At 34.6% G+C, this 72,089-nt stretch overlaps 4 protein-coding genes across 8 annotated transcripts in view; all 4 read right to left on the bottom strand.

Annotated features, from left to right (window-relative positions):
* Positions 1 to 2,321: 2,321 nt before the first annotated feature.
* On the bottom strand, positions 2,322 to 35,884 carry sdcbp2 (syndecan binding protein (syntenin) 2). Of its 2 annotated transcripts, none has more exons than NM_212691.2 (9): positions 35,689 to 35,884; positions 20,228 to 20,279; positions 18,554 to 18,650; positions 13,782 to 13,879; positions 8,811 to 8,969; positions 8,057 to 8,232; positions 6,116 to 6,287; positions 5,743 to 5,834; positions 2,322 to 3,787 (listed from the first exon to the last, which is right to left on the bottom strand). In NM_212691.2, exons 2-9 carry the CDS (start codon positions 20,276 to 20,278, stop codon positions 3,733 to 3,735), a joined length of 900 nt encoding a protein of 299 aa, NP_997856.1. In that variant the 5' UTR covers position 20,279; positions 35,689 to 35,884; the 3' UTR covers positions 2,322 to 3,732. The 2 variants fall into 2 exon arrangements, 1 of the variants encoding a protein (NP_997856.1); XR_015522648.1 differs by having other exon boundaries at positions 3,069 to 4,363; positions 4,414 to 5,834; positions 35,689 to 35,834.
* Positions 35,885 to 38,934: 3,050 nt separating this feature from the next.
* On the bottom strand, positions 38,935 to 45,998 carry fkbp1ab (FKBP prolyl isomerase 1Ab). 3 transcript variants are annotated; one of them, XR_015522787.1, is made up of 5 exons: positions 45,917 to 45,998; positions 45,769 to 45,816; positions 42,494 to 42,606; positions 41,743 to 42,349; positions 38,935 to 41,116 (listed from the first exon to the last, which is right to left on the bottom strand). XR_015522787.1 is itself a non-coding variant. In XM_087305589.1 (4 exons), exons 1-4 carry the CDS (start codon positions 45,951 to 45,953, stop codon positions 42,221 to 42,223), a joined length of 342 nt encoding a protein of 113 aa, XP_087161715.1. In that variant the 5' UTR covers positions 45,954 to 45,998; the 3' UTR covers positions 38,935 to 42,220.
* Positions 45,999 to 49,278: 3,280 nt separating this feature from the next.
* LOC570014 (sodium-dependent lysophosphatidylcholine symporter 1) lies at positions 49,279 to 65,509 on the bottom strand. 2 transcript variants are annotated; one of them, XM_087306777.1, is made up of 14 exons: positions 65,368 to 65,509; positions 62,414 to 62,530; positions 61,418 to 61,542; positions 61,089 to 61,221; positions 59,607 to 59,685; positions 57,477 to 57,649; positions 55,098 to 55,188; positions 54,434 to 54,555; positions 54,110 to 54,193; positions 53,364 to 53,447; positions 53,108 to 53,220; positions 50,489 to 50,632; positions 50,129 to 50,305; positions 49,279 to 49,782 (listed from the first exon to the last, which is right to left on the bottom strand). In XM_087306777.1, the coding sequence occupies exons 1-14, from the start codon at positions 65,434 to 65,436 to the stop codon at positions 49,740 to 49,742; spliced, it is 1,554 nt and encodes a 517-aa protein (XP_087162903.1). In that variant the 5' UTR covers positions 65,437 to 65,509; the 3' UTR covers positions 49,279 to 49,739. The 2 variants fall into 2 exon arrangements, with proteins under 2 accessions (XP_087162903.1, XP_087162902.1); XM_087306776.1 differs by lacking the exon at positions 65,368 to 65,509 and adding an exon at positions 62,768 to 63,704.
* mfsd2al1 (major facilitator superfamily domain containing 2a-like 1) overlaps positions 65,368 to 72,089 on the bottom strand; it is a 25,511-nt gene continuing 18,789 nt past the window's right edge. Inside the window, exon 15 of the mRNA XM_087306779.1 lies at positions 65,368 to 65,509. The gene's annotated coding sequence lies outside the window, so the exon portion shown is untranslated. The remainder of the gene's footprint in view (positions 65,510 to 72,089) is intronic.

Below are 72,089 nucleotides of genomic sequence, written 5' to 3' on the forward strand. Positions count from 1 at the left end.
ATTGAGTTTAAGATCATTGCCTTTAGAGGTTCATAATAAGTTGATGGTGAATCAACTGTGACTATTTCAGTTTTGGGTGAACTATCCCTTTAAGAATTCTAATAAGTCAGTGCACAGAGAATCTGTTCATTTTCATTTGTTTATTTTGTTTTAAAATTGTGGCTAATAGTGACAGCTTGGCACAACTGGCACGACCTTTTGTTTAGAATGTGGTTTTGTAACCTTAAAATATCTTCAGCTTTTAGGTCAGACATCCTGTCATTACTCAATCACCCTCATGTTGATTCAGACCAAATAAGACTTTTTGTTCCTCGTCTGAACATGAAGATAATCAAATGTGAATTCTAATCAAATCTTCAGATTTCCGCCCCTCTACTGACAGTTCATGTTCGCACAAAACCTCTAAATGCTTCAAAGCATTTACAAAGAGATCAACGAATAAATCAATGTGGATCAAGTGGTTTAATCCAAGTCCTCAGAAGAGAGACTGATTCAATTTAGAGGTTTAATCCCATGTAAACACTGAACAGAGAACCATACTTGCTTGATTGCATTGCCGCTAGTCACGCAATGAGTCTCATACAGTACATCAAGCAAGCATGATTGAGCCTCTGTGTCTGAATGTGAGTATGTTTGATGAACCATGCTTGGTTACACTTGATATTAAATGGCCTTAACTACTGTGTACTTGCATTATAAAATAAATAAAATGTACTTACTGTCTTCATTATGTATTAGTTGATGTGGGATATGGGTCGAGATAGGGACAGGTTTGGTGGTATAGGTAGGTTTAAGAGTGAGTTAAGGTGTAAGAGAGATGGTTAACAGTGTAATTTAAAATGTAATTACATCCAGGTGTTTAATTAATCAAAAGAACGAATATGTTTTACAAAATAACAAATTGTAACAAATTATTAATTTTCATGCAAGTACACATTAGTTAAGGCCATATAACCCTTGTGTAATGTTCAAATTTACTACCCTTTTGTTATGTTATTTTTGCATAAATCTGTTAATTAACCTCAGTTCTGATCAAAAATACTAAATTGTTTTGAAAATTACTGGATTTTAACCCCTTGATTACTAAATTCATAAATGATGTCACTTATTTGGTGAAAAAACACACAAAATGACACATTTTCAATATAAAAAGTAATTGTGGGTTGGGTTTTTTAAACCTTTTCATTACAGTAACAACATTGGCTTTGATGCATTGTTAGATTTTCATTTTTTCTCTCTAATTTACTGTTGGTTGTTGCTGTTTTTTGGTCGTGACTGTTATTGCCCCATTGACTTCCATTATAACCACATTTAATGGAGTAAATAAAAACAAAGACTGTATTTAGGCACCATGTAGTTCTAAGAGCTGAGATGCATATTTAGATTTTCTCAGACACTTCAAGGTAAGTGTGTAATGGTCAGTCTTACATACACACATTTAATTTGCTGTTATTCCATATAAAATCCAGAAACTAAGCTTTTTCGCACAGGTCTATCTAAAGGGTTAATGGTGCCAACTGATGATCAACAGCAAAAATGACCAATTTTACATCTTCCCAACAGGGAAAACCACCTACAATCAAAAATGCCTGATTATATGGTGTCATGGCTTGCAATAAAAAAATAAAAAAAACAATGTGGTTATATTGGAAGTGAATGGAGCAAAAACAGCCACCAACAGTAAATTAGGGAGAAAAAAAAGAAAACTATTCAAAAACAATGCATCAAAGGCAATGTTGTTTCACATGGCTAAGAAAAAAAGAAAAAGTTCAGTTTCTTTACAATGTAAAGATGTCATTTTAAGTGTTTTTTTCACCAAATCAGTGACATCATTTATGAATTTGGCAATTGAAGAGTTCAAATCTTGTAACTTATAAAAACATTTAGTAGTTTTGATCAGGACTGACCTGGATTAACAGATTTATTCAAACAATCTAGAAAAAAAAAAAAATATATATATATATATATATATATATATATATATATATATATATATATATATATATATATATATATATATATATAAATATATATATATAATCTTTACTGCATCAGATTAAATTTCCCCAAAGTGTATTGAGTTTTTTCATTCAAAGCATTTTCTCAAAATACGTCAAAATAAGATGTCACCAAAAATCATTCTGCTAAATGAAATACAGAAAAAGTAATGGCCAAATGAAGACTCTAAATCACTCCAGAGTGGATGAAAACATCCCCAACAGCATGTAAGAGTTAATATAAAGTCACTTATTGTTTTATGTTATAAAAAAATCATGTGCCTTCAGAAGACTTTGTTTTAAACCACTTATTTATTACCCATGTTATTTTTGGATCCCTTTATTTATGGGTGTTTTGAAGCATCAAAGTTTTGTAAGAAATGACATTTAATAGAGGAACAAGAATAATTTAGATTGTATTAAAAATATATTTGTCTTTCTTCCAAATTTTTGCAATGATATAAGGCAAAGTAAATTACACAAATAAAATAACTTAATAACTCACTCCTGCAATAAACAGATGTTTAAAATGTTAGGTTATTGTTGTACATCATCAACACCTTTTGTTCTGTAAGTTGACTCCTAAAGAATGAATACTGAAATGTTTGGAAAGCTGACTTACACCAGTAGTTCAGTATCTGTTAAGCAGGATTTTATAAGTGTGCCTAGAATATTAGATCTTACAGAGCTACCTTTGAGTTTGTTTGTTTGTTTGCTTGTTTTTCTAATTGGTAATTCCAATGATGTTTACATTCTTCATCTGGCTATTCAATTGTGTCTATTGTCTAAACTAACAGTATAAGATCAATCAGAAAAATGGAAACAATCCTGTAAGCCCAGCAATGTTTCAAAGTGTCTCAATATTTTTTGTGTAGAATAATATTTTAATGGTGATATGAGTATGTATAAACATCACTGCAACACATGGCTGTTATACCTTCATCACTCTGTAAAAGATCTATATTAAACAGCATGGTGAACAAAGCCTTTCTTGCTACTTTGGATGACTTTCAGTCATTTGTTTTAAATCGTTTTTTTTTTTTTTAAAGATTACCGTTGACTACATTCCAATGGTATCACCAGGATGATTTATTTTTGTAATAATTTCAGTCTTCAGGTTACATTCGTATATAAATTTTAGAGACACTAACATTTACAGGATAATGATAGAATATTATGAAAGATTAAACATCTATAAAAACATTATGAATCAATAAGAAATGAGTTGTTGTATTATAAATTCTGGCCCAGGATCCTTTCTGGCAGAGTACAGCTGTCTTGGCATATACAAGTTAAAAATATGAATAAAAAAAACAAAAACAAAGTGTTTGTGCATAGTGGGAGGAATAGAGAAGTTAGAAGTGTTGAAGCCTTTCAGAAAGGAAGCTCAGATTCATTTTTTAGCCCCCTGCCTCCCAGCTAAAGTAAAAATAATCAGATAATAATGCTAATATTTCAAGAGTGGCGATGGATTATTATTGTATAACATGTAATATGACAGTAATTAAACAATGGCACGATGACATGGAAGGACAGAATCAAGAACTAGAAGGCAGAATGATAACGGCCAACAGGTGAAATAGAAAAAGGCAGTTTTTTTTCCATGTTCTAAATGAATGTGATTGAGAAGGTCTTATCCAATCAGTGATAGGCTAGCCCTGTGCTGAAGGCTCCAGTGGGAAGGCTAGAGATTGTAGGCATTGTGGAAAGGGGGTTTTTGCATGGTCTCCTGTGTTCAGACCTCAGGCACAGAGTGATCCATTGAGGACTTCAGCAGGCCGCCTGACATCCTGAAACACAAAGATGAGTCATGATCAGGAAAATCTGATTCCATAGTAACTCATATGGTGGACTTTTTAAGTGGAAAAACTGAACGCGGCGACGCAGTGGCGCAGTAGGTAGTGCTGTCGCCCGACAGCAAGAAGGTTGCTGGTTCGAGTCTCGGCTAGGTCAGTTGGTGTTTCTGTGTGGAGTTTGCATGTTCTCCCTGCGTTCGCTTGGGTTTCCTTTGGGTGCTCCGATTTCCCCCACAATCCAAAGACATGCGGTACAGGTGAATTAGGCAGGCTAAAATGTCCATAGTGTACGAGTGTGAATGAGTTAGTGATGGGAAGTTCAGATCATTTTACTGACTCGGATCTTTGAGTCATCTTTTTTTGAGTCATTTCGTTCATTTGGTTCAATTTGCCAAAATATTATTAAAATGTTACAAATTGCTTCCAAACACATCTACAAATAGGCCAAAATATTGATCACACGAAAAATGAGTCATAAATAGAATACTATGAGAAGGAGAAAATAATAATTCAATGTTTACCTGCTCTTTTGTCTATGAAGGTATTTTTGTCTCTTAGCTCAGCTTACCTCTTCATGTCTTCAAATGTCAGTGGTTCGTTCACATTACACTGACAGTCACATATAATCTTAACCAATGTACACAGTTTGAGCCGATAAGAGCCATGATTAGTTCCCCTTTTGAGTCTTCTGGTTCTTGAGTCATTCGTTCATCACGTGACAGAATGACTCAGACCCGATAGAGGACTCAAGAGATAAACGGTTCAATTCTTTTTCCGGCTCCGAACGCATATGATTGGCTTTTGAGGAACGAATTACTCCGACTTGATAGAGAACTCGAGAGGTGAACGGATCAATTCTTTTTCCAGCTCTAAATGCATATGATTGGCCCATAATGAACGAATGACTCCGACCAGATAGAGGACTCGACAGATGAACGGATCAATCATTTTTCCGGCTCTAAACGCATATGATTGGCTTCTCGAAAGACTTGAAATGAACGATACCACCTGCACAAATGTGCGCATGCGCGGTTGAACGAATCACTCCCTGAGAGGATTCGCAGTTCTCGAGTCAAGATTCGTTCAAAATTAACAAATCGTTCATGAACGACCCATCACTAGAACGAGTGTGTGTGGATGTTTCCCAGAGATGGGTTGCGGCTGGAAGGGCATCCGAAATGAAAACATAAAATGAAAATAGCCCCCACCATAAAGGCATGGAGGCATTGGTTTTGATGTAGAAAATTATAATTTTTGGAACATTACTATCCTTTAATTTTGTTCATATGTAGAGATATTTGTGGATTGCTGTACATCCTGTGTGTATTAAGCACTGTGAAAGCGTTTTGGACCTGCATAGGCACATAACTAACGTGCTCTGTGTGGACTTTAGACCAGCAATCAGTTGGCCAACAGCGTGGTCAATTTCAGTTTTTCAAAATAGCAACACGCCAACAATGCGCCTTAACACACCTCCATTTTAGACCGGCACATCCATGAGTTCACAAAGTGGTTCAAATGGATTTAGTATTAAAACAACATGGCCTTAAACCTGAAAATTAGGGTTGCGCTAGTCTGAAAATAGCAACAAATCTAAGTACTGTGCAGGGTGTATGATTCAGTACAGTCTTATAATGGCTGCTATGGTCATTCTAATGGTTCTACAATTCTGGTAGTATTGTGATAGTGTATTAATACATTTTAAGAAGTCATTTATTCTTATTAAATACAGATGATATGTATGATTTTGTGTAATGGTTTGTTTTGGCTACAATCCCATTTAAAATAGATTGTACAGTATTAAATATCAATGTTAATATTAGGGGAAAACAGCAAATAAAGAAAACTGTCCAAAAAAACATCTTTTTTTAAATAGCTACAAAATATTTATTGTTTCATTTATATCAAATAGTATAAGATCATTTGGGTATATATTTAAAAATACTTACTTCTTGATCATGTGTTCAAAGATGAATTTAGGCATGATGGTGATGGTCATGGCAGTAGGAGATGTGGTCAAGATGTCCTTAATCTGAGTGTCCTATGGACAGAAAACAACACAATATTACACCACTCAATTAATTAACTCAATTAATTAACAGTTTGAGGTAGTAAATATTTAAACATTTTATAAGTAGGCATGATTACATGCATTCATTAATTAATTACAAAAAAAGAAATTGTGCAGATTGTTTGCGTTCATTGTGTCGTGTTGTTCATTATGTTCAAAACACTATGCCCCTTACTGCGTGCAGGCTCGGTCCCTCACATACTGACTGGATTGTAAAGCACTGGACTTTTGTCTAGATGAGCCCCTCTCACCTTGAGTCCAATGACGTTCTGGCCGTTGATCTCACAGATGTAATGTTCGGTGAGCAGGCCGTTACGAGCAGCAGAACCGTCCTTCACTAGAGATGTGATGCGCCCAGATTTGAAGATAAAGCCCACATGGCCAGAGCTATCCTTGTGCATGGTGATTGTGCGCTGGAATGGTCTAGAAAACAAAGAGATATCTTTTAAATGTGCGTTGACTAGCATCATCTCATCATCAATTAATATGCTGCACTCCCTATATGATTTTTTATAAAATTATGACATATACAGTCAGTAAGGCCATAAAGTCATGACTCTGGCCATCATAAATGTTACGACCCTATTCTTTGTAGTAAGTTTACTGCTTTTAGGTGTCAGTGTGAATGATTTTTTATTATATAAATTATTAAAAATTATTTTCTGTGTTAATCTGCCACTACTCCACACATGCTGATTTAACTTAATTTTAGACATGGGGCGATAACCGTTTTCACAGTATACCGTGGTTTGAAAAAGTCAAGGATTTAAATCTTTCAAAATTTTCTGCTGTACCATTCCTAAGGTACGTGTAAGGTTTTTTTTATTTAAGTTTTTTTTTAATTAATTTTTTCGTTTGTTTGTTTTTTAGGACAACAGTATCTCCAGCAAAAAATATATAAAACAAGCCATTTAAATTGCAAAGAAATCAGTGTTTTTGCAACGAATGAGGACAGCAGAAGTCAATCATTTATTTTAATTATTAAGCCAGACATGTTTCTTGCTACAAAATATGTTATTAAAATGTTTCTCAAACTAAAATATATTGTATTCAAAGGAGATTTTGTTTTTGTTTTTTTACCTAGACATTTAAGAAGAACATATTTTAGAGCAGTAAACAATACCGATGTATACATGATACTTTTATCCTAGGTTATCATACCGTCAGAAACTTATACCGGCCCATGCCTACTTGAACATTTTAAGAAATGTCCTTATATGTTGAAGTAAACTAACGTTATAACAAATAACCACTAGAGGTCAACAGAGCTCTACACAAATACACCCGTCATGTTGAACCTGTCCAATACACTCATTGAGGTAAAATTTTGAATATCTTATTACTGCATTTCTTTAATTATAACAATGTAAGGTTCATTAGTATTGTAAATGCTACTCATTCCAGCTTTACAATCAAAATATTCTGTCATGATTTCCTAAAAACATTTTTTAGAATTTATTTTTGAAAAACATTTGTTTTACAAATGCTTCTTAGGCGTAAACAAAAATAATTACTGGAGTAATGAAGCTTAAAATCTGATTTTTTTTTATTCAAATACTTATATACAAATTATATCAAATTACAATATGTATATACAATTTATAATGAAACTGAAAACACTAAATTACAATATTAGCATTTTATTCCAATGTTAATCAAATGATGACTTCAATGAAATGAATGAAAATAAGAGTCCAGAATAAGTGATCATTTTAGCTTTTTAATTACATTTAATTTGAATATGTTGGTATCTGCATCAAATTACAACCACAAATGATTTTATTTATAGAATGCATATGTAAATGTGTCCACTTTTAAGTTTTAAATATGAATGGCAAAACAAAACACCCTGCCGTACATATTAAAATATGCAGTATAATAGACTAAGTTCTTATAATAGCTTTTATTTTATATCAAATTATTTTAAAACGGCTTAAATTCAGTGTTTTAAATGATAGTGGCAAAGTACAAACATTTAAAATGACAATGAATCAGTATTTTGGGGCTACTCTGTGATCATTAAATAGAATATTTTTATTCAGGTGTCTAATCAAAAAATGCCTGACAAACTGCTTGACTCTCTTTTATCATTTAAAGCTATATTACACTTAACCAGATTGAGTCTCGAGAATATGGGACTGACCTCAAAGAAAAAAAGCAGTGTATTTGCACTACAGTCAGAAAGGACTGACCTGTCTCGAACGATGAGCTCGATGCGCTGTTCTGCTGCTGCCTTCAGAGCTTTATGGGCCTTATCTGAATTCCAGCCAGCAACGTTCTGCCCGTTAATCTGCAGAACCTGATCTCCAAAACGCAGACCAGCCAGTGCCGCTGGAGAGTTGGCTTGCACCAGCTGCACAAACACTCCCTACACCAACAGGAAATGACACGCATGAAAGATAACCATATCACCTGCTGCTGATGATGACAACAATGAAGCATACAGTATGCTGACAATGAGAGTGATGGGGGTAATAATGATGCACCAATCTCTGATTTATTTCATACAGTTCCTCGGAAATTGAAAATCTATAACCATTGACTGCCACGGTAGAAAAAAAAAATTCTATGGAAGCGACCAGCAACCAGCATTTTTCAAAATACTTCTGTGTTTAAAAGAAAAAAGAAACTCAAATTGAGTTTGAATAAATGAAGGGTGGGTAAATGATGACAGAATGTTTATTTTGGGTAACCTTTACCTTCAAGATAAAATCAACAGATGTATACGTATATGTATAAGTACATTAAATATAGAAGTTCGCTCTAGCATTAGATAGAAATTTTCACAGATACAATAAACTGATATCCTGTACATTTTTTTTTACACTTTTCTAAAACAAATTTAATTAAGTACAAATAAAAAAGGCTAATCCCAATTTCGGGGGGAGGGGTGGATGCATCTCTGAATAATAATAATAATATTAATAAAGAGCTGAATTTACTTACATTATCGATATCTCTGAGACGTAGGCCGACCTTTCCCTCCTGGTCTTTGCAGAGAATGACCTCTCGTAGGCCCGGGCGAATCTCTGCCCTCCTGATGCCCATGTCTGCTCCAGTCACGGGACGCACCATGCCACCCACTGAGCTTGGCACTGCCACTTGCTGCCCGGAGAGAGATTAATATTTTTATTAATATACGTGTTAGCATTAGTTACATATCAGGAAAAGATACTTCTCTAAAACTACAACCTTGGCCCATGGTCATTTTGTTTATTTACTTTAGATTTTGAATTAACGCTTTAATTAAAAATTACTAGATGGGGTAACCTTACTATGTTAGACTTTACAGTAAGAGTTCATTGTTTAATCTTATTTAGCTCAATTCTGTTATGTTTTGATCGAAATACAGATCGATTGATCAATGAATAAAAATTTACAATGACACAAAACTCATTTCTTATAATAAAAGAGATTTTCAAACTTTTTATAGGTCAAGCAATCTAAAAAAAAAAAAATTGTTTCCTGACAAATATTACGTTTATATTACAACCGTTTCTTTCTAAACGGTCTTGTGACACTTGTGACAAGTGATTATTCACAGGAATAATCTGCAGTACATCTATCAAAAAACTGCATAGATATAATGAACTTTAATAATATTTTATCATGATGAACTTGTGTTAACTATTGATAATAAAAATAACACATTTAATTACAGATCAAATTATATATTAAACAAAAAATATATATCTTGATTTCATCTAATAATCAAAGAAATAAAGTAAGAAATAACATCAAACCAATTACAAAAATATCTATTAGTTGTATAGACTATCATTATTTAAGTTGTAGAAGTACATGTCATTACATTTTGCATAATGCATTTAAAATATACACTAGTTAAAAATTAACAACAGTACTGTCATAAATATCAATACCAATACATACTGCTGTTAATATCATTATGGACGCCTAATCCATTGACTAATGCTAATAAATCAGTTACCAAATAAACAATCATGATAACATCTCTTTTTTCATTAAAAAAATAAATAAATAAAAAAATCAAAACAAGATATTCTCAATAGAAAGTGCTAACTGTTCATAACAACACTCAAAAAATAACAACACTCAAAAAATGTCTTTCTGCTTGTTTAAACTACTTATATAAAATGAGTTGAATCAACATAATTCTTAAGGTTTTTTTAGGGACACCTTAAGGTCCTGTGAAGAGCTTTGAAATATGCATTGTTTTCAGTGTTTGACCTATTCTGAAGCAATCACAATGAGAGTGTGGGACATTGTGTAGCTCCTCCCCTTTTTTAAAAGCGGTCAGTATTGTTTTGTTTTATGACAGCTCTGCCAGTGAGAGGGGTTGAGCTCAAGTACATCAAATGAAAAGCAAATGAGAAGCATTTTTGAATGGGCGGGGCATGTCAAGTACTAGAGAGCATTTGATTGGTTATGATGTGATAAGAAGATGTAATGTGAGGTGACGTGAATAAAACCATTGATCCATTTGGGCGGAAGTGACGAAAAATACAAGCTTTACATGTTTATATGAGTTTGATATATTCTAAATGTGAATTTTGTCTCTGTTTTGGGGCTTAATAGCTTATAGATATCCTAAAAAATAATAATACTGACACTAACATCTAAAAAACTTTATTTTAAATCTTTTCCATCCACATAAGGTTGTAAAATGATGAAGTTAACTTCATTGATTTGTGTTAGGAAAATGTAAAGGGTTTGTGTGGAACCCAGCATTATACATATAGTATATGGTTTTGATTTTTACCCACTGTAATAACAGAAATTATTGACAATTTTAAGACATTAATTATTAATTAAGAGACATGCATGTCTAATGATGACTAAGAGCTACTAATTGAGGCTTATTTGTATTTGTGACTCCTGTAAAGAGTCCTAAAACAAAAAAAAAAAACAAAAAAAAAAAAAACAGAGAGACTCTGCTCTAATGTTTAGCACCTTGAACACTGAGCATCTTTAAGACGTTCTCAGAAAGCAGCCTACATTAGCAACACTCCAACACAGACCTTATGGTGCATGAGTCACTCCTGAGCTCTGCTTCCAGTAATGATGCTGAGAAGAATTATGGGTTATGCTAAGACACCCTGTGGCTAACTTGAACTATTCAGAGAAAAATCACACACAAAAAAATCCCAAATGGACAGATGCTAACACACATACACAACCACCGCCTCCTCTTTTCCAAAGGCTTACACAATTACTCTTGGCTGCTTAAACAAGGAAAATACTGTATAAATGCAGTGACGGTAAAAACAAACTGAACCAAGGAAGACTAACAGCACTGTAAGGACCGCATGAGAGACTATAAATGTCATTGTTTGCATATATTTAACATTTTTTTCAGTGGTAATTCTTTGGAACAAGGAAGAGAAATCTAACCTCACAAACTGAACTCTATAAACAAAGCTGTGCGTTTAATGACAATCAAGCCTTTGTGCTTCATAAACACACATTTATCCAGTGCTAATGCTACAGACGAGCAGTACAGTGGTGCAGTGTGTAGCACTGTCACATCACAGCAAGAAGGTCGCTGATTTGAGCCCCGGACTGAGTCAGTTGGTATTTCAGTGGGGAGTTTGCATGCTCTCCCAGTGTTCGCATGGGTTTCCTCTAGGTGGTCCTGTTTCCCTTACAGTGCAAAGACATGCAGTATAGGTGAATTGGGTAAGCTAAACTCTCTGTAGTGCATATGTGTATATCCTGGACCTCCAGGTTGGGGATTGAGCGTTGAGCTAATAAAAATTAGATACTATGAAACACCAAAATGGTGCGGCTAAATATCAACTTTGATATAAATGGGAGTAAGTACTGTGAGGGCGTACTCACACTATGTACAGTTCCCTTGAACCGGGCCAAAGCACGCTTGTCTCCCCCGACGGCCCGCACTCACATTACATTCAGGCCTGGGCACGCTTGCGACATCGATAATGCGTTGTTCAGTAGGGAATCGCTCTCACTCAGCACAGTGGAGATTTTTTTACTGTTAGTCGCTTAGTCATTTAGTCGTTTGATATGCAGTCAAATATTTCGCTGAACACATCAGCCACTTTTGACGCTCATACAAAATCATAAAGTCCTCTTGCTGCAGGAATTAGGAGGATTGCTGTAGGTGCAGTTGTCATGCAATGAGGGGTTTGCCTCTTTGATAATCTACGGCAGTTTGCGTTCATTAAGCAGTAAGAATGATTAATAAAGCCATATGATACAGTCCCGTAAAAGTCACGTCTTGTCTCGTCTTCAGTTTCGGGCTTAGATGCATTTTGCACTCACACAATACAGGGCTCTAAATGAACCTTTTTGCTTGGTAGCACCAGTGCTACTAACTTAAAAAATGTAGGCGCATCAGCCAAAAGTCAGTCGCACCCACCAATTATAAGCACCGTTACTACAAATTTATACAAACATATTTATTGCATTTGAAATCAACAGTAATCAAACTAACAAGCAAAAAAATATATATGCAAGCGTGAGGAAAATATGTCTCAACAAAATCCCGTTATCACAAGAAAATACAGTTTTATAACATAACTGAGTGACCAAAAGATAGACAAAACGCTTACCGGCACTGCACGTACTGCTTGACATGAATGAGTCTGTTAACGGTATAACTGCTGTTCTCACGGGTGCTGTCTGATATTGCACTGATGTTTTTAACATTTATTGTACCTTATTATATGCATATGTTGTGTTAATAGCAATAAAGGTCTATTCATGAGTTGCGATATTAGTTTACTCAGTGCAAGCCTGTTTGCGATGGTCTTTGTCACAGGTGTCAAACTCAGTTCCAAAAGCTGCACAGTTTACACTAAAATGGTTCCTGCACAGTTTACACCAAAATGGCACCATTCTGCAAAGTTTAGTTCCAACCCTAATTAAACACACCTGATCAAACTAATTGAGTCCTTCAGGCTTGTTTGAAACCTACAGGTAAGCGTGTTGGAGCAGGGTTGGAACTAAATTGTGCAGGGCTTCGGCCCTCCAGGAATTGAGTTTGACACCCCTGGTCTATGTGGCGTTCAATTTGACATATAGCTGCCACTTGCACGGCGGACAGCATCTGCCGATTATATGAAGGATTAAACTGAAGCTTGCGTGCTAGATGTGGCAAACAGTTACCTGAAAATTCCATCCCACAGACTTTTCATAGCGGACTTGAAGCCAACGGAAGTCTTTTATCCACTCTTCGAAAAGTGTAGATCAGGGATTAACATTCAGCACATGATCTTAGTAAGATGTGTCATTATTTGTAACTTTAGATGCCATGGTTTCTAAAACAAAATCTGTCAATGTTACCTTTATTTTCATCTTCAGCGCTTTACAATTTTTCGCGGTAACAGCTCTCTCTGTCATCCCAAGCCAGAAGGCATTGACTGAGTGATTGACAGCTGATATTTCAGTGCTAGAGCAGTGGTGGGCTAATAAGAAGAGCGCGAAGGCGGGGCAAGCATAACGGACTCCTACGGACTTTGTTTACTGCAGCAAGTTGACAACTGTTTAAAACCATTCCTGAACGCTGCGTTTCGCGTTTCAAGAGCAAAGATGCATTCTGTGTGAATGTCTCCCAAATCCGCGCATGTGCAGTAAAAACTGGTCACACTCAACAATTTTATGCACTCGCACAAATGCTCCCAAATATATTTTGAGGTCGCATAGATAAAATTTTGGGCGCATATGCGACCAAAATGGTCACAATTTTGAGCCCTGCTATAAGCGTACTGAGCCAAAACCCAAGTGAGCCGCGCTCTGACACATCTCTTCCAACCAGGCCAGGGCCGGCCTATCAAACATGAATGAATGCCGAACATGAATGAATGCCTGAGCATTCGTACTTCTCAAACAATCTGGGAAAGGGCCTGGGCACAGTTCGGATAACATAGAGTGAGTAGGTCCTTAGTAATGCTACAGAAGCATGCATGAACTTACAGTAGCCACTGGGACCAGTGCAAGGTTTCTCTGGACCTCATCGCTGTTCAGACTGAGTCCCATGTAGTCTCCCAGCTCCTCCAGATTGGGGTATAGAGCTAAAGAAAAAAAAAGGAGAAAGCATGATGGTGTTATATATATATTTATTTATAAAATTATAAATAAATAAATATATATATATATATATATATATATATATATATATATATATATATATATATATATATATATATATATATATAATTTCTTTTTTTAAAAGCGACATATACTTTGTGTAATATTTACAACAGATACTTTTACTCCACTTGCACTACATTTTTAGTCAAGTAATAGTACTTTAACTTAAGTATGATTTTTCTGTACGCTTTCCACCCCTGATGATTAGCTATCAACCTTTTCTAAAGGAGATCAAAAAATGAAAATTTATTCACCCTCTAATTGTTTTTTTTTTTTTTTGCTTCTGTTTTTTTAAGAAAATATTTTGAAGAATGTGGAAATTTGAAGCCATTGACCTCAATAGTAAGAATAAATGTACTTTGGAAGTCAACGGCTACCAAGTTACAACATTCTTTAAAATATCTTCTTTTGTGTTCAACAAAGGAGAGAAATTCAAATGATTTAAATTGCAACCAGTGAAAGGTAAGTAAACAGTGAGAGAATTGGGTAAAGTATTCTTTTTTCATATTTGGACATTTTTGTTTACTTTTTGTTTTAAAATCAGAGGTTTTCTTTTAAATCAGAGTGTTTTGTGACAACATTGAGCAACTGCAAAAGCAGAACAGAAAGGAAAAAAAATAGAAAACGGGAAAGAACAGCAAGTTCAAGTGCCGACACTCAATCGTCCTACAGTCGCTGGTTTTAGATTCTGGCCATGAATGTTTCCATCTAGTAATTATTTCCTGGGTTGAGTCATGGTTACAGTGTTCGCCCCTCTTCCTGCTGCTTTTCATTGCACTAAGATTGAAAAATGTCTGCCTTTGAAACGCGCTCCAACACAAAAACACATTAGCCAGCCATTATGCTCACATAATCTAACATTTATAAAAATAAATTCATATCCATAGAAATCCTATTAAAGGGATAGTTCATTCATATCTGAAAATTCTGTCATGATTTAAGCACCCTTGTTCCAAAACAAAAGATATTTTGAAAAAAGCTAGAAACCTGTAACCTGATTTCTATAGTATTTGTTTTTCCTATCATGAATGGTTACAGGTCTTCAGCTTTCTTCAAAACACCTACTAGAATGTTCTACAGAATAAAGAAACTCATAAAGGTTTTGGAGTAAGTTAAGGGTGTTGAATGCGGACTGAAATAATAGCTGCTGGAAACATTTCAGGTTCCACTTTATTTTAAGGTTTGACTCTGGCTAATAATAAACAATTATCTACAACTTTTGCCACAAAAAAAAAAAAAAAATCCTCATTTGCTGCTTATTAATAGTTATTAAGCTAGTAGCTGGGTTTACATTTATGGTAGGATTAGGGATGTAGAGCACAATCATGCAGGATATGTACTTTATAAGCACTAATAAACAGACAGTGTCTTAATAATAGGCAGGTAATAAGCCACTAGATGAATGGTTTCCAAAGTGGGGGTTGTCGCGGGACAATGTCAAGGGGTCGCTTGGTGATTTACAAAAGTCAAATAAATTTAACTATTGGAATTACCCTATTTTACCTATAACCCACAGAAGATAAAAATAGTAGTTACTAGTTACATGAAGAACAACAATATGCAAATGAAAAGCCATCAGCCTTTTAATTTTTTTTTCATTGGATTGGTGTTTTAACGTTATTAACAACACAGCAATAGTGTCAGATGCAGCAAAATAATTTCATGGCACCAGATAAACTTTGACACCTTTATGCCAATCAAATTCATTAAAAATAAATACAGCCACAACTAAACATTGACAATGATCTCTGATTGGTGGTCTCCAAAATTAAACCAAGAGTAGACTTGTGCTGTAAACATTGTGTCCACCAGTCTCTTTAGCTCATGTTAGTATTAAATTAATCAATAAATGACTATAAAAATGATATAGTTGTTAGACTGTTGTACTTTTTTGTGTTGTCAATATGCTTGTGTTTATATAAGCCTATTGTTGTGTGCGCAACATTTGTATATTTTTAACCACCTACAAGGAATTTGAGGGTTGCAAGTCACTGCCATTATTATTTTGTGGGTCACAGGCTAAAATGTTTGGGAACCCCTGCCCTAGATAATAGTAAGAATTGATACTTATACTAAAGTATAAAACATATAAAAAATATGACCTATAGGATCAAGCTAAACATTCACCATTACTGAGACAACCCGAGAATGTTTAAACAGCCACTTTAAAAAATTCTTGTTTTTTTTCTTAATTTTTAAGCATCGTTATGTAATAATCTGGCAGTGTGCTGAGAGGCCTCACTTAGGAGACACAATGACAGAACAGATAAGACAAGTCCAAAAAAAAAGTAGGGAAGGCTGTTGTTGCCCTTTGATTGAATAGCTCCCAGATTCCCTTAGGCAGTGGTTCTCAAACTGTGGTACATGTACTACAAGTGGTACGCAGGCTTCCTTCTAGTGGTACGTGGAGAAATCACTGAATAATTCAAGTAAAAAAATGAACACACTTTCAACCCTTTTGATGTGTACGATAACATCGATGTGATCAGGAAATTGATTTTAATAGGCTAAACAAATAGGTGTCAAAACGCGGTGTTTAGTGATTATTCATATTAACCCTCATTTGTGTAATAAACATACGAGTTGATGATCAACAGAAACGTGAAAGAGAAACCATTAAAGAGACGGTGTGATGTTCCTGCTGCTGCCTGTTTTTATCATTAATCAAACAAAACGAGAAAACCCCTCACTGCTCTTGACTGAAGGACTTTTGTTACAGTTAAGATGCTTAAAGCAGTTTGTTTCATATTTTATTTTATTGTATTTCTCTTTCCTTTGCAGGGTGGAAAATAACTGTATAGATACAATTTAAGTCAGAATTATTAGCCCTCCTAAATATTAGCAACCCTTTTCCTGCCCAATTTCTGTTTAATGGAAATAATTATTTTTTACTTATTTCTGAACATTATAGTTTTGATAACTCCTTTCTAATTAGTGATTTCTTTTATCTTTGCTATGATGAAAGTAAATAATATTTGACTAGATATTTTTCAAAATACAAGCATTCAGATTAAACTGCAATTCAAAGGCTTAATTAGAGTAATTAGGCAAGTCATTGTATAACAGTAGTTTCTTCTGCAGACAATCAAAAGATATATATATATATATATTAACATATATTAATAATATTGACCTTAAAATGGGTTTCAAAATATTTAAACCTGCTTTTATTCTAGCTAAAATAAAACAAATAATCGTAGAAGAAAAATATTATAGGAAATACTGTTAAAATTCCTTGCTCTGTTAAACATCATTTGGGAATTTTTGTTTTTTTTTATTTCTCAGGAGCGCTAATAGTTTTGACTTCAACTGATAATCGGTTTAAATAATCGTGATTACAATTATGACCTAAATAATTGTGATTATGATTTTTCCCAAAATCAAGCAGCCCTAATGTTTGTTATGTATTCTATCATTTGAGGTTGTTTTCCTCCCCATACTTGTAACAGTTGTTGGGGGCGTATCTCATATGTTTATATCCCAATGTTGACATGTATAGTTTAATCACTTGCTTCTCTGAAACACATAGCCTAATCTAACGAGCAGTAAGCAGATCTAATATCTGATTCATTTATTCATTTTCTTGTCGGCTTAGTCCCTTTATTAATCCGAGGTCGCCACAGCAGAATGAACTGTCAACTTATACAGCACGTTTTTACGCAGCAGATGCCCTTCCAGCCGCAACCCACCCCTGGGAAACATCCACACACTCATTCACACACACACACACACACTCATACACTACAGACAATTTAGCCTACCCAATTCACCTGTACTGCATGTCTTTGGACTGTGGGAAAAACCAGACCACCTGGAGGAAACCCACGTGAATGCAGGGAGAACTTACAAACTCCTAATTTCTAATTTAAATATGTAAATCCAATTCATATATTTAAAATACAAGTTAACATTTAGATTCAAAGATATACAAATAAGTCATAACTACATGCAACATATTTCAAAATTTATCAGACAGAGTTATATATGAATGACAATATGACGTTATAACCTATATTTATGAGGTCCAAGAAACATTAGCAGGTTTTTATGAATAGGCTACTTTATGAAAATACTTTACATTTAAGTACAGCAGTTTTCTTTAAATTTTTTAGGAACAACGCCATTTTTAATTAACTTTTAAAATCACATTGTAATTTAAACATTGACGTTTTATTTATCTTATTTTAGTTGTAAGTGTGTTACTGTTCAAACTATTTATTATTTAAAGTGGCTGACAATAATAAGTATTCATAATAATAAGAATAATCTGCCGTGTTTGTGAACTGTGCAGTGCTGTAGCCGCATAATTAGGCCTACTATGTATTTCAATATCTGTCATTATGGTTGTACTTGGAGAGACTACTTTTTCTGAGGTGGTACTTGGGGAAAAAAGTTTGAGAAACACTGCCCTAAGGCATGTCTTCATTTCCTGTTTGATAATCACACAAAACATTGGCAAGCCTTTGATCTGTATAAAAACAGCTCTCACTCTGCTCTCCAGAAATGAAAGGGAGAATGGCATGATAAGGAGAGGGAAGAAAGACGAGAGTAAGAGGCTTTGAAGGTAGACAGATAGGCAGGGCCGCAGGACTCACTTGAGCTTGGCATCCCCTGTGTGGCAGGCTGTGGCTGGTAAGCACCCTGAGTGATGGCTGGAGTGCTGGAAGTGGCATTAGCAAACTGGGATTGTGCCTAGAAGAGCAAATCACATGTTAACATCCACTATAATCTAATAACGGTTGTTTTAAAGGGCCATAATCAGGCTACATCAGCATAATACCAGGTATCTAAAAATTGATCTTTCTGCACTAAATTAAAAACAGTGGGCAGAAGTTGAAGATTAATCTTCCTTTGAATTATTTTTCAAGCATAAGTGATGTTTAACAGAGCTAGGACAGCATTTCTTATTATATTTATCTTTCTGGAGAAAGTTTTCATTTCTTTTAGTTGGGTTAAAATTAAATATACATATTTTAAAATGTAAAAACTGCTAAGGTCAATATTATCAGTCTCAAAAAAGTTGGCTACAAAACAAAAGTCACTTGTTCAGTGAATTGGCTAATTAATCTAACTTGCCTCATTAAATTAATTAACCTAATTAAGTCTTTATATTGCAAAACTGCTAGTAAAATAGTACACAGACTTTAAGGCAAAGACAAAATTAGTTATTAAAAGTTATATGATTAAAAATGTTGAAAAAAGTGTTCTCTGTTAAACAACTTGAGAAATATTTGAAAATAATTCATTTTACAGGAGGGCTAACATTTTTGTCTTCAACTGTACACGTCTGGAAAATTGAACTGAAAACGTCTCATTTTAAAATTGCTGTATATTTGATAATATTTGTGTTGATATTAGACTTCTTAATTTCAATAAATGTAATATCAAAATTTATTTTAGAAAATTCATACATTAACAACGTAGTTTCACTTGTATTACTAAGTTTTGTTACGATGCGATGATCCGTTAAATTGCTAATACAGTAGTAGTGAGCTACACACTTTAAGATATTCTTCTTTTGGTGTTTTATTTGACGTTTGTCAGGAAAACTGACAAAAAAAAAATAAGTAAAAATCTCTAAGCCTTCCTCCACACACTTTTTAATGAATGTAATACTCAGATAAAACTATCACACTTTATGTTTTAAAAAATGGACAGATTATTCTAATTGTTATTGTAATTCAGTTCAACAGAATACATTTTCTTATAAAATCCAAATAACTATCATTACAGGACAAACAGGAACAATGAGCTCAGAATCTCCTGTCAATACAGCAACAGAAAATACTGTATTTTGTATTTTACTCTTTTAATAAATAAGCACAAAAAGGCAATACACAGAATTGCAAAATGCAAAAGAGCTGATTATGGAATATACGTGGACACTGCATCCTAGAATCATTTGATTTTAGTTTATTCAATGTTATTGAATCAATCTTATCTGTAGGACCAAAAAAGATAGAGAATTTAAAGTTGTTTTGAAATCTGTATTTGCTCAGACCCTTACATGCTTATTCACAATCTTTTATTTTTTGCTTTGCGTACTTAAAATAACAAATCATATAAATGTTAAACATCTGAAGCTATAATAAAGTTGCTACCATTACTAACTGAAAACTATAAAGCCTAAAATTGAAATACAAATGAAAACTAGATAAAAATTTAATTCTGTTTAGAACAAGAAAAACAACAATGTACAGAACATGACTAAAAAAATAAGCTAAAACCATTTTTCTACAATTATATTTTAATAAAACAATGCTGCTTACCCTAATGACCTTGTCCACTTTAAGGTCCTCTAGCGATGGGTACAACGACATCCTAGAAAAAAACACACACAATTGTCACAGCATGAACATGAGGGAAAACAAAGCAGCATCCAGCTATGTGTGCTAAATCATCATTTTATATGGAGCCATGGAGTTTGTTTTTTCTGCTGACTAGAAACAACATGACTCCAGTGGGAACTGAAACCTATACTAATTAGACGGGATGGATGAGAGTATATTAGGAGCAATCTAAGAAAGAATTATGTTTTGATCAGGATCAGAAAAACAGAGTTCATCAGGCTTCTCCATCATGACACACACTTTCAAGAATGTGAATCTCTGGAAATCAAACACACAGACAGACGGTTGTGTCACTGGTCTCCAGGCATTAGCTATAAAGTGGTGTTGCTTTCACATTGAGAAACGATCCGCCTGGGAGTCCATCTGTGTCTTCTGCACAGTCATCCTCGTTGATGTAACAAAAACATGTCGATAATCCTCCAGAAATTATAATGCCTCCTACAATAACCCTGGCTGCTCTTTACTTCAAATACAGACATACTTATGAGTTCAGAACAGAGCAAGAGGCACATATAAAACCTTGTGCCAATGCAGATTTAACAATGAATCATGCTAGGTGCTTGCATTGACAACTCAAGAAAAATACTTCTGATTGTTACATCAAACCTAGTTTGAAAATTTCAACCTGTGAATTAATAATAAAACTACAATAAGTGGAACGTCAAAAAACAAATTATGTAAATATCAGGGTCAATGTTCCAAAATCAGAATCAGAATTATTAGCCAACCTAATAATTCACTCTTTTAAGAGCAACGTGTACAACTGGAAAGGGGGCAGTAAATGATGCAATAATCGTTTATCTTGATTATTGGTTTTTCATAATTATTAGAAAGCAAAATCGAAATCGGATTTTCGATTAATTGCACAGCCCTAGCAGTAATCACAATATCATGATATTTTTATCCAAGATTATCATACCGCTAGAATCTTATATCAGCCCTTGCCTAGTGCATACAGACTCAAACCAATTGTCATTAGGCTTGCCACGATAGACGGTGTTGACGGTGATACCGGTGTTAAGACGCAACACCGGTGACATCACTTTTCCACCGTGACACCGTCCCCACATTTGTTTTTTTTAAGTATTCGTTTATTTTTTTTTTAACATTTATTTGAAATAAATGGAAAATATAATTATAAATAATTGACTTAAAACGAGAGCATGCTCTATAATTAAAATATATACATAGCTACAGTGCGTCATATTTCATTTACCACGGGAGGAGAAAAGAGGAGTGGAATTTACAGAAAGAGGATGGAGGACGATTTATTGTCAAAACGCAATGCAAAAGCGCCTGTTTGGCAATATTTTGGGTTCAAACCAAATGCATAAGAGGACCTGAAGACGTTAATGAGGCAATCTGCAAACTTTGCCTGACAAAGGTGGCAGTATCTGGAAACATAACTTATTTATACACGCACCTTATGTTTAACTATGGGTGGGTCGCGGATAGATCAATGGCCATAAATACGCAACGCATACTCACATTTTTAAAAAATCACTCGACCATCATCTCACAATGTTTAATAATAAATATCTTTCTTTTTTATTATTAAAACGAGTGATTTAGCAATGCCGCGCCATTGACAATCCAACTTCAGAGAAACATCGTGGAAACGTGAGCACTTTTTCCAAAGTTCAGCTGTTCTTTTTTCCACTTGATTATGTGTTTAATGTAAAAAAAATCCATAATGAAAAGGCCGACAAGAGCGCATCTTTTATAACTGAGGACGCTCTCTTCAAAAACCGAAAGTTGCTTCTTCTGTCTGGCAATATTTCAGCTTTTAATATATGAAAAGTTTATTTAGATGAGCCAATATTAAAAATTGCAATAAAGTAACTGAGACGTGTGGCCACACATCGAATCTGAGGACTGATTTTTCTCTCTCTCTCTCTCTCTCTCTCATTCAGACATCGAGCCGCAACACAAGTCAAGTTGCAAACTTAGGCAGGTGCAGCTGACAGGTAGAATAGCTGAAGCCTTTACGAAATCTGTCAAAATACACCACTGAAATTAAAAGGCATAAATGTCTTTGAGCCAAAAAAAAAGTCTATTGCTAGGATATCTGTAAAAACGCAATTGGAGCCAAAGATATGAGTTGTGTAGCCTATAAATTATAGGCCTATTAATTCTAATAAAATTAAAATTAACAATTCATTGCATTTTTCGTTTGATAAAAATATACGTAAACGGAAAAAATCAAAGGTTGGCTAATTTGTATTAATGTGTTTTAATATTAATGAAAATATGCTCAGTCTATTTAATTAATGGCTATATACGCCGTCAATAGACAAGCCATTCAAAACATATTTTACTGTGTACAGGGTTATAATGTATATTTTACAATAAAAACTAAACGTAGCATGTCTCGCTGTCATTTAAAACATGTAATTCATACCACACCAGAGCTGTGGACCTGTAGTGTTTAAACTTACAGGGCGGTTGGTCAATAGTCTTACTGCGCACTGAACTCCAATCCGAGGGACTCGATAGTTACTCGATTATAGACAACATTAACTTGAGAGATTTAAAAAATAAAAGGTATTTTTTAAAAGGAACAACGCGCAAATCTGCAACAAATAAAATAAAAATAAAACGTCTTGCCAGTGCTGTGTGTATTCCGCCACTGACAGTGTGAGACGCCCTTATGCTGCGCCTGTAACAACCGCTTGTAAGAGAGATCAAAGCTGTATCGATATAACCAAAAAGCAAGATCATATAGTTATAAATATTCCATAACAATACTTATAGAAATATTTATACATTTACATGTTGTATATTGAGATTGTGTGATCTGTATAGGTTGTCTGATCTTTCCAGAAGCTGTAAACTGACACATGCGGTGATGTTTAGCTCTGACGAGGCGCTTTTATTTAGCCAGTAGTCTTTAGATTTTTTACATAATGTTCCAATTCTTAACATTTTTTAAATATATAGTTTATATATAAAATGAGTGCTCGCTTGTTTAGCTGTGATCATTATGCAAGGATCATATTTCATATTCGGTTTATTCTTCAATAGCCTATAGATTCGTTAATAATGTATTTGATAAACGGATTGTTCATAAGGACTAAGCTGTTAATATATAACATAGGCGTTTATGATTGTTATTTGTGTGGTTCCAACTTCCACAGTTTTTTCAGCCTGTAGCATTGTTGTGTTTTATTCGTTATGTTTATAAAAGTTATGTTTTGTTTAATAACAGGGATTTTTTTTGTAGTTTCCTTTTCGTCCATTCAAACAATTGACGCCGAATTGGCAATTCCCGCAAAACTGAAAGTGAAAGTATTATACGCACGCATTTATAAGCTATTTAAAAGCAGAAAAAAGTGGAAATGAAGAAACGCCCACTCCCACGGTGATACCGGTATTACCGGTGTTGTCACGTGTCGATTAACCGGTGGGGAAATTTCCTCACCGTCACAACCCTAATTGTCATGCAAGAAATGATGAAATACAATCCATGACATTAAGTGTTGTTGACTAGGCATGGGACGATAACCGTTTTCAAAGTATACCGCGGTTTGGAGAAGTAAAGGCTTTAAAACTGCCAAAATTCTCTGTAATTCCCTTACCAATGAAGACAGCAGAATGACTAATGAAGACAGCAGAAGTCAATGATTCATTTGAATTATTTAGACTGACATGTTTACTGCTCCAAAATATTTAAAATCTTTCAAAAAAAAATATTAATTTAAAAAAAAAAAAATATATATATATATATATATATATATTGTTCCCAGACATTTAAAAAAGAATATATTTTAGAGCAGTGAGCACAATACCAGGATACCATGAAACCGTGATATTTTTATCCAAGGTTATCATACCGTCACAATCGTATACCAGCCCATGCCTATTGATGACTACTACACACCAATGACAACTCACTATCATGCCTATAAATGAAAACTTTTTATTATGAACTGAACACTATATGGACATTTTTCAATATGACTTGTTGTATACAATTTAATTGCCATGATACAATAAAAAGCAATTTAATGAGGTCTAAAGTTTATGATTAACAGAACTCACAGAGGAAACGCCTGAGCACCACCTCCACATTTAACTAAGAACATCCCATCAGAAATCATCACTTTAAAGCCAAAGCACTGACAATGCTTCATATCCAAACAGAATGAAACATTAAACACTGCCTGAATGTGCTGTTCATCTCCAAGAGGAGGAGCAATGAGAACCTTAAGTGCTTTGCTGGTAACACACATCCATTACTGGAATGGGAAAGGAAATGGAGCAAAGTGAGAGAGGGGGAGAGAGCGAGAGAGAGAGAGAGAGAGAGAGAGAGAGAGACAGCAAGAGAGAGAGAGAGAAAAAGACATAAAGAGAAATTGTGTTATCCCTTCAATGATAGGCATAGTTTATTTACTATTTTAGAAAGATTTATTTATTTACATGTCACTATTATTATTATAATTATTATTATTTATTGTTGTTTTTATTATTGAATCCTAAAAAGTTGATTCTTGAAAATCTTCTATCTCTTATTATTACTATTAGATTTTAATCTTTAATACCATCACATTTGTCTTCATTTGCTCTGTTTAATGTAAATCAGAAATTTGAGAGGGAGAGAGATATGCACTTACAAACAACACACAAACATGCACACATAAACTGTTATAATGACTCTTAAAGTGATGATAGTTAAATATACTGTTTATTATTATTTTGTATTATTAGTTTTATCCTGAAATGTCAATTATTAAATATGACATTAGAGGTGCTGTATGTAAGTTTTTGACTCTTTTAAAGCATAAAAATGACATAATATGTTTGCAAATCTTTAGGAAACGTGCTAAGAGAAGATTCATGTTTATCTAAAAATCAATGCTGATGTCAGATATTCTTCTTTGAAAATGTCTGTTATAAGCGTCTGTCTTTGTTTTGGGTTTTTTAACCCGCCCACTGCCACTTTAGCCAATTATTTTTCAGCCCCCTGGGTTGCCTTGGTGGAAAACTGTGTATTTCATTCTATCAGAAAGGCTCTGAGAACATGCTTTCGTGACCGAAAAGTGACAGTAGCAGACTCTAAAATGAGACAAAGATTCAGAGTTCCACATGAGGATTAGAGCTGTGAACCTACACTAGTCTCACGGTTCGGTTACGATTATCATGCCATCGATTCGGTTCAATTCGATATTTTGGTGCATCACATACACAGTTTTATATTTTCTTCACAGCAGCAGTTCTTGTATTAAAATGTATGGATATATTTATATTTATATATTATTTGTAATACAATTTTGTAATTTAATACAAACAGTCAGATATATAAACCGTAACTTTAAACAAAATGAGCATTAAGCAAATAATATAAACAAAAATATAAATATCCAGCTCAATTTCTGATCCTTGTCTAGTTCTCTCACACCTATTTGATTGGTCACACCCTCAACAAAAACGGTTGCGATTGGCTCTTGTGTGCTGCGCTCTTCACAGATGATCAACACTGATAAGCGGCAGGCGGCAGCGGCGATCTCACAGCTGATGTATAATAGACACGGTGGAGAAAACTCTGCAGACACGCGCTCGTTTCTTTATCTAGACGTAACGCTGTAAAACAGCCGAGAGGAGAAGAAAAGCCACGCCAGCAGGTCAAATGGGCCACTGTGTGTGTGTGTGAGAGAGACAGAGCGAGAGAGAGAGAAAGAGAGAAATTAAGTACTTTTATTCTCTCGATCTCAGTGAAATAGGGGGTTTTGTTGTATATGTCAGTGAAAGACTGATCCAGCAAACACACACAGTGAAATTGTGCACAGTTTATGAGTTTTAAGTAGTTAGAGCGTTGTAAATACTCGCGATCGCCTCCCTCGCGACAGAGCACATATGAGGTAAATGACGTCAGTAATAACCGTTTATGATTATTACTGAACCAATACCGAATTGTCCGTGTCTTCATCCCGGTGCACCGAAGAAACGATTAATTTTGACACCCCTAATGAGGATGTTATTAATTAGCAAATAAAATAAATATTACAAGCATAAATAACAGTAGGGCTGTGCAATTAATCGAAAATCCGATATCCGTCATATACGCCTCCTTTCCAGTTGTACACATTTGTTGCTATGCAAAGCTCAGTTCCATGTGCAAATTACTAAAAGCATGTGCTGTAATGTAACTTTGCAGCGCGAAAGACCGTGTGTTTATGTGTGTTTGTGTGTGTCATCTTAAGTCATCTTAACGTGAGCGCTTTAATGGTCACATAGGTGTCAAAACGCGGTGTTTAGTGATTATTCACATTAACCCTTATTTGTATAAAAAACAAACGAGTTGAGAATCAAAATACATGTGAAAGAGAAACCATTAAAGTGACAGCGCACTATTCCTGCTCGTTCTGTTTTCATCATTAATCAAACAACAAGGAGAAAATACCTCACTGCTCCTGACTAAAGGACTTTTGTAGCTTAAGTGCTTTTCTTAAAGTTAAGATACTTAAAGCACAGTTTGTTTCATATTTTTAATCTATTGTATTTATTTCTCCTTCCTTAGCAGGGTGGAAATAACTGTATATGCAGTTGAAGTCAGAATTATTAGCCCTCTTGAACATCAGCAATCCTTTTCCTCCTTAATTTCTGTTTCATAGAAAGAAGATTTTTTTCCAACTTATTTCTGAACATAATTGTTTTAATAACTCATTTCTAATAACTGATTTATTTTATCTTTGCTATGATAACAGCACAATGCACATAATATTAGACTAGATATTTGTTTCAAAATACAAGCATTCAGATTCAAAGTGTGATTCAAAGGCTTAATTAGTGTAAATAGGCAAGTTATTGTATAACAGTAGTTTCTTCTGCAGACAATCAAACAATGTATTGCTTAAAGGGGCTAATAATGTTGACCTTAAAATGGGTTTCAAAATATTTAAACCTGTTTTTATTCTAGCCTAAATAACACAAATAAGGCTTTCTCCAGAAGAAAAAAATACTGTTAAAATTCCTTCCTCTTTTAAACATCATTTGGGGAATATTCATTTTAAAAAAATTCTTAGGAGCGATAATAATTTTGACTACAATTGATAATCGTTTTAAATAATCGTGATTACAATTATGATTAAAATAATCGGGATTATGATTTTTTCCAAAATCGAGCAGCCCTAGTGAGCAGAGCATGAGCTTACATTGTAACCATGTGTCCAAACAACATGCTACGTGTCGGGATATGAGAAGCAATTTGGCTGTTTGACAAAACACAGAAATTTAAACACAGTCATTCAGAAGCACAGAATATGTACTCACAAAATGGTAAGGTTTATAATCTAATGAATACATATTAAACATTATTAAATGTACATGCTGAATCACTGGTGTGAGCCACAGTCCCAAAGTTCAATTTCAAATGTTTTTTAACTATCTATCTGCTGCTGCTTTTAGAAGTATGGCAACAAATGTTATGTAAAATGGCATTCAAACTCATACTGTTGCCATTTAACATTGAATAAAGCAGCTGAGGTGTAACTGAGGTGATCAGTGCCAGTTTATCCTGTTGTTCAGCTGCAAGGAAGAAGCCATTTCTAATATATCAATTTGAGATGTTATATTTAGAACACGATTTAAATCAGCCTTTAGGCTCGATCGTCAGACTCATGCTGGTCCTAAAACAATCTGCACTTGCATTTAATTTGATCCAGGAATGCAATACCTAATTGAACCACTATATTAAACTTGCATAACTCACCTTTAATTAAGGTTTTTGTGTTCTATTTAATGCAAACATCCCATATGCTTTGGCAATCCATACAACTGAAGTTCAAAATTGTTAGCCCTCCAGTGATTTTTTTACTTTTTTAAATATTTCCCAAATAATAGAGCAAGGAATTTTTCACACTATTTCCGATAACATTTTTTCTTCTGGAGAAAAAAAAAAGTCTTATTTGTTTTTAATTTGGCTAGAATAAAAGCAGTATAATGATGGTTTTGTTCTCTAGACAATCAAAAAAAAAGGCGACTAAAGGGGGCTAATATATATATATATATACTGTGTGTGTGTGTGTGTGTGTATAAATCCAGATTTAAATTGTGTTCTAAATAAAACACTATGGATTAGGGATGTAATAATATTGTAAATACCGTCATACCGCAATAGTAATTTTTTTCAATATTACCGTAGGCGCATGACTCAATAAAACTATATTTCTGAGAACAGTTTGCTTAGGCGAATGAAGCGAACGGGAGGTAGCGGGAACTACAATTCCCATTAGCCTAGGCGTGGCCATCATCCTTTGCGGTTTGTTGTCGTTACAGATCCAGTAATGCGGAAATGGATTGTGTTGCTAGTAGCGGGGAAGAAAAAGAGCTGGAAATGATCGAACCTAAAGCTGGTTTTAAATCGGATGTGTGGAAGCATTTCAGTTTCTTTCTAAAAAGATACAAAAAAGAGAAAAGGTGACAGACAAAGAAAAAAACAATATGCAGGCACTGCCAGACTGTGGTGAAATATAAGTCAGGGAATACGACTAAAAACAGTCATAAGGGCCTGCAGAACACAGCACACTTATTAGCACAGCACACTTTAGATTGATGCAGACATTGACTTGTACTGCAAAGAGACCTCTATCCCACTCATGGCTTGTCCTCTCAAGTGGTGGAAAGACAATGTGCAACGTTACCCACTGCTGTCAACCTTGGCTAAATCATATCTCTCTGTCCCAGAAACCTCAGTCCTAAATAAGAAGGGTTTTTTTCTGTTGCAGGGGACATGCCCAGAGATCCCAGCTTTTACCAGATTAGTTATATGATAATTTTCCTTAAAAAAAACATCTCTATCTAAGTGAGTGAATGATTAAATGTTGAATGTGATGAGTTTTCAACAATACTAAATTGAAACTATTTTTTATGTGGTTTAATAGTTTTTGTTATTAAAATTGAAAAATTGAAGTTCCTGTTTCGAAACTTACAGAAAGATGGCTAATTTGTATGTCATCGATATGTTCAGTGCTAAGGTAAATAAACACTTTTGCCACTTTTTTCGAGTCTTTTCATTAGTTTTGTTTTTCCTGTAAATTATTCAATAAATACCGTACCGTGCCATCCATACCAATGTATTATCGTACTGTGAAATTCTGATACCGTTACATCCCTACTATGAATACATGTATAAGTTACCCTAAGCCGCCTTTTTTTTATTGTCTAGAGAACTAACCATCATTATACAATGACTTGCCTTACTACCCTTACTTGCCTAGTTAACCTAACTAACCTAGTTAAGCCTTAAATGTCACTTTAAGCTGAATACTACTGTCTTGAAAAAATATGTAGTAAAATAAAATTTACTGTCATCATGGCAAAGATAATAGAAATCAGTTATTAGAAATTAATTATTAAAGCTATTAGGTTTAGGAATGTGTTGAAACAGAAATTAGGGGGGATATACATGGGGGCTAATAATTCTGACTTCAACTGTATGTAATTTTGGTAAATTTGAATTGAACTGAGTTGAGAGAGAGAAAGAGAGGAAGAGAGAGAGAAAATGGAAAATAAAATAAAAAAATTAAACTGCTTAAACACACAAAAGAAAAAATGAATGAAAATTATGACAGAGATATCTGTAACTTACTAGAGGAAAGGCCAAGAAGAGAGATAATGGCAGCATGTGACTGATGGAGGCTGACATTAGTCACAATCATATGACAATGATCACATGATGTATTGTGTATTCGGGCCAACAATACACTGGCTGTACATCGTCAGCTTACTGTATACGTCACACCCGCAGAAAACAAACCAGGAAATGACAGAAAACCGGCTCAACTCAAACACAGCATGAAACCTTAAACCTTGAATTAGGTGTTACCACAACACCATGAAAATAAAAACCAAGGCTACAATCTACATACTGCCCTATGGTGTTAGGTGTAAAGATAAAAAGTCTAAGCAAATATAATATATATTTATTCTTAAGGAAGAAACTTAAAGTATTCAGAAGAATAAATAATGTAGGATGACATGATTAAAGGACAAACTAAAGAAACATCTTGCATAGTTAATAATGAGATATGAACAAAATTACAAAGGAAATAGGAACTATTTCGTTAGACCGAGAGTGACTGAAGCACTGCCAGTGACTGAAACTGAACAAACATACAGTGTGTACAAATGGAGACGTATTCAAGTCTCAAAAGACCAGTTCACACAAAAATCTAGAGCTACAAAAATAACAATAAATATAGTTTTTTGAAAATGTACAATATAAAGTCCACTGTAATGGCATGGAGTGAATATTAGAATGTTTTTTTCCCGAAATTAACAAAAATAAAAACATTGACAAGTAAACCACATTTTACCCTTAGGCCAAATAAGAGTAATATATTGCTTGCCAATTCAATTTTAATTTTCAGTGTCACTTTCAGCGCTTGATTGGGACTCCTGCTTGGGGTCAACCAAAGACTTTTATCCAACAGACTTTGGTTTGAAAGAGTCCAACTGGGCGTAAGTGTAATCATAACCAAAGATAAAGTTAGTGAAGCCTTTCATTTTCCATGTTTGCAAATCAATCAAACAACAGGATTTAAGACTAACAATTTTGAGTTCAAAACCCTCTTTTAGAAATCAGAGTGTGTCTGAAATTAAGGCTGCACAATACTGGAAAAATATGCAATGTTTTTGAGTATTGCGTTTATGACATTTCTTATAACATAATAAACTTTAAAAAACACTATTTTACAAGCAATTTTTTAAAAATCCTTTATGTAATGATCATATATAAATAAACAGTTAATAGATATTTTTCTGAGTCAAGATGCAAATGTTTAGACTTCAAAATACTGCAAATTACTGAAAACCTTGGCAGAAATTTGGATTCTTATTGACTGTTGACCTTTTCCTCTCTCGTCTCCCAGCATTATTATTTATTTTCAGCTCTATGTTTACCTACCATCACCTAACCTATTTAAAAGGTGTGGATAACCTTAGTAAAGACCCCATCTGATTTGTCAGATTTGGATAAACAACCAATGTATGTAGAACACAAATGCTTTGCACATAAACTGAATTTAATGCACCTTCCTGTGATATGGATATTGCATATACTGTTATCACAATAACAATAATTTTTCGTTATATTGAGCAGCCCTATTTGAAATTACTTTAGACTACAAGCCCCAAGGAAGGGGTAATGTACATTACTCTGCGTTCATAAATATATGAAAGCAGGTGTGAATTATTAATGTGTTTAATGTTTATGTGAAATACTGATAAATACCAGGTTACCTGAGCAGCATCTTTAAAAAAAATTATCAAGACACATTCCCTTTTACACCTGGTGTTTTATTAAATTCCCAACCATTTTGCTGATTCTTTGAGGTGATGTTGTTTGTATTATAATCATTTTTCTGATCTAATATAGTAAAATGAGCTTGCATAAATTACATATGAACATGAAAGGAAACAATGGAAAATTCATCAAGCTTAAAAAATATTGTTCACAAAGCGTTAAACTACAGTGTGCAATTATAATGAACAGAAAATTAATATAAGTATATATTAGTATGCAAGTTTATCGATGGAAATAGTTATTGTTTTTAAGTTATGTTTAGCCACTTTGCCAAATCAAATTGGTAACTTTGCTCAAATAGCAAGCTCGATCAGCAACAGGAAAAAACAGGTAGCCAGAAAACAGACATGTGGCCATTCCTGAGTGCCAAAGTCACTGCACGCATTTTCCAACCATGCTGAGGATTCTGGTGCAAGCGCCATGCCATGTAATTGTGCCATACTAACCCAAGCAAAAGTGGAAATACCAACGTAACCCTTCCTTACTATTCTTTAATCCACTTGGTCCAAAGGTCAAAGAAGGGCTTATAAGGTTCCTGTTCTTAGCACAAACAGGCCCTAAAGGATGAAGCAGGCACATACTGGCTTTCCAACCAGATTAAAGGCACTGGAGCTCCTTATTCCATGATGGCAGATTCAAAGCTCTGCATGCTCCTACACATCGCCATATCACACAAATCTGTGAAACATTCTCAGACAGACATGACCATGAAAAGACAACTTTCGCCCACAGGCTCATGAATAAACTCCCACACTACTGCACACAGAACAGCTCGCGCAAACCAACACATTCGCCCGCCTCATCCCATCATTCTCAGTCTGTGAAAGCAAACGCATGCGCTCAAATATCCGCTCTGACGATTCAACCAAAACCACAATGACGCCAGAAACGGGCACTAAATATATCCAAGTGGCTCCACAAACACTGTCTCTCATCCCCAAAAAATGTCACCAATGGCCCATTATTTCCTGTCAAGAGCACTCCAATAAAGTAGAGATGTCTCCAAATAGTGGACAGATGGAGTAATTTTCTTGCAGACATGTGTGCTTCTATTGTTGGGAGCTTAATCTAGTTCATCTACTCGCAAGGAATGAAGTGAATCCACTGGACATAAAGTGGGCCATAAATCAAGCAGGCATCGACGGGGAATCTCATCATTCAGGCTGGAAGTCATCTGAAGTCAACACCTGTTATCAGTGTTTTTTTTATTGAAGTTGCAGTGAAACGAAACTTAATTCTGAATTAAACTGTGATCTGATTTGAAGAAGCATATTGCATAACTTAGTTCTAGTTTTGGCACTTGCCACATGAACACAAAGGAAGGGCAACAAAATTAATGGTTCTGCACACAAAATTTAATTTATTTTTTTAGTCAACAAAGCTTGTCTTTTAACCCCAAACTTGTTGGGACTTATGACTTTGACTAAAATATGTGTAAAAATATCCATTTCATAACAAATTATGTGTTGTTGTGTATTTATTTTTTGAACCAAACCTTTAAACACAATGTTTGTTTTTTGTTTTTCATAAAGCAATTTTCATTTTTAAAAAGAGATCAAACATTCAGTATTTTTAATTGTACTGCTTAAAATTTCTTTCATGGGCCTATGCTCCAAAAGTGATAAAAATAATTATTTAATGTAATTTAATCTCATAAAACTAACTATACAAAACATGAATTGTTGACTAAAATATGACATAATTTCACCAAAAAAAAAAAGTTTAAAAGAAAAAAATAAAGCCTATTTGGATAAATCATTTACTTTCATGTTGACTTTAAATAAAAACTGAAAGATTTGGTAGCTGTTGAAATAAAATAATATAAGCACAAATATATAATGAAATAATTTTTATTCATGTTTTAGACATCAATAGTTCCAATACAAAACCAAAACAGCAGAGTATAAACAAAACTAATCATGTTCAAAAAGTTTATTTTCAAAAAACTATGTTCCAATCATGGTACAAAGAAAAAACTAATTATTTGATGTAATTTTATATCATAAAACTATCTAAATATGCAAAACATAAATTGTTGACTAAAATATGACATCATTTTACAAAAAAAAAGTCCAAAAAAGAAATAAAGCCTCTTTGCATGAATTATTTACTTTAAAGAAAAACTGAAAGATTTACAAGCTGTTAAAATAATATAAGCAAAAATACTCAAATGAAAAAAATTGTATTCATATTTTAGACACCAATAGGTCAAATACAAAACCAAAACAGCAAAGTAAAACAAATCTAAATAAACAAAAAAGGTCCAGACATCAAGTAAAAAAACTAATAATTTAATGCAATTTAATACCATAAAATTATCTAAGTATACTAAAAAAATATATAAAATGATAAAAAAAAAACTAAAATCTGACAATTTCCGCAACAAAACGTATAAAAGAAATAAAGCCTCTTTGCATGAATTATTGACTTTTTATGTCGACTTATAAAATAAATAAAAACTGAAAAATTATTAACTGTTCAAATAAAATAATAAACAAAAATACTAAATGAAATGATTTTTATTCATCATAATATTAAGCTTTTTAATACCCAATACAAAACCAAAACACCAGAGTATAAAAAAAACTAAATATAGTATAGTATAAGCCTGAATAACTCCAACATTATGGAAAGTTTCACACAAATCTAAGGCATGATCATCCAAAAGCTTAAGTTCAGACATCATTTCCTAAACATGGATTACTTAACTTGCAATTGCAGAACAAATCTACAAAGCAAACTAAAGTTGGGGACAAAACCAGTGGATAACTGTCCGGCTGAGTGGGTGAGGGGCCTTTGGTATGGGGAGAATTGGGCAAAGCTAATTTCCAGGCAGACTGGATGAGTGCTGAGCATAATAAACGTTTCTCCCATGGCAACAGTCTGTAACTCTATTGACCGAGTCCAGCAAAGGATCCGAGCGGAAATATCCAATCCACAGCTTTTGGGAAAATGTAATTTCACAATGATATGTTTGTTAGCAATATAAATCCGTTATTTCACAAAACCTACTCGTGACCAACTATGATGTAACGTTAGATTATTCCAATGGACGGTTGTCATCATGTGGGAAAATCCCTTCATCCATAAAACTAAGTGAAAACTAGGTCGTAATTAAGTCTTTACATGTTGGTCAGCATCACTCATTAACCTTTTTTCATTAAGTTTGCTTTCCTCCATTCGGTCATTAATAATTCAGTTCTTTCCATTACGTGTTTGTAGACTAACTTAAACATAAAGGTGGAACCGAAAATAAATCTTGTTTCTCGAGAAACAAGCAGGACGTGGTTTCACATTTCAATGACGAATCGTAGGGTTAAAAACATCGATCTAATTAACCATATGCGAGATCAACAGAAAAATATGACTGAATTGTATGTGGCATTTATCTACATAAGTTATAACATCTCATGTGATTCAGTGACGAATAATGAACGATGTGACACGAGCATACAAACCTACTAAACGTTCATTTAAAGAGAAAGTTAAACATAAGTGTGATTTAGCTTTCTCTATATAACGTTATCTAACGTCATGTGAATGAAAACCTGAGGTAACTTATACAAGATTATTTATTTGTAAATATATTCTGCATTAAAATTCCCAAAACATAAACAACAGCGAAAATCGACTGCCAACGGGTTTAAAACAAAAAGCAAGGTATTATAAATCTGCTTTTCACCGTAAAGTGAACAGATTTAAAGCATTTTTATCTGTTTGTGTTGTGTTTAGCTCTCGAGCTAGTCACGGTAACTCCGTTAGCAACCGCATAACAATGCTAATTTCACGAATAAAGTTACATTTCCCTTTCCTTAATTAATGACCACGTGATGTGTAACAAAAATAGCATCTAAATAAAATAAACAAAATATAACTGAAGGACGAATCAGGTGAAGTTAGCACAAGCATGTCTTTGTTCTTCGTGTGTGTGCGAGTGTGTGTGTCTGTGTGTGTTAGCAGCAGCCTGGTTAAGTTTAGCTTCGGTTAGCCACATAACGTTACCTGACTGTATAAAATAAAATCGCTCACAACGACAACTAAAATAACAACATCTATACTAAAGATCATCGCGTCTTACCTTTCTGCTTTCAAACAAGCGACTTCTGAAGAAATGGGTTTAATGTGATGAGAAGGAATGTAAACAAGCCGAGCACAGTAAACGGGACCCTTTCCTCTTTAGGTTGGAGCAGAAGTGAACACTGAGAAGGGGAGGTGATCGAGAGTAAAGTGCGTGACTGAGTTTCTGTGGTTTAGTAGCTGTTTACTTCCTGCAATCCTCAGCCTTTTTTGTGACGTTATTGGTCTAACAGAAGGTAGGGCTGAAGCTTCTATTTATATATTTATTACTCAATAACTTTAGCTCAGCCACCCTCACTGCCAACAACTACCATGGTAACAGTTACTCTAGTTATTAATGGTTTACCATGAACAGATACTGTAAAAATGATTCTTGAGGCACTGAGTGGTGGCCTGATCAATGTATCAGTAAAATTGGAAAAACTGATCAATGTATCAGTTTTTCCAATATTATTTAACAGCTGGATCATGAAATACTTTTTTTTGACACAAGTTGACACAACGACTTTTGAGAGTGTATAATGCTCTATGGTTTGTACAGATTGTTGGTTAAACAAAGGTTTACCTGCTGGCATAATTTTGTTCAAGCAAAGTGTAAGTTAAGTAATCATGAGTAAACCCAACTTAAAGTTAACCATTATTTCAACTCATAAAAAGATCCCATGTTAATAACGTTTAATTAAAAATTTTTTGGAAACATGAACTTAAGTTTAAAGTCATCACAATAATTAGATTTTTAGAAATAAATTCCAATGAACTTACAGTACCCATAGAATAAATTAACCTTTGCATATCAATTAAAAACAAATTATATAGAGAGGACAAACATATTAGTCAAAAATATAAAGGTGTCATGTTTATATATGTTGTTGCATTTTCACTGATATGGTTTTCTTTACCAGCATAGTTTCTCAGTACATAGATGCCAACACACCCAGATAATTATAATTACATCATTTAAATTGATTTGGCCTCCAGTGCTCAAATTCAGAAGAATGTGATTATTTCTTTCATAAAACAAACCTGAAGAATTTGTGGCAAAATAATTATTTGTAAATAGTTTTGAATCCTTGTCAACAAAATTAAAGGGGTGGTCAACTACAGTATCATACTTTAAACTTTAGCTGAAGTGTAATCTAGCTGTGTAAACATAAACATCTCTGAATGAATGCTCAGAGTACAATGCAAAGCGAGACATTGGGTTTTATAGAGTTAGCAAAACCTAAAGCAAAGTTTGGGGACTACCAAAAAAATACATCCAGGCTAGTGAGATCACAAACGCTTCAGGGTACGTGCATTCACCATGTGCACAGCAAAGGGGCATGGCCAGAGGCGCTGTAATATTATCCACTTATTAAGTGTGACATGACGCAAAGCAGCTTCCGGGTCCAAGTGCTCTATCAAACTGCATGGGGAGACTTATCAAATGGTAATAATAAAAGGTCTACAAAGCGATGTAATACTTTTAAAAATCACGATCGCAACATGTATATGCATGCTTAATATTCGATGGCCAGAAAGTGATTCATTTTTGTCATGTACATCATGACTTAATATAAAATTCACTTTAAAGTGAGATATGACTAAAAAGTGACCATAAACGAACATTTTCTCAGTTCAATTAAATAGTGGCTTGGACCCGGAAACAGTATTCCATACATCACGACTTAACAAGTGGATAGCAGAGAAAGCTTAAATGTCGCCCAAACGCTGCTATTTTCGCAGAGCTTGTTCTGTTTCTGTATTTGGGCTTCCAAAGGACACGACACAAAGAGAGAAGTGCTTACAATTTACTTTTAACTATGTTCTAAAGAATTATTAAAAGATATAGCTCTAGCATTTGACAAAGGAGAACTTCCAGAATCTCTCCCAGATCAGTGCTGAATTCGGCTAAAAACTCCTCAAAGGAGCAGCTCCAAGTAGGGGTGGGCGATAGGAAAAAAATATAATTTGACGATTTTTTTCTGGGGTAATCATGATTTTTATCCCGATTCTTTTTCAAATTTATTTTTTAAGACTATTTTTCAAATTACAAAGCCACAATACAACCAAACTAATGTCCCCATCTAAAATATACTCTTACTATGTATGTTTAAGAATATTTTAAAATATATGGCGATACAGTGATTTTTCTGAAAAAGTAGATTGTGCAGTAATTTCGATCGTCCACAATCAAATATTGTGTTATCACACAGCCCCAGCCCCAACCATAATAGACGAAGCTGTAGATTGTGAGCCACAACCTGTAGGTATTTTAATTTGTTGAAATTGATCTATTAAATGCATTGTGTCTACTGTTAACGATATGTTGTAGCGAGGACGTAAACAAGGATGTAAACAATGGGAAATGCGGTTTGGCACCATTAATAATTAAGCTACAATTTCATTAGTCAAAGCTGCTTTTCCTGCGTTCTATATCTCAAATAACAAACTCGCAAAAGAACTTACACATGTTTATAACCTGAATATATATGAAAGACACTTGTCAGATTTTTTTTATAGAGCAGATGAGGTTCAGCTGAGTTCTTTCTTTGTGTCATTATCTGTCTAATTCAGACTCAAACTGATAAGGCTAACAGCTACTTTGACTGACAATATTTACACAACGCAAAAGCGTTTGCGTGTAGAGGCATGACGCTTTTAATGGCGACGTGGAGACAATCTGCAAATCACAGCACATTATGTTAGCTGACTAATCAGAGCCTCTTGAGGGCGGGTCTTTCGGGGAAACTAGGAAACATTATAGTTATTTTATTGTTAGCTGAGTAGCTGTATATTATCAAAGTATGAACAAATTATTTGATTATTATTATTATTTTTTTTTTTACAAATGAAGCACACATTGCTTTGCATCTTATTAACACAACCAAGCCTTAAAAATACACTCTGGACCAACCATTTAAAGCCTATTAAGCAAAGATTGAATAGAATTTTGCTTAAAAGGCTCTGGAATGAAATGGAGTTTCAAGATTAAATAGGGACAATTTTGTCCTGAAATTTATAAGAGGAACTATTCTATATTTCATATAGTGTAACAGAGATGTAATGTATGAAAGAAAATTAAGAGTTAAATATTTAATGTTAATAACAAATGCATAGTTTTGCCAAGCTTTGCATTAGCACAGCCAAAATAAGCACAAAAAATAAACGAAAGACAAAAGTATGATGCACATGGGTTAATATTGCGAAATCTAAAAAAATGTTGAAACAAAGCAACGTTTTCCAAAACAAATAAAATCACTTCATACCACATTTAATTAGTTTATTGTTTTTTTTTTGTCTCTATGACAATACATACAGTGCATTACAGAACTAATAAAGCAGTATATCTGACGCTTGACCTGCAATCACAGACATCAGTAGCATCCACTCAAGTGTTTATGCACCTGCAGATTTCATCTGAATTATGTATGTTTTGTCGATACATAAAAAGTGTACTGTCACTGTATTGTCATCCAGTCTAATTAAATACATTTTCTAGGCAACATGGTCTACATTAACAACTAATGGCTGCTAACAATTTAGCATCAGAATATATTAATGGCACGTAGTCTGACAGGACACAGTCTGCCACAACCCACAGTTTTCTTTTTCAGTCATTTTCTATCACTGAGAACAAATTGTTCCAGCTCAGTTGAACACAAGTGCCCATGTATTACATTAGTAAATAACTGATTGTATTGAGAGAGTTAATGAGACAATACCAGTGAGGGAAACATGATCACAAAATCCTTAAGCACTGGCATGCATCCATTGCTCTGGTGCCAAATGTGCCACCTACTCAACTACATAGCCGAATCATACACACAAAAAAATGCACTGTAAACACATTAAAATCATTTACAAAGAGCTGCATGTTAACAAAATACAGTAAAGAAAAAAGAAATGAACAGAAATAGTAGTAGTATCACTTCTTAATTTTCATGTCAGGCTGGTCTATCATACAGCGATTAAATGATTTGATGGCACATTTTCAGTTCATATGGTCAAACTGTAAATTTACAAAAACCTGTGGTATTCTGGTGTCAAACATACAGGGAGGCACAAGGATTATTCAAGAACTGTACAAGAACTTGTACCAATCGAAATTAGTGTAAATCCATCTGTTCCATCCAAACAATTTTAAATAGACAGTTACATACTTGGTTGATTTAAAATGTTGAAAATACTATTTGGATGTATTGATTATCAATGTAAAACATAAATATATATTTTTTTAAATTCCCCAGAACAACTTCATTGAGATCAATTTCTTTTTTTTCTGATATTAATTCATAGTTTAAGATAGTGACTTTGACATTTGATTTGTGTACAGTCACATTATTACTTGCTCTCAAGCCAACATCAATCACAGTGTGAAGGAAATCACAAAAGATTACAATTTAAACCAAGGGTGTCCAAACTCAGCCCTGGAGCCGGCCTGTTATGTGAAACTCCTATTCACATGGTGATTTGTTCACAGTGTGTATAAATAGTGAAATTGAATCAAAAGCAATGTCTGAAAACACTGTTCCTCATTTTCCCCAACTATGATGTCACAAGCCCCACCCACTAATGATCTGCCTAATCAGCCTAGATCAATAATAATAAATCACTGAAACCTAATCTTGTTAATCAACTAAAGCTATTCAGTCAAGAACAGCAAGTGCTTTTCAGTTCTGTAGTTTAGTTTATAATAACAGTTCAAACTGCAGTAGGCACTGTATATTACACTTTTGTCACGTTAATACATAGATCTAACATAAACATAGTTTTTGTCTCAGCTGTTTACGTGCACCTCAGATGTGTGTTCAAACTGACAAGGCTTTAAAATGCATGCAGATAGTAAACTTTCATAATGATGAATAATTGCAATGTCAAGTGAGAGCAATATACATAATAAAACCAAACAGCAGTTTAGCCTTCAGAGCGTCTGAGACACAAGCTGTAAAGGCCCACTTCTGGAAAGGGGGTGGAGAACAGAAGATAATTTGCATTTTTAAAAAAAAAGAGTTTTTGTTTTTGCATGTTATAATAAATAGTGTGTGATGTATTTTGAGCTAAAACTAGTGGGGACACTCTATAGTAAAAAGGTCTCCTATAAGGATTCAAGTTAAGGATTTAAGACTTTGCAAGGATTTAGGCATTTAGAAGGTACAAATTACAAAGAAAGAATGTTAGATTGAATTAAAATGTTCATAAATAATTCCTAATGTAATGTGACCAAATAATAGGTGAGAATTACGTTCCTGTTTACACCTGGTATTAAAATGCATTACCATCAATACAGGTGTAAATATTATCTAACATGTTTCAAACGTTTCTGAAGAAGGTACTCAAAAACACAATTTGATTGCATTATGCTTTCATTGTGAAAATCATATTTGACTGCATGCCATGGTAACATTTTACAATAACAGTACATGAATAACAATGTATTAATATGTAAACTAAACATTACTTTATTATGATTTAATGATAAGTTAAGAGGCGCACTAATCATGAACTAACTTTAACTACAACATGAGTCATAAGAGTTCATGTGTAAATAACGGCAACCTTAATTACTTGTTAGAACATGTTGTAACTGAACATATTAATTAAAGTTTAAGTATAAGCTAAATGTAACCAACATAAACTCATGATATGCTAATGTATAATTAGTTCATGACTTTACTTGAAGTGACGGTTAACTCATCCTAAACTACTCATGAACTCCTGTGTTTAAACTGTTCATGTTGATGTTGACAGAACACTTTTCTATTGTTATTAAGTGTAAGCGCACTAGACTGATGTAAGGAGCTCACAAGTAGATAATGATGATGTGCCCCTCTAAGTAAAGTCATGATATAACTATATCATGATATAATTATGTCATGAGTTTAAGATGGTTAAATTAAGCATAAGATAATGTGGTAAATGATACATTCATTTACAAACAAACATGTACTAACAAGTTATTCACACATAAACTCATGTGACTCATGAGTTCATGATTAGCGAGCGTCTTAACTCATCATTTATTCATAATAAAGTAATGTTTAGTTTACATATTAATACATCATTATTTATGTACTTTTATTGTAAAATTTTACCCAAAAAACACATACTTTCTGACTTTTGACAAATGAGTGATTGTCATTTTTAAGTGTGTTATACAGAAAATCATAGTTGGCTTCCACATCGTTTTTTATACACGCTGTTTAATCAACTAGCATGAGTTAATTCATTCAATAGCACTTGTGGATTGCACTGAGTGCTACTTTTCATCATGAGACATGTATCTGAATTTAATAATAGGAAGAAAAATTAGTAATGCATCTACACATGTGATTGGATAACTTAAGCACATGTTCATACCAAGTGGAAACAAGGCCTCTATTATAAAACGTACCACATGCCTTTATTAAAATGTGCCTAAAAGTGTGAGGGTGGGATGCTGAATAAATAAAAAGATTTAACCTGATTTATTTAAGTTTGCAATGTTAACACAAAACCTTCTGGCACTTGAAACTTTTATCAAATAATCAAAAATGAAGAAAAGCACTAGTAGATCACTGCAAACTGAGAAGCTCCACATCAAAGATGAGGGTTGCATTTGGGGGAATAATCCCAGGATGGCCTTTATTACCATAGGCAAAATCAGGTGAACAGGTCAGCTTTGCACGCTGTCCAACGCTCATCTAAAAGACACACATATATAGCTGTTATTTATTATTACATTTAAATACTGTATTATCAGCAGATTGACAGAATAGGTGGTGGTAGATTTCAGTAAGAACTCATTTTTTTATGATTTTCTAAGTGAAAAAAGCACCATTACACACCTGCACAACACCTTCTTCCCAGCCACGAATCACTTCCTGTTTACCAATCTTGAACTTAAATGGCTTGTCACGGTCACGGGAAGAGTCAAACTTCCGTCCATCTGTCAGGGAGCCTGAAAATTTGAGAATAGAAGGACAAGGCCAGAAAAACAGGAAATGAGGTTTGAGCATCAGATAAATGCACTACTTTATTATTGTTCTGTCCTCTCGAGGGGATTTTCCGTCCACGTCTAATAGAAGCAAATTACCAGGATATGAGAGATGTATCTCTTTCAGGAATAAGGCAAATGTTGTGGTGTATATTTACATAAACATGAAACAAGCAGAAAATGACCACTAATCTGTTCATTAACAAAAAAACTATGGCTGTTTCTCAATATGCGTTCTTCAGCGGTCTAGCGTCCTCTTGTTCTCGTGCAACGTCATCATCAGCTACCAAAGTTCAGTTCCAATACTCAAGACCGCAAGAACGGAGGATGCGTGAAACTTCCCGGATGTGTTCTTGATATCGAGAACGCACTGATGCAGACTTGAGCACCGAACTTGCTCTGGAAGTCCCAGAAGTCATTGCGACTGGAGGTGGGAAGTGCAGCATTTTATTTAGATTCATTATTAAAGTTCAGAGATGTAACTTATTTACCTCGGGAGTTTCCCCTAAATGAAACGGTGAACGTAAACATTAACATAAATATCTTAATAAAGGAATAAACACATTAAGCGTGTTTGTTTGCTGAAATTCGTATTAAAATGTGTTTTATTTATATTGTGCAGAGTATATTTATAATGTTTTTATGCAAAGTATATATTTTGAACAGGGGGGAAACAATAAATCGTTGTATGAGTGCTGTAATGTTAAAAAAAATTCCATTTAAAACGCGTAAATGTCACGTGACCATCAGGAAGAACGCAGCATCCCATTTCTCAAAGGACGCGTTCTCTGCCCTCGCGGCCTCATGAGTTCCTGGCAAGACCGGTCTCCACATGAACGCAAGTCAGTTCTCTGCGTTCTTGGAATTGAGAAACATTTATTTATTTGCCATATATATATATATATATATATATATATATATATATATATATATATATATATATATATATATATATGTATGCGTGTGTGTGTAGCATCTTAATGTGAATGCAAAGTAACTAAGGTTTAAAATCAGTTTAATAAGAACTGTCAAATTATAGGTGAAATAATGTTCATTCAGCATAACATATATATTTATGTAAATTTATTCAATCATTTTCTTTTCAGCTTAGCCACTTTATTAATCAGAGGTCACCACAGTGGAATGAACCACCTTTTTATGAAACAATTAAACAAGTGTTTACATTTTTGAAAAATGTCTTTGCTGACAAACAGATAAAAATGAAGTATATGAAATAATGAAGTATAAATAAGTTGAATAACGGATAATTCGTGTTTTGTGTCTGCACTTAACATCTGCACATCTTAAAGTCTTTATTATGTTTTTTCTTGTTTTAAATACACTTGACAAGATTTTCTGGTATATGAACAATTACACTGTTTTCATAAACTCCTAGGTCCAAACCTGTTTACTGATTTGCAGACAAATAATTCTTAAGAGCTTGAAATCAAAGATGTCCCTTTCCTTCAAGAATGGGCAGTAGAACTTGCTTGAGTGGCCCTATTTGAAAAAAAATGTCTTACAAGCAAATAGACAAGCTAAAGCTATAATATAAAAATGACTCAAGTACTTAACCTGTTTGGAAATAAAACAGTAATAAATGTGTGAAAAATATACTGATTGTGACAGTGTAAATGTGATATTGACTGAATATTCATTCATTCTTTTTCTTTTTATTAATCTGGGGTTGCCACAGTGGAATGAACCACCAACTCATCCAGCATATGTTTTGCACAGCGGATGCCCTTCGAGCCACAACCCATCACTGGGAAACATCCATTCATCCATCCACACACTCATTCACACACATACACTACAGACAATTTAGCTTACCTACTTCACCTAACACATGTCTTTTGACTTGTGGGGGAAACCCAGAGGAAACCCACGTGAACATGGGGAGAACATGCAAACTCCACACAGAAATGCCAACTGATACATCCGTGGCTCGAACCAGCAACCTTCTTGCTGTGAGGCGATTGTGCTAACCACTGCACCACCGCGTCACCCTGACTGAATTTACCTATTCATTTTTTATTGTATTTTATTTACATTTTTTCTTCATTATAAAAAGATGGAGGCTTTAACTGTATTTAATGATAGCCAAGCTGGGACCCTAAAGTTGAAGTTTAGTTTGGGTTGGGTTTGTTATTAGGGTAAAATATCGAAACTTTCCAGTGTTGCATTCTGAATTAATAAAAGTTAATCACTACAATTACACTGTTATTACTTTTTGAAAGTGCAGTAAACAACATGACAGTCATTAGTTAGTCAAAATAATAACTATTATAATAAACTGGCCACATAATATGCAAAAACTGTAATGTTGTCTTGCACAAATTGAAAATATTTTTTCTCTTTCTCTGTATGAAGAAAAATAAATGAAAGATAATGCATGTAATGCAAATAAAGCAGAAAAAGAAACAATGTAGCCTGATGCAAGTTGGAAATTACAGACGAGGGTACATTTGGTACAATTTTACATTATATCAGTTTTTATATCAAATCTATGAATTTATATTAGTGTTTCATAAGGTCGACATTTTGTATGTAAAAACAATCTTTAAACGGTGTAATGGCCTTGATAAATTCTTTAAACTGTGTAATGGCCTTGATAAATTCTTCCTAAATTTAAATTACCTATTATTCATCAAATAATCTGCCTGCCAGACGGAGATTTCTTAGTTAGTTTGAACGATTAAGCGGCAATCACACAACATCCCAGGGGTCGAGTCACTCCAGACAGCGATAATCCGTCTCTCCGACGCGATCCAACAAAGACGGAATCACTCGAGCGTCTATTAAATCTGCTCAGTCTCAGCTGTCAGACGAGGATCATCTGCGGACAAATGCCACTGCGTGCAAACAATACACAACTAATGATGCACAATGGCTTGATTTGTCTAGACTATATTTGATCTTATTGCGACTCTAAATATGACTGTGTTTTCTAACCTCTGATTGCACTTCTTTTTGGAAAGATGCGACCATTTGTTTAAATCGAGTAATTTTAAACATAATTCTCCCATTTTTTAAAAATTCTAACCCAAACTAAAATTAATAAACTATCACAAGAATACAAAATCATTTCACCCATTAACATAAATGATGTGAATTTCAACTCACCAACATAATGCACCACACATGTCTGTCCTTTTTTGGGGAAAGTCCTCCCTGTAAAAGCAGCGCCAGCAGCAGGAAACAGGAATAATGCTGTTAAATGCACGCAACTTAACAAACAAATACTTGTAGAAACTGTAGCGGGTAATTTTACCATCTCCGGGGGTTATGGTCTCGATTTCCACTCCCATTTTGTCCCGCTCGTGTGTCTCTGAAGAGCCTAACCGCACACTGCCTCAATCACAGCTGTTTGAGCAGAGGAGTGATGATGTCGGGTCACGTGACCGCGAAGAGAGGACGGCCAAAGGGACCAATGGCATCGCGCTAATTTAACATAAACCCTACTTTACTGACCCAGTCACTTTAAATATGACCAGTGATGACGAGTGAGGAACGTTCATGTTAAATCATGCAAGAAACATTATATCTTGATGAGGTGTGGAAAGTAGGAAACATCTATCTATCTATCTATCTATCTATCTATCTATCTATCTATCTATCTATCTATCTATCTATCTATCTATCTATCTATCTATCTATCCATCCATCCATCCATCCATCCATCCATCCATCCATCCATCCATCCATCCATCCATCCATCAAAAATGTTGGATTATTTTAACCCAGGGGTGGCCAACCCTGTCCCTGGAGAGCTACCTTCCAGCAGATTTCAGTTGCAACCCATATCAAACACACCTGAACCAATTAATTAGGACCTAAACACCACGTGACAATTACAGGCAGGTGTATTTGATATGGGTTGCAACTGAAATCTGCAGGAAGGTGGCTCACCAGGAACAGGATTGGCCACTTTAACCCAATGCTTTGTGTAATTCGTACTAAACGGCAAAGTTAAGTAGCCTAAGTTATTAAATGATTTTTTTTTTCTCAGTCACTTTGGTGCATTTCTCACAACACTATTTATATTTGCACAAAAGTTAATGCATTTTTCAAAACGATTAGCCATTTGTGCATATCAGTAGCAGTTTCTCATTTCTTCCAACAAATTGTAAATGCTTTTAAACATGCATCAATTGCTTTCATACAACTCTCTGCTGTAAATTGCTCACACATGAACATTATCATGTGTTATATCATGCCAGTCAAAATTAACTAAACTTGTGGATGCTGAATAGTCATTTCATATAAAACTAATAGTCATCTAAATGTCTAAAATTGAAAAATGTCTTCTAAATTGAACAATTTCATGAATGACCTATTACAGACCTATGTATGTTGTAAGTTCAGTTCCAATATGTACTGCGATATTGTTTACAGTTGTGCACATTTCTACCCAAAGAGAGTTTATGTTTGTTGTAAATAAGGGTGTATTGATTCTTTTGCACATTGCTGTGAATAAATTAGAATTGCAAAGAGCAAATGCAGTAAAAATGTGAAACATACATATTCATTGTCTTGTACTCAGATACCTTACTAAATGCAGTAATGTCTAACTTTTCTGTAGTTTTCAAATGGCTGTGCAAATAGTATAGTGCTGTCTTGAGTATTTTCAGGAGGTGCCACCAAAATCTGACTTTATTGCATTGGAAAAAAGGTACAGAGTCATTATGAAAACATAACAAAGCCATTTGAATATCTTGTTCATAAACAATGGTGTCAGGACTTTTCATCTTGATCATTCTCCGAGAGGCACTGCAGAGTGAAAAACACTCAGGGCTGCCATATTGAAGTGTCATTCCAATCTCAAGTGCTCAAAACTGGTCACTGTAAAAGGCTCTTCAGGATGAAGAATTTAGAAGGGTACAACAGAAAGACACTTTGAACCTTTGCACAAAGGAGTTGTTTGGTGTCACATCAGTGCGTTCCATTCAGAAGGGCTCATCCCTATGCCCCTATATCTCTTTGAAGCTGTAGGCCTATGTCAGTTCAGAGAGTAAACGCTTTGAAAGGATTCGGGTGTAAATTACATTATATTTTCATAGATGGTACATAGTGTGTAAGTTCATAATGTTTCATGTTTCATGTATGTCAGATGTGTAGTGTGTAAAATGTCCAGCAGGGGGCAATAACACATTAGTTGCATTCCAAATGAACACTGTACAGTATGTATAAACTGTGCACTTACACGCTCAGCCATAGAGTATGGGTTTAGAGTTATCCAAATGGAAGTCTTAATAATATTTTACGAACTTTACAAAATAGGGCCTTTTTATTTTTGCTTGCACAATGCAAAATAATCCAATTTTACTACTTATAGCTCCTTTCACTTCAACTGCGTGAGCAAATCTGTGACCAGTGAGTGTTCAACATTCCTTACTCATGTTTGAATAAATACATCATCCAGGTATTTCAAGTACACTTTTTAGAATTTTCTCTGACTGTGAATACACTGCACACACCATTTATACTACAAAATGGCGTAGAATACTGTGCAAGTACGCAACTTGGGATGCACACATATTGTAAGGGTCTGTGTAGCTTTAGGTATGTGAAAAAGTAGACCAGAGGACAGCAATTGCAACAGCAGTCTTGTCCCGGAGGTCACTGCTTCATTCAGACTTCATCCAGGCTTTAATTCTTAAAAAGCCCAGTGCCAAAAATATATGCTGTAATACAGCCCAGTGCCAAAAAGATAATGTCATACAGCCCAGCCCAACTGAAATGTTGGTTCGATTTTGCAAAAAATAAAGATTAACTGCTGAAGAACAGATATTTCACTGATTTCTTCACCCAAAAGAATCAAACAAAGCTAACATTAGCTAATTTTCAAGTTTAGTTCTAGAGTAGTACAGCTATTTGATAACCGCTTCCGCTTAAGATTGTTTTGCACATAGCACCACCATAACTGATTCCTGATTTTTTATTTACTTATTTTTTATTTTTTGAGCAGGAAAATACAAATGACTGAATTCTCAATGACTAACTATAATAATAAAATACTTACAAGTATATTTAATTTAAATATTGCACATCCCTCCCATGTAAAAAAAAAAAAAAAATTGCAGTATGTTAAATCATGCTTTGTCCTAAACCCTTCTTTTTGAAGTGTATTAAATCATGCTATTTATGTGACTGTACATGCAAAAATGCTACATTTTAGCATTGCTATTTTAAATCATGCCAGAAACTTGGTAATACTTGCTAGTAACATATATGTGTCTGTCTGTCTATTTGGGACAATGTGATGAATCATAGTAGAAACATTCTACATGCTAAAAGTTTTTATTAAATATGTTAAATCCGACTTGAAAGATAAAACTTTAGTAACAAATATCCTAGCTCTGTACTTAATCATGGCAGAAATATATTAGAAACTCTTCTGAACTAGCCTATTTAAAACCTTCGAAAGCCAACTTCAAAGTTTTGTCTCCTTATTTTCCTAGTTAGTACTATATATATGAAGAGTTTAAATGCTAAAACCTCTAAGTGCTGTCTGAAATTTTCAACTAAAATGAGCTTTTTTATCACGTGTGTAGTTTCAGTAATATTTACTCTCTGCACAACAAATAGGTTATTTTCTTTGCATTTAAAGTGAAATAACAACATAAACAGGAGGAGAAAAACAAAAACTTTATAGGAACATTACAGATGGCAATAAGTTTTTGCATCTGAACTGTAGTAATCTAGTAACTCTAGTAATCTAGTAATCATTGTGTCATTAAACTGTCAACTGTTAAATATAAGTGCTGTTTACACTCACATCAATCTATTTGTCTGGATATGGTGAAGAAATACACACTGCACCTTTAAGCACACTAATGTTTTTAAATTGTCCTGAGTGCCTTGCAGCACTGTATGGCTTGAATGTCTTTTTATTCATCTTGTCAGCTCATTAGAAGAGATCTCCATGCCCGGAAATGAGTCTGTAAGATTAGTGAGACTTTTAAAAAGAGTCGGGGTCCCCTTGAGCAGGACTTTAAAAAAATCCCAAAACCTTTACACTGAGATGAAGCAAAGCATGTTCATGATCAATAGCTGCTACAAAGTTACAAAAGTAGAGACAGTCACTGATTTCTTCATAGAATTATTTCTTCTTCTCCTTTCAAGCCGTTCTCTGTCCTGCGTAAACCAAGATAACACAAAATGATGACAGTTATTACAGCTATTGCAACTTCCCAAGAATCTTGTGCAAAACTGAAATATAGTGTAAGAATTTGAACATCACTGATATAATACAGGCTTGCGTTTCTTCTAAACTAAAATAATTCTTAACCTTTAGTTTAAAAAGACTGCTTCAGTATTGAAGGGAAGTTGTGGTAACAGACAAGAAAACAACAGAAGCACGCTATTTTTGCAGTGAGCATTGCATATCTCTCATTATCATTGTCTCACATCTGTAGAAAGCATTAATGTTGCATGCAAAATAAAGGCTCATCAGAACCCTCAAACTGACAGAAACACATACCCTGCTTTGCTTAAAGCTTCCTGGATTTTCCGCCGTCGCTCTTCATTGATGGGATAGAAGTAAAAAAGCACCATGCCAATGAGAATCAGGCAGATGGGCACAGGGGCAAAGAGAATCCGGAGTGCGTAAATGACCTTTTCATTGTGTTTACAAGCTCCAGGCTTGTATCCTACAAAGCTAAAGAGGTGAGGAAGAATTTTAATAAAGCTTTGAGGGTTTCTAAATGATGATTCAGTGCACAGCAAAATAAATAAACGGCAACATCTTTAGACAACACTTATTCTCATTCAGTATTGTTTTGATTTAATATTTTTAATAACACATACTGTATGAAACAGTCCGACTGGAAAAAGCTCTTACTGTAGTACCAAGGTGGACACTCCAACAGACAATCCTCCTCCGAATTTGTTAAAGAACACATAGCAGGAGTAGAACAGTGGCTCTAGATCCTGGCACAACGGGTTCTTGACTTTAAAGTCATCCACTACATCTGGCAGCATCGACCTGAAATAAAAACACCTTGGCTGTGTAGTATATTACATCCTTAATTACATAAAATATTTGAATGCAAATAAGATACTGAAGCATACCAAACTGTGTCAGCTAACATTGTTTATGTCATACTGTTAGATAATCACTCTTAGCATCAGCAATGGTTTAAACCAGAGACTCGCTAGTATAGTTTTGATAGATAAGGATTGTGATTAAGGTCAAGATAATTGTAGTGATATACATCAGTTTCATGTGAGTATGCTCTTGATGCTCTTGATAGTCATTTTACAAAAACCAAATTAAATAAAAAACACTGCAGTATTTTGGTGCCTTGGTAATTAGTCTACCATTAATAATGAAATGTGTATATTCCATACAAAGTATGAAGCCGATTTTTTAGATCATGTCACATGACTAGAAGTGCACTCATTACATTCTGAAAAGTTGAGATGTTTTCAATTGGTGCGCCTGGAAAACTTAAGACACAATATGTGAACAGCCCCTTAGCCTACTTTGGAAACTGTAAAAATGTACTTAAACATACATCTCACAGCAGTTTGTAGGTCAAATGAACACTACGGGGCAGCATAACAAATTTTACACGTATTCACACATTGCAAATTGGTCCCAACACAAACAACTAAAGAAACGCGTATCGTTGGGAGGTCTTGTTTGGGGTGGTATCAATAGGCCCCGCAAACACATGCCCCAAAATATATACAGTGCCCTGTAATGTGTAAATTTGTAATCTGAAACATGCCAATAAACGTACAGTGCTCAGCAAATATAAGTACAGCTCTCACAGATCTCTCTTTTAAATTCATATTTTTAATAGGAAGCTCTACAGTATTATATGTGTGCATATAGGTTGGATTAGTCAGCACTGAAGCCAAATCTGGAGATTATTTACAAAATTACCAAAAACTAGTACACCCAAATTTACATGTTATATAAAAATATTAAATACAAATTTAAAAAAGAGGAAAAATCAAGAGAAGCAAAAAAAAAAGAAAAAAATAAATAGTTGAAATTTTGTAGGTTGTAAGTTTTTTTTTAATTATTAAAATTTTATTGTATTATCTTTCAATTTCTAAATGTTTAGAGACTAAAATATTACTATAATAAATATACCTGTTTCATAAATCTGTTTTGTTGAAATTCACCAAAATACATTGCCTTTATTCACTGAGAAACAGATAAAAATATTCCTTTTCAAAATGGGGTTTAGTCAATTATGCTAAGCACTTTAGCTGTCCAACAAACCTAGACTGCACATTTCAGTACATCCACATTGTTGTTGATATGTATGTATACATTTTAAATGAATATGTGTACCTTAGTAAATATATGGACAACTTAGTTTTGCAATGTTTCTTTTCACGCATACCTTTGTTTATTTTGTATATATTACCTTGGTAATTATATGAATATGGACTTTTTTCACAAGACTGTTATGACACATTTAACTGTCATCATAATCTTCAATCTTCAATTCTAGAAAGTTTTTAATATTTAGATTTGTTTTCAAATGTATGAACATTTATATGCATTTATGTGTGTATTATATTATCACTTATGCAAGTTGTTTCTAATGCAGCATCTATGGGGCCGAGAGTAAATTTGACGTTATTCTCTCGTCTGGCTGCTGTTATCAGTCTCACACTGTGTGTTCCTTTTTCTGAAAGACTTTATAACACTGTCAAGGCATTTTTCTTTTATTATTTCAGCAAAATTGTAAAAATATATATTGTTGTACCCTCCCATTCACTGTGCTCCAAGTTTATCTAACTATGATGACATCTGCTGCTGAGACACCCAGAAATGTGAAAAGGTCTATTGTATTTACATTAGTTGGTTATTATCTGAGTCTCAAAGTGTCTTCAGAAAGAAAAAAATACATTTAACTTGAAAAAAGCTTGCTGAATATACAGTTTTGTGAGAAATATCTTTTGATCTGATAGATTACTTTGCATGGACAGGAAATGACAACAAATGTGCAAAGATGCTTTGTTTCACAATTCTTTTTGATTTATAAGAATTAAACGTACCCAGTTTTGATAGACCTAGTTTATGTTTATTTATTTATTTAAATATCTTATTATAATTATTTTGTTTCTTATTATGTTTACTGGTTATGTGAATGACTCATTGGTAAACAAGTTCAAATAACAGATCGTATTACTTAAGTAAAAAAAAAAAAGTTTTGCGAATGACATTTCACGTTTTTTAGGCAGATTTATAATGATAATAAAGAGTATTTTATCACTCCCTTCTATAAAAATATTCTTTCTCACTTGACTTTGTGCAATAAAACAGCATGGGAGGACTGGGGTCGAATTTAAGGATGACATCATTCTAAATCAGCCAAACATAATAATGGCAATCATATCAACTGACCACCATCTGGGTTTGCGTAATGTGTCAGTAATGTAAGAGGAGAACTCTGGATGAAAGTAAAGTCAGTGAAAGAGGTATTATATCAGTTACCAAGGGAGTAGATAGAGGGCTGCCAGACTTGTGCCAGATATCACCGACATAATAATGAAGACGGGTAAATTACTGTTCACTAGAGATATTACAGTTAGAGCTGGGATATAAACCTGCAGAAAAGAGGAGAAAGAAGGATGAAAACTGTTCAGGCTGCATTTATTATTAATATTATTGGCTGTGATTGTAACAGTATTAATATTCTGTTTCTGTGCTATCATGAATGATCCACTTAGAAACCCAAAATGATGCTCACTGAAAGGCCGATGAATATGGTGGTCTTCTTTCCTATTTTGACTAATATTGTCTGCCACATTGGGATGGATATTGTCGCTGATGTCTGCACAAGAATAGATTACATGTCAGCAGCTAAAAACATAATTCTTTGTTACTCATAAATTAATGTAATTTGTAAAATAAACATGAGCATTTAACATATGAATCTTTTTTTTTTTGCTTTATTATTATATAATACTGTACTTTAAAGGGCTAGTTCTCCCAAAAAATAAAATTCTATAATAATTTACTCTCCCTCCACTTGTTTCAAACCTTAATGAGTTTCTTTCTTCAGGTAAACACAAAGGAAGATATTTTGAAGAATGTTGGAGACTGATATTCACTGACTTTCAAAGTATTTCCCCTTCTGCTATGGATGTCAATTTCAATATTTTTCAAAATATCTTCTTCTGAGTTCAACTAAAGAAAGATATTTATCAAGGTTTGGAAAAAAACTAAGGATTAAATGATGAGTATATGTTTGGGTGAACTGTTCCTTTTTATAAACAATTTCATGATTTAATATATGTAGAATAATGCGTTTTAATGTATTTATTGTTCTTCATGTAGTAACAGATGAAAAGTAAATTCTTTTTTATATATTATTTAAAATGTAATATTACAGAAGATACATTTTTTGTGTCTTTATAGAACAGATCACCTTAACAAAAAAAGCTCCTTCTATTATACCTGATGTAATACATTTTGAAATAATGGATCCCTCACCAGTAATATAAGAACAAGATGCTGGAAATATCCTCCCATATTTGCTGCATGAGTACAGAAGAGGGCAAAATTCCCCTGAGCCATCTGAAACAAATATTCGATATATAATTCCAGAATATAATTGGAATATCATTCCAGCAAATGTCATACCTTACAAATCCGTATTTCTAAATTAAATTCTTAAACTAATAAGAATCCACTCTATGACTAATTTGAAATCCATCCAAGAAACCAGGGCATCTTTCTTGGTAAAAACCACGTTTGATAAATAACAGACTCAAGTGCTTCAAAATAAGATAATAATAATGCAATAAAACATCTGACCTGAAAGGCTAGCGAAGAAAAGAGGAAGCCAAACACAAGCCGCACATATGGAGTGTGTCCCACAACCATCTTCATTCCGGTTAGATAGGGGACATTTATGCGGTCCAGGTTACTCAGAGGCGCTGAAGTGAATTAAAGAGTCATGCAAATCATTTTATTCAGTCATTATATTATAAAATGTATCATGTCCAGCCACTTACAAGCCTAAAAATATGTTGATTTATGAAATACATATTAAAAATGTTTGTGTGTTTAGGGAAACATCATAATATAGTTTTTGCTACACAAACAAAATGTGTCAGACCAAAACGAATCCCTTATTTGCACTGTTTTGCATTTTGTTGCTTATGATGAGAACACAGAATTCATTCAGGAAACGAATGTGATCAACAACATTTTCAGAGATGACTAATCTAAACACCTCTAACTGGCTATACTGTATTCGTAAACTCAACAGAAACGTGTGATTCAGAGCTGCTGAATAAAAAAAGAAATGTGATGCACTGTGCACAGGTAGACTGTTGTGAACTGGCACCTTTTAATAATTCTCACATTAAGTGCAACAGCTATAACTGTTAACAAAAAAAAACACTGACATTTTGGCTGTTTACTGATGAACAACAGATGCTGGAATTGCAAACCATGTTAACGCATTTAAACTTACCCAACTGTTCCTTCACTCCAAGAAAAAGTATGAGGCAGCACAGAAAGTACAGCATTCCTAACACAAGTGCGCCAGTCAAATAGGCTCTTCTCTAGAAATCAAAAAGGTGTATATTCAGCTAAAACTTTTCAACATCAGTGCTTTCATTTCAAAATAGCAACAACCCATCAAGCATTTTTTCTTTGTGTTTTTGTTTTAAAGATATCTAATAGACATCCAAACATTAGTTTTGGCTAAAGCAAGACAATTTGGGCTGTCAGCAAAAATCTAATAGAGGTCTAAAAATAGTCCAGAAATATACTACACTCTCAGAAATAAAGGTACAAGTGCTGTCACTGGGGAGGTACTTTTTTAAAAGGGATACATTTGTACTAGGGTCCTAATTTGTTCCTCAAAGGTATACACTACCTGACAAAAGTCTTGTTGACGATCCCAGTAGTAAGAGCAACAAATAATACCTTGACTTCTATTTGATCATTTGGAAAAGTGGCAGAAGGTAGATTTTTGCATCTCAATCATCACAAATATTGACCTATTGGAACCCACATGGACCCAAGATTCTCACAGAAATCTGTCAAGTTTGGTAAAGGAAAAATCATGGTTTGGGGTTACATTCAGTATGGCGGCGTGCAAGAGATCTGCAGAGTGGAAGGCAACATCAACAGCCTGAAGTCCCAAGACATTTGTGCCACCCATTACATTACAAACCACAGGAGAGGGCAAATTCTTCAGCAGGATAGCGCTCCATCTTATACTTTAGCCTCCACGTCAAAGTTTCTGAAAGCAAAGAAGGTCAATGGGCTCCAGGTTTGGCCAGCCCAGTCACCAGAAACGAACATTATTGAGCATGTCTGAGGTAAAATGAAGGAGGAAGCATTGAAGATAAATCAAAAGAATCTTGATGAACTCTAGAACTCCTGCAAGAATGCTTTCTTTGCTATTCCAGATGACTTTATTAATAAGTGATTTGAGTCATTGCAGAGATGTATGGATGCAGTCCTCCAAGCTCATGGAAGTCATACACTATATTCATTCTTTTTTTCCACTGCACCATGACCTTATTTTCTATACCGTAAATTATTTGTTTCATGACAAGACTTTTGTCTAAGAAAAGTCAGATCTTACTGTCCTAATGAAATACTTAAAAATCAAAGCATGATCATATTTTATTTAGGTAAAAACAGCGTAATCTAGAGGCCTTTGTGTTTCATATAAGCCACTTCTGATACTAAATGATCAACTAGAAATCAGGTTAGTATTTGGTGTTCCTAAAACATTGATAGACGACAAGACTTTTGTCAGGTAGTGTATATCATTATCTAAAATCTGTCAAAAGGTAAGCAGTTGTGCTTTTTGGGTATTGATATGTACCCTTGAGGTATTCATCTGGACCCTTTTGGTACAAATTTGTACCTTTTGAAAGGGTAACACCCGAAGTGCTCTTGTTTTTTAGAGTACCTATTTTATTAGAGTGTAGCCATCACTTAGACAGGAATGAATGATTAAACATGTTAAAACAGTCTAATTGATGACTAGTCAATATTTTTAGACCAACAGCCTAAATTTAGCTTTGCTTTAACCAATACATCTACGTTTGGATGTCTATTAGACGACTTTTAGCACACAAAAAAATGCAACACAGGCTCATTCCAAAACTGTACCCCATATACAATTCTGGAGAGAGTGAAATACATCCCAGTAGGTGTGTTTTTTTACAGTTTTTGTTTTCGCAAATCCCCCAGAGGCCGCTGTGTCTGCTTTTTGAGATCTCAAATTTATCTTGCAGGTAACGAAGGGCGGGAGGGAATGTCGCGGGGGCACTTTTGATCATTTTGGAAGGGCACTTTCTATCCAAGACTGAAAAGGGCATGTGCACTGCACAGGTTGAGCCCTATGTGTGCACGTGCCTGCGGCTGTCAACTGACTGACTGATTGAATGACTCTTTCTCCTCCTTCCCTAAACACAACCAATAGTGTTTTCAAAAGCACTGATTGACCAGTGCCCACCCACTTCTCTAAACCAGACTGACAGTGTTTTCAAAAGGAATCCAGAAAAAGAAGCCCTCACAGCCTCCTGATTTTTAGCATATTTTCTGATCTTACCACATTATCACCCTGTTATTTACTTTTGTTTTTGTCTTAGCTGCTTTCTGAAACCTTTCTTCAACGCAGGCAAGCATGAAAAAAACGGCATCATACAGCCCCAGTGTTTGTTTTAAAGACGACATGCAGCCATAGATAGCTCTGGCTACATGGTTTGTGATCTCCAGAAATGTATATAGGCTACATTTTCAGAACGAGCTTGTGTTGAAACAAATGCTTGCTAGGAACTAAATAGGTTCCACAAATTGCATGAAAATGATGTTCTGTACAACTCACTGTATTTTGTAAAGTGTCAGAAATGCCATCCAGTGGGCCAGTGTAGTTTCCGGAAAGCTCTTGCGTGCTGTTCTGTAAACTGCAATCGTGTGTTCTCTTGGCATGGTGAACCCCGACTATCTGCCCCTGAATGGTGGCTCCTGCCAGTGTGGCGAACACTTCCATGCCCATTCCTGTATCATGACATCTCATTTAAGCATACAAACTGAGAAGTAACAGAACAATGGTTATAAATATGATGCAAACTTCACATACTGTTACAAATGTCATATAAGTCTAATAGAAAGGTATTTATATAATGGATTACTATGAATCAAAAATAATTCAGACAACAGTTAGTGTGACGATATTTACATAACTATCAATACTTTTCTGTCAACCCTTAGCCCCAATGACAGCTTGTATGGTATCCTGATCCTGTCAACCGGGTTCATAAAAACGGAACTTCAGAATTTTTCAATCAGCATTCAACTGCTGGTTTCTGGTTCGAGTCATGGCTGATTCGAGTCCCGGCTGATCCAACTGAAAGGCTGTGGAGTGTGCATGTTCTGCCTGTTCACGTGGATTTTTTCTGTTTGCTCTAGTTTCTCCCAAGGCATGCCATATGAATGAATTGTGTCAAATAAATGGGATGTAGTATATATGTGTGTGTGGGTGTTTCCCAGCACTGGTGGTTCACGAGTTCTTCGTTGTACTCTCTGTGCTGGGTTGCAGCTGGAAAGTCATCCAAAAAACATGTGCTCAAAGTAACTGGTGGTTCATTCCGCTGTGGCAACCAGTGATGTGTCATTCTTGAACAATTTGTTTATTTTGAACAAATCTTTTGTATGACTCAGAAACAATGAATCCTTTCAGTGAGTGATTCGTTCATTTGCGCATGCGCACATTTGTGCAGGTGGAGTAAAAGATTATTTCCTTTGAGTCTTCTATTGGGTTTGAATCATTCTTTCGTTACATCAAAGACAGAAGCCAACCATATGCATTTAGAGCTGGTAAAAGATTTGATTCATTCATCTCTCAAGTCCTTGGGTTTGAGTCATCTCTTTTTACATGCTGTCACGTGATGAACGAACGACTCAAAAACCAAAGGATTCAAACAGTGAATTAATCATGGCTCCTTTTGGCTCAGACTGTGTGCTTTGGTTAGGCGTATAAGGGACTGTCTGTGTGACATGAACAAACCCATCAAATCTGAAGACATGCCAGAACAGGTGAGCTGACATAATCATACACAAAGACCATGTTGAATAAATGATTATTTTCTCTTCAGCATTCTAGTTATGACTTGTTTGGTGTAGTTGTAGATGAGTTTGAAAGCAACTCGAAAATGAACGAAAAGATTTGTTTTTCTCACTGAACGAGACTCAAAGGTCAGAGTAAAATGATCCGAACTTCCCATCACTAGTGTCAACCCCTGATAAATCAGGGACTAAGCCAGAGGAAAGTGATTGAGTGAGTTAAAAAGAGAAATGGTTTAACTGTATTTTTACCTAAAGTGTTTATTAAAAACAAGTGCAAAAACAGACTTCCCTGAGCTGTACTTCCACTGTCTCTGGCTGGAGAAAGGATGTTTCTTCACTGATGATAAGTTTATCATTAAGAAAAACAGACCTATTGTTCTCTCAATTTTTGCCTTTTTCTTGATAGGACAGTACATAGACCAGTGCAGAGAGCATGTTTCAGAGAGAGGACGTTATCAAAAACCTTGGGAGAGAAATTGAACTTCTTTGTACTGTACCTGAGGTGAATATTTCCGAGTGTTGCCAATGAGACTATCGGCTCCAAAAATATTCTGTTGATTTTAACTCTGCTTCCTTTTATTCAAATTCACATTCCAGTCCAAAGCTCAAAGGTTTCCATCCCTGTTTTTTTATTTATTTTTTTATTTACCCTGTTGAAAGTGCTTAGTAACTTGATCTTATTGGTGTGATTGATACTATTTTCCAGTAAGATAAAAAAAAAAAATCAATGCATGGCTGATTATTTTCTGATATTTCCTGATTTCTTTTCATCTTTCTCTCTATTGGGATTCATATGTATTTGTGTAAGCTGTTTCATCAAACTGAACCTAAGACACAATGCAATTTCACCTAATCATCTCTTGGTGTTTTTGCAGTTTTATTTTCTTACTGTATCCAGTAGCTGAGTCTCGATCCTTCTGATTTCCCCCAAGAAACATGTTTAGGGAGGAATATGGCACATGGTAGCACTGAGAGGCAGAGAGAGGGAAAACTACTTTAAAGGCAAATGTAAACGTGTACAAAATCAGCTGTTTGCTTATTATACAGTAATAAAGAGTACTATATTTCACTGTAGAAATTTCAGCTTGTTATCATCATGTGGTGGCCACCCGTATTTCCAAATGTATTGCAAAATATGCATGAAAAAACATAAAATGGCTTTTTATTATTTTGTAAGGTTCTCCGGCATTTATTTATAATAATTCCAAGGTACAACATTGCTTAATAAATATATATCTTGTTTTGACCCTCTCATCGGAACCAATTGAATAGGTGTTCCAGATTTTAGATCCAAAAGTAAAGACCCGCTAGTATGATTGGCTAACAGTCTGCATATTTAACCAATGGAAACTTCTGCATGAGCTGTATGTTTGACAGACTACATTCTTCATAGATGGCCACTGCTGAGACTTAATGACATTTAAAAAATGAGTACATATCAAATGATCTGTCACACCAGACAAAGCAATAGCAACAATACAGCTGAATTTTGCTTTAATGTTGGTATCTAATGGAAGGGAACACAAAGACTGTAGCTGTGTTCGAAATAGCATACTTCAATACTATATAGTATGCTAAAAACAGTATGTGAGCAAAGTAGAATGTCCAAATTCATAGACTTAAAACAACAGTATGTGAGAAGTACCCGGATGACCTACTACTTCTGAAATGCGCATCGGATGGATGCTACACTATCCCATGATCCCACGAGAGAATTCATAAATGTGAGTGGAGCGACGCAACTGACATGAGTAGGTCACAAGATCATGACAAAATGGTGGATGTAGCACATCCGAGTTGCATTCATACTACTAACATTTATACCATACCTGCCAACATTTGTCTCTGAAAAGAAGAAATAACAAAATGGGAGGGTGGCGGTAGATGGGTCTGAAATACGGGAGGCTCCCAGGAAAAATGTGAGTGTTGGCAGGAATAATTAATACTGTTTAGAATATACTTTTCTAATGACCGAGTAGTACGTTTAAATTCAAATGCAGTAGCTACTGAGTAGTAGGCGGTTTCGGACACAGCCTGTATTTGTACATTTGGTTTCTGTGTAGAACTGCATTTTCATCTGTTATTATTTAATTAATACAAAATTTGTGGGTGAAGCTAAACAGGCCACAACCTGTCATTATGGCTGCATCATATAAGCTGCTTTAAGGCTTGCAAGAAGTTCTGAGTTCAGAAACCTACAGTGTTTTAAAATACAATGAATGACCTTTCATATTCAAAAAGATTAAGGGAATTTGGATTTCTCAGTTTATGACCCCTTTAACTGCACCCATAACTGCTGAACCTCATCTATTCTAAATGTGTAAAACAGTGTCAGTTAACTGTATGCAGATAATAGTAATAGTGGTCTTACACTCATAAAGGTGTCAAACAAACAACACCATATGAAGTACCAGCTGAAACTGAAGGCAGGGGACATGGTGTCCTGTGGGGTATACCAGAGCATGATGTATGACAGGATCCCGAGCGGCATGGTGAACACAATCCTGTATATAGAGCACAAATTAGCACAGAGCAAGCATAATGTTGAAGAATATCTAACATTAAAAATAAATACAGTATACTGTTAATTTACATGCTCTAAACTAGTAATGTGTGTAAGCAAAGCACCCTGTGTTCAACCTGTGAAATATCTAAATGAAATAGATGTAGTGCTATACTGATATTACCCAGTACACTAACCAAGGAATGAGTTTGCCAATTCTGGTCCGGCCACTTTTGCTCACAGCATATCCAATAAGAGGATCTGTAACAGCATCCCAGGCTCGACCGAGGAAGAGAATGAGGGATGCATAAAATGCTCCCATCTATTGAAAAAACAGAAAATGATTCTCAGCCAATACTCACTCTGCCCCATTTTTAAAAAATCATTTGTATTATAAAAATGCTGTTTTATATAGAAACATGGTTCTTCCAAGCTGTAAGTACTCAACATAGGCTTCTAACTTTTGCAGCGCTTTACACTTACAGTATTTTTTACTTCCTGTGCTAACCATTTAGCAAAATACTACAGAAGTTGGCATGCAAACATGAATTGCAAATTGAGCTGCACCACAAAAGCATTTTATAAATACTCACACAGTCACAGTGATGAACTTTTTCCATAAGAAAATGAAATGCACATGGTTTAATGTTACAGTGTTTCATTTAACAAGACTCCCAACTACTAGGCTACACCATAATCAGAAAAACATAAGAAATCAAGAGATAAAAGGAAACCATAAAAACCAGGACAAAGAAAAACATGTTAGAATAAAAAGTATGTCATATTGTGTTTAAAATACCATATTTGAGAACATGCTTTAACAGTAAGTAAATCTCAAGTAAGTGATATGGCTGGTTGCATTATCTGGTACAAATGTGAGGGAGAATATCCTAGTTTTGAAAAGCAATGTAAATCCTCATTTTACACAAACACTAATATTATAGCATGTTTTTCTGGATCACTAACACAATAAATAGGTGTGTTAAAATCAAATGTTTTTCCTTAACATACATTTTCTTCAAATTTTTCACATCATATAATCATATATTTACATAATATAGACAGTTTTTTTGTACAGATTCATTATTCTATATATTGGCCAATTTAATGTGATGTCAATATGAGAAATGCTAGAGTAAAATCGAATTTCGTACACACAGCTAAACACCAAATATACTATTTCTTTTACTTACTTTCACAACATCCAGTAAAAAGATCTGCATGAAAAAGCCCTTGGCGTTTGCAGTCATTTGATAAGGCATTCCTCCAATGGCATAGCACAGTTTCCTGGACAAAGGGATGCCTTCTTTCTGCACGAGATCAACAAGTAAGCATCAGTGCCTCTATTTTGTGAATGTTGTAACAACAACGATCTTGTGAATATTACGTTAACAATGGAAAAAGTTGAAGTAGTCTAATCAAACGTGTTCTCTTGTTTAATAGGACCTGATAAAAACACTTTAAATTTCTCGATATAGTCTGCTCATTTGTAAAAAGCACATGTATATCATCACCCCAACAACAAAATCTTCTAATAAACGCCATACCGGTTGGTTGTCGTCATTTTCCGTGGCACAGGCGATACTGTGATCGGTTTGCTTTTCCATTCGTCCATTCCCAGTGCCGTTGGCCATCGTTCAGCAGCTTATGGAGAAGTTGCCCGTTATAGTTTTCTACTGCCTCTTATACTGATCGTAAGGTGGGCGTGGTTCTTAGTTCCTCTGCCTATCTAAGCGTTTGAGGATGCTCAAAAAAGGACAAATGTTTCGAAATAACATGTCGGTTTCTCTCTCGCACTAATTGTTCGACAAAGCATGGATATGGAAACTTTGAAGGTCAAGTTTGTGTTTTCTCTTGCATGTGAGTTTGTCCGTTTCAAACACCAAATTCAACTTGCATTTGTTTGTGTAAACTCTCGACAAACTTCCATTTTGACTGTTGAGTAAACATATACAAAAAGAGAAAATAAAAATCTACCGTTTAATCTTTTATTAATGTTTAGTTTATAGCTCTGTCACTATTACACAAAAGGGAAAACATAAAAATTTGAAACTGAAATAAATATAAAACATTTTGGCTGGAGAAGGAAAATGAGCTATAAATAGGACCAAACGGAATCTGCGCGCATTTTTGTGATATTTCAGCGCAGAATCTTTTTTTAATCTGCGTATTAATGCGGAATGATTTTGGGAGTATCATAACTAAATTAATATATGAAAAAAATACCATTTAACTTTTTATTTAATGTTTACTATGCAAATCCAATTTAATCCACTTTATTTGGTAAACAAAGCAAGTCTCTTATATAATATATCTACTAAAAGACAGAAAATATTACATTAAAAAACTGTATTGTAAATAAATCATTTGAATATTTTCAGATTAGTCAGTAATATTACTGAAATTAGTTTAAAAACCGAATAACTATAAATTTACACATATTTACACACGTAAATAAATAAAATCCATGGGCTAAAAATCTGCGCAGATTCCGTGTGGGCCTAGCTATAAATGCTTATAGTGGGTATGCATTTTTTTAAAGGTCACTAATAATCTAATCTTTGGACTATTAATATCATTTAAAATCAATAAAGTCTGTACTTCAACAAAAGTACACATTTGTACATATTATACCTTTATTATTGTTTTATTATCTGTTGCATATTTCATACAACTGCCTTTCTCTCTCTCTCAGTTCAATTCAAATCACTTTATTGGCAAAACATACATGGGAACATATTGCCAAAGTGTACATAGCAGGGGGGAAATATGTCAATATAAAAATTGTAGTAATAACAATATTGATAAAAATAATAACAACAATAATAATATACATTTTTAAAAAATACTGTAAATGCAATATTAGGCAATATATATATTTTATATATATATATATATATATATATATATATATATATATATATATATATTTATATATATATATATATTTATATATATACACACACACACAGTTGAAGTCAGAAATATTAGCCCCCCTTTGATTTTTTTTTTGATTTTTTAGATATTTCCCAAATGAGGTTTAACAGAGCAAGGACATTTTCACAGTATGTCTGATAAGATTTTTTTCTTCTGGTTTTGGCTTGAATAAAAGCAGTTTTACATTTTTTATGAACCATTTTAAGGACAAAATTATTAGCCCCTTTAAGCTGTATTTCTGTTGGATAGTCTACAGAACAAACCCTCAGTATACAATTACTTGCCAAATTACCCTAACCTGCTTAGTTAACCTAATTAACCTAGTTAAGCCTTTAAATATCACTTTAAGCAGTATAGAAGTGTCTTGAAAAATATCTAGTAAATATCTAGTAAAATATTATTCACTGTCATCATGACAAAGATAAAATGAATCAGCTAATAGAAATGAGTTATTAAAACTATTATGTTTAGAAATGTGTTGAAAAAGTCTTCTCTCCGTTAAACAGAGAGAGATAAACGGGGGTGAATAATTCAGGGATATATATATATATATATATATATATATATATATATATATATATATATATATATATATATATATATATATATATATATATATAATTTATTTATGTATACATGTAAAACAATAAATACATACATAGATTTCTAAAACATAATATAACAAAGATATGTTTACTCTTTTTTTTTTTGGCATGTATACAAAAGTTTGTGGCATTTATAAATCTAATGGGCTACTAGATACGCAGTGAGTCTTGTATATTAATCACAGTGAAGCAGGAAGTGTGTTTTAGTCTTCACTGCTCCTGATCTTTAGATTCTCTCTCCTCTATAGACTATATTTTTTTCTTCTCTCTGTCTCTCTTTCTCTTGCTCTGATTTGGAAAAATATTTTTCTGTATTTGAGTGGATGTTGGGCTTTGCTGTAAATAGTTCTAAATCTAAAACGTTCAATAAATTAATACAAAAACAAAGGTTAATAATCCAAATAAAAAGGTGTCTTGATTTAATATAAATACAGGTGTTATGGATTCGCCACAACACCCATTGGATTTTCCAGTACCCCAGATTCCTCTCACCTGCTTCTGATCATTGTCATCTGTACACTCCCCAATCAGCCTATACTATACTATAAATGACACTGACACACAAAGCATGTTGTCCTGTCTCAGTTCACATACTCTGAACTTACCTTCTTTATGCCGACTTCATCATCTCCTATGTTCTCCAATGTCTTCCCTGACACGTCCACGTCCATCATTCCAGAAACTTCTACTCAGACAAGGCAAAAACTTTCACTAAGCCGATGCTGATCGACCTGTCATTCATCTCTCCTGTCAATAAACAAACCAGTTCAGTTTGATTCCTCCTGACCACCAGAGAGTGTGCTAATCATCACCAGCTAGACAGGGCGAGATAGTATACCAAATTGCTCACATGTTGACATTGGCAGATCCACAAGGGCGTGAGTTATTCTAGCTATTCTAAGCCTCTTTCGCTTATGGCGAGTTCAGACTGCATGATTTTTAAAGTAGTCATGTCACAGATGTTTTCACACTGCATGATTATCTGGGCTAGCATTTCGTCGCTTCTTTGTTTACACTGCAAGATGTATCGACAACAGAGTGTTTCACACTGCATGACTTTAGAATAGGAAGAATTGCTGACAACTTTGTCCAAGTTAAATTTCTCACATCCAAACATACACGAGAAGTGACATGAAAACAACGCGAGGTCCAGTCATATATCTTTTTATTAACTTTATAATGAGAAAGAAGCCTTTAGTGGGGTAGAAAATCTACATACTTATTTTTGCTCACCTAGCTTTTTAAAAGTTTGCAACTTTTTTCTTTTTCCATAGTTTTTCCTCCGTTTCTTGGGACCAAATAAACTAAAAATGAGCCCTTTTAACTTCTCTCCAAACCTCCTGCTGGCCTGCAGGTACCCATACCAGTAGACACTGCTCTCTCATTGGCTGTAGGCAATTGCTGATGTTTTTTTCAATCTGAACACATTTCACACGGCATGATTTAAATCGCTGATAGATCCAGATATTTAGCATGCCAAATATCTCACGGGCATCGGTGACTCATCTGCGATTCTCTGAGATCGTGTCTTGGATAGTTCACACTGTGTGATTGTTACCCGTGTGAACAAGTATCGATTTGCCTGTGATTTCAGGCATTTGTGGGCGATTTCTCAAAACCTGTCGGAATCAAGTCAAAATCAGGACTAAAATCATGCAGTCTGAACTCGGCATTACTTGCTTGAGAACAGATCATTCTCCAATTGATTTTGTGTAGTAAGGAGTTTCTTTTACTTTGGATCAGATCACTTCAACATCAGTGAGGTTTTACCTAATAAATTTAGCACATGCTAATGACACCACTTTTGTTTCTCAGTGCTATCTGGTGACTGTGCTTTTATGGAGCTATTAATTTATATTAATGGTGCTCTACTTTCTACTCTTACTGCCATACTTCTGAGAGCCTATTGCCAAGTGTGGCTTGCACAGTCTAATGGTGCACTCACACTATGCTATGCGAACCGTGCCTTGGCATGTTTCCCGGTTCGTTTGACAAGTGTGAGTGCTCCAAATTGGGCCAAGGGATGGTTCAGTTAGCCCGCCCTGGCCCAGTTGAAAGAAATGTGCCAAAGCACGGTTGGGTTGTGTGTGCTAAGCGCACCTGAGCCCAAAATTGAAAATACAACGTCACTTTTAAGTTTCATTTGGATCTATTAACTATTCTTACCGTTTTATGAACACGAACTGTCTTAGTGTATTAAAGACACAAACCTCTTGCTGCACAACAACCTCCTCCGCAGCTCGGGGACTTTTATGATCATTTACGAGCTCTTTCTGTTAAACTGAACAGTCGCATCATCGATAATGTAAGCGTTCTCAGGTTCGGAAGGCAAAATGCAGTGTGAGTGCAGGACATCAGAGGAGAGGGGAGAGGGCACAATCGTGCTTTATCATGGTTCAAGGCACCTGTACCTAGCATGAGCACGACTTCTAAGTTGCCTTAGACTAGGGAGTGCAAGAAAACTTTAAAAGAATTTCTGGTACACATCTTTCATGTACACATCTTTGGACCTAATGTCTCCAAGTTTCTGGGTAAAAGAGTTAAGTTGCCAGAGACTACTTGCCACCTATTCAGAACCACTGGAATCCTGTCTTCAAAGTTCCACAGATTCAAGTGTATTACTGATTTTCAGTGGGATAGGAATGAGTCCATTAGTGTTCTACCACACAGTATCTGGGTTCAAAGATACCTTGTGTTGCTGAGAAGATGCACAGTGTTTTTAACCGCATCAGCTGCAAATGCTATGGGTCCCATTTCAGCATACCCCCATTGCCTCTAATAGTCACACAAACAGCATGAGCTTGTGGGGCCAGTAGTCGTGAGTTTTTCAAGCCTACATCTGCCTTTATTGGCATCAGACAGTAGATCCTTGGATTTGAGCTACTCTGAGCAAGGGATATATCCTGCAATTTCAACATCTACATTTTTAAAGATTTTTAAAGATCCACATTAATAAGGGATGCAATTCTTCCAGTGGCTTTTTCTCTGCAAATTTGTTCTCTATTACAGGAGGGAGCAGTAGAAAGAGTTCACCTCCTTGATCAAAGGGAAGGATTTTATTCAACTTACTTCCTAGTTTCTGGTTACCAAGATTCCTGATTCCTTCCTGTTTTTTGACCAATTCACAATTTTTGACACTTAAACATTATTCTCAAGACTCCTCCCTTTCTAAATGATGCATCATGTGCAGCCAACATTCTTTGTGATGTCTTGAAGTAAGACATTTTTAAAGATGATTTTCACATTGCGTTTGTTCCTCTTTAGCGTAAAAAAACATACTATTCAAAGTCCTTCCTTTCGGCTTGTTCACAAGGTGCATGACTGCAGCACTGTACCCTAATGGGATACGAATCCTACCCTACTTTGATAACTGGATGCTATGTAACAGTTTGGGTGTGAACCTGTCTGGACACTCCGGTCTATTTAATTGTTGTTTTGGTAGCAGAGTGCAGACACTAGTTCTGCCTTGTCTTGTATGTTGTGCTCTGCTCAAGTTTTCTCGCGTCGAGCACTCAGTGTTTATTATTGTGTGTCTTTTAGTTTGAGCATCGTCTCGACCGCGCTTGATTCGTGCACGCTCCAGCTTAATGCGGGCATGCAAGGTCTGGTGTTTGTGATGCACACTGTTGTCTTGGTGTTTGTGTTTGTTCTGTCTGTAGTGTGGTGTTTCATTTTCAGCGTGACAGTCTAGTTGGTTTCGGTTAGCGCTGGGATGAAACGTTGCATGTTTGAGTGCACAGGGAGTTTTTATTTATCATTTACTTGTGTCTTGCGTTCAGTCTTCTGTTATAGTTATATTACAGAAACTATATCTATTATAGTCTCCCCATGTCTGCTATCTTGTGCCAGTTCATCGTCAATTACTACCTTATCCTGTTGTGTCCAGCCCTGCTCTTCCCTGCCAGCCCAGTCAAGTTTGTTTTTGTGTTTCAGCTATGTTTTTCCCCCTCAGGGTTGTTTCTGTTGCCTTTTTGTTTCATTTTATTATTAATAAACACATATTATTTACTGCATTTGAGTCATTGCTCCCGTTCCATTTACCAGAACATCACAGAACTCTTCCAGACATCAGCATCGATTGTTTGTCATCTCACACCATTATTTTTGGGTGTTGAGACCATGAAATCACTGGGAGTTTTAGATGTCAAATGTACCAAGAGGAGCCATTCCCTCTCATCAGAAGTAGTCACGACAAATGCTTCTCACACATCCTTCGGTCAGAGAACACCTCAACAGGGTTTTATCTGAATCATCAAGGTGGCACACAGTCTCTCAAGTCTCAGCATCTCACTCACAAGATTCTCATTGGTCTCTTCCTCATCTAGCATTGCTAGTTCAGGGTCAAGTTATCAAGCAGCAGATGCTCAGTCCAGGAATCATCTGTGCCCAGGGATCTTCTGGACCTTTTTGCAATCAAGCAACCACTCACTGTCATTTATGGTTCACAAGAATAGAGACATCCAGCCGATGGGGACAGAATGCCATGTCTCACAAGCGGCCAGATTGTCTCCTCTATGCTTTTCCTCCTCTTCCACTGTTGTAGGAGACAATGCACAGGATAGCTCGTTCTAGAAAAACAACCCAGCTTTGGTACCGCAGTGCCAGATACCATAAATTGGGTTGTAGAAGTGATCACTATGGCATGCTGCATAAAATAGCTATATTTTAATAAAGGTTCTACCAGAGGATGTCTTTTATTATTCCATTAGGTCAGGGGTGTCAAACTCAGATTCTGGAGGGCCCCAACCCGCACGCTTTAGTTCTATTCCTGCTTCAACATTCTTACCTGCAGGTTTCAAACAAGCCTAAAGAACTTGTTAGTTTGATCAGGTTTGTTGAATTAGGGTTGGAACTAAACTGTGCAGAGCTGTGGCCCTCCAGGAACTGAGTTTGACACCTGCACATTAGGTTTTTGTCAACGTGTTTTGCTGCTTTAGAGGTGTCTCTATGGTGGATACCTGTGCAGCGGATATCTTCTTGTACTTTTGCACAGTTTTTCAAGCTGAACTTACTACCCTGCATGCCATCAGTTCTGCAGTCTTTCAGAAACAGGCTTTACTATTTTGCTGGCTAGTGTCACTCCTCATGACTATGCTAGTACGAGACATCCACTAGTAGTACTTAGCACCTTATCTGGCGTTAAGGAGGAATGAAACAGAATTCTAGTTATGTATGTAACAGTGGTTCTATGAATTCCGAACGACCACCAGATTTATTTGTCATTTAGAATGTACAAAAAAGGCCATGTTATTTTGGTATACTACCTTGACCCATCTAGCTTGTGCAGTAAAAATCCACATTTGCTTAGCAACGTCTCCGACAGTCATCTGGAATTCACAGAACCACAGTTACAAATGCAACTAGTGTTTCCACTTCTTCCTGTTTGCTTTGTGCTCTGTCATGACAACAGGTTCAAAGTTGAGTAATATGAATATAATGCGTACAAAAGGGTGGAATAGGCAATTAATTGTTTTCACTAAATAAGAGAGGTAACTTCTTCAAAGTTTACTTTAGAATTGTGAGAAATATTAGCTTGATTAAAAAAAAGATTTAGAAGCTGAGCAGCAATAAAATGATTAATAAGACACTGGGACTTCAAAGTCTTGAATAAACTTGATTACAATAAATGCTGTTTTTTTTTCTTTTTTTATTCCACAACCAATACAAAAATACATTTGAGGACTACATTTTGATGTATCTATTTATCTGTTAGTTAGTTAGTTAGTTAGTTAGTTAGTTAGCTAGTTAGTTAGTTAGTTAGTTAGTTAGTTAGTTAGTTAGTTAGTTAGTTAGTTAGTTAGTTAGTTAGTTAGTTAGTTTGTTTGTTTGTTTGTTTGTTTGTTGTTGGTGTCTACCAGGGGTGGGATGAGAGTGGGTTCTAAATTTGCATAGCTACTTTGTGTTTAATATTATTGTTTCCAGAGGAAACTTCAATAAACAGTGGTAAACAAAAAACTGTTGACTTTTTTATTCCTTGAAAATCAGTAACCCTCTGTCAGAGGACCCCACATAAATCATATTACAGTTTTAAATCACTTCTCTTAAAAGTCATCAATAACTGGAGCAAATGATCCAGAATTTCCTTGTTATCAGTTTGGTTTATTAATCTTTGGCTCAGTTTGACATATCTGTGACAGTATGCTAATGATATGTTTTTAGTGAATCTAATCTATATATTGAATTGTGTAAATGACAAATTCTAAAGATATAAACCCTATGTCTACCATTCTTCTACTATAAAAATAAATAAATAAACATATCGATAATATTCCTAATTTTAATCCTTGATTGTGAAGTACGTACACTTAAAGGGTGTGATCCCACGCAAAACTTCCATCCCATTCTAATTTCTTGTCTTAAAGTGTTTTACTTTCTGTTTCATTCATTCATTTTCATCCGATTTTCCAGGACCCCCTTACAAAAAAATATTGCAGTTTTTTTAAGAATATTGCTGTTTTTAAAGGAATACGGCAGTTTTAAATAACTTCTGAAAAGTGCATTTTTTTACACGAAAAAACTGCATTATTTAAGTACATTGCAGTATTACTGCAATACAACTGAAGCACTTTAATACAAATGCAGTACAACTACTGCAATTCAACTGAAATACTACTACAGTACAACTACAGCAATACAGCTGCAGTAAAACTACTGCAATGCAACTGCAATACTGCTACAGTACAAATGCAGTAAAACTACAGCAATAGTACTGAAGTGATACTACTATAATGCAGTACATACTGCAATGGTACTGAAGTACTACAACTACTATACTGTATAGTACTGCTACTGCAATATAACTGAAGTACTACTACTGTACAACTGCCATACCACTATTTTAATACAACTAAAGTACTTCTACAATACTACTGCAGTACAACAACTACTATTTTTCTGCTCAAATGACATCGGTTTCCAAATGAGGTTTTAGTATATCAGTTGTATTGCTAAAGTACTACCACAATATATTGTATTGCACTTTTCAGAAGTGTAACTATTTACAGAAATGCATCTACAATACTGCAATACATAATAAACTAAAGTGCACTTTTAATACTTATGTACCTAAGTGCAATAAATTATATACCATATCACTATATTGACCCTCTCAGTTTATTTAATGTTACTTTAGTTGTACTGCAGATTTTACTGCTGTTGAACTTTATGGCAATATAGTTGAACTGTTTTTATACTTCATTATACTGCAATTTTGCAGTTGCATTGAATTTTGCCACAGTTATCCTTGTATATAGGCTACTGCTGTTGTACTGTACAGTTCTCTGCAGTTATTTTTTATTATTCGTTTTTGCAAATAAAACTCTTTAAA

Source organism: Danio rerio, chromosome 23 (assembly GCF_052040795.2).
Source record: "Danio rerio strain M-AB ecotype USA chromosome 23, GRCz13ab, whole genome shotgun sequence".
Taxonomy (NCBI): domain Eukaryota; kingdom Metazoa; phylum Chordata; class Actinopteri; order Cypriniformes; family Danionidae; genus Danio; species Danio rerio.

Excerpts from the sequence above, each read along its gene's own strand:
- sdcbp2 (NM_212691.2), bottom strand. The coding sequence starts at position 20,278 with ATGTCGTTGTACCCATCGCTAGAGGACCTTAAAGTGGACAAGGTCATT. Across the intron at positions 8,970-13,781 it reads CACTGGTCCCAGTGGCTACT|CAAGTGGCAGTGCCAAGCTC; the intron begins GTAAGTTCATGC and ends CTCTCCGGGCAG. Across the intron at positions 3,788-5,742 it reads TTTGAACACATGATCAAGAA|GATGTCAGGCGGCCTGCTGA; the intron begins GTAAGTATTTTT and ends TTTGTGTTTCAG.
- fkbp1ab (XM_087305589.1), bottom strand. The coding sequence starts at position 45,953 with ATGGGAGTGGAAATCGAGACCATAACCCCCGGAGATGG. Across the intron at positions 45,831-45,915 it reads ACCATAACCCCCGGAGATGG|CGCTGCTTTTACAGGGAGGA; the intron begins TAAAATTACCCG and ends TCCTGCTGCTGG. Across the intron at positions 42,350-42,493 it reads GGGAAGAAGGTGTTGTGCAG|ATGAGCGTTGGACAGCGTGC; the intron begins GTGTGTAATGGT and ends TGTGTCTTTTAG.
- LOC570014 (XM_087306776.1), bottom strand. The coding sequence starts at position 62,854 with ATGGCCAACGGCACTGGGAATGGACGAATGGAAAAGCAAACCGATCAC. Across the intron at positions 54,556-55,097 it reads TGGAGTGAAGGAACAGTTGG|CGCCTCTGAGTAACCTGGAC; the intron begins GTAAGTTTAAAT and ends AATTCACTTCAG. Across the intron at positions 54,194-54,433 it reads TTTCTTCGCTAGCCTTTCAG|ATGGCTCAGGGGAATTTTGC; the intron begins GTCAGATGTTTT and ends TATTTGTTTCAG.